Source organism: Rhodnius prolixus, unplaced genomic scaffold, assembly GCF_049639745.1.
Source record: "Rhodnius prolixus isolate KJV_2025 unplaced genomic scaffold, Rpr scaffold_18, whole genome shotgun sequence".
Classification (NCBI taxonomy): domain Eukaryota; kingdom Metazoa; phylum Arthropoda; class Insecta; order Hemiptera; family Reduviidae; genus Rhodnius; species Rhodnius prolixus.
Genome location: NW_027411636.1, coordinates 2,540,070 through 2,604,614, shown reverse-complemented (window position 1 = coordinate 2,604,614; position 64,545 = coordinate 2,540,070). Strand labels below are relative to the sequence as shown.

General features: G+C 34.7%; 3 protein-coding genes across 4 annotated transcripts; 2 read left to right on the top strand and 1 right to left on the bottom strand.

The window, feature by feature from the left end:
* Nucleotides 1-4,384: 4,384 nt before the first annotated feature.
* Nucleotides 4,385-7,508, top strand: LOC141462212 (glucose dehydrogenase [FAD, quinone]-like). Its single transcript, XM_074143882.1, has 4 exons — nucleotides 4,385-4,993; nucleotides 5,131-5,161; nucleotides 5,273-5,501; nucleotides 6,159-7,508. The coding sequence occupies exons 1-4, from the start codon at nucleotides 4,713-4,715 to the stop codon at nucleotides 7,505-7,507; spliced, it is 1,890 nt and encodes a 629-aa protein (XP_073999983.1). The 5' UTR covers nucleotides 4,385-4,712; the 3' UTR covers nucleotide 7,508.
* A 1,133-nt stretch (nucleotides 7,509-8,641) lies between these two features.
* On the top strand, nucleotides 8,642-29,464 carry LOC141462140 (glucose dehydrogenase [FAD, quinone]-like). Of its 2 annotated transcripts, XM_074143755.1 has the most exons (6): nucleotides 8,642-8,830; nucleotides 10,551-10,664; nucleotides 25,421-25,494; nucleotides 25,580-25,874; nucleotides 26,442-26,570; nucleotides 26,647-29,464. In XM_074143755.1, exons 3-6 carry the CDS (start codon nucleotides 25,429-25,431, stop codon nucleotides 27,990-27,992), a joined length of 1,836 nt encoding a protein of 611 aa, XP_073999856.1. In that variant the 5' UTR covers nucleotides 8,642-8,830; nucleotides 10,551-10,664; nucleotides 25,421-25,428; the 3' UTR covers nucleotides 27,993-29,464. The 2 variants fall into 2 exon arrangements, 1 of the variants encoding a protein (XP_073999856.1); XR_012463120.1 differs by lacking the exons at nucleotides 25,421-25,494; nucleotides 25,580-25,874; nucleotides 26,442-26,570; nucleotides 26,647-29,464 and adding an exon at nucleotides 10,751-11,171 and having other exon boundaries at nucleotides 8,682-8,830.
* A 6,605-nt stretch (nucleotides 29,465-36,069) lies between these two features.
* On the bottom strand, nucleotides 36,070-37,731 carry LOC141462146 (transmembrane protein 209-like). The gene has a single exon (XM_074143760.1). It carries the CDS (start codon nucleotides 37,438-37,440, stop codon nucleotides 36,085-36,087), a length of 1,356 nt encoding a protein of 451 aa, XP_073999861.1. The 5' UTR covers nucleotides 37,441-37,731; the 3' UTR covers nucleotides 36,070-36,084.
* Between the last annotated feature and the right edge of the window lie 26,814 nt (nucleotides 37,732-64,545).

Below are 64,545 nucleotides of genomic sequence, written 5' to 3'. Positions count from 1 at the left end.
GGGTTGCAAAAAAATTACAGTTATAAAGGAGGGTTTGCCCTATATTTTAAAGAAAATTTGGGAATTTTATCTTTTATAGAAAAAGAGAAAAAAATTGTCAAAGTTGGGTGTTTTTTAACGTTACGCTTTTTCGTGCACTTTTTGACAATCAACCCTTATACAACTGTCCTACCGGACAGTTTTAATGTTGGGCTTAATTTTATTTAGTTATTACTCTGTTTATACCGTTAGGTTCACAGAGGGAGTTGGCTGCATAGAAAAATATATTTCTAATAATATCACTACTAGGGGAAAAAATATATAATTCTTTATCTAACTAAATAGTAGTACTTATGTTTGTAAATGGAGGCTCGAAAAAGACGCGGAATTGCAGATAAAGGTGATGAATAAAGAGAGGGAGGAAGGAAATAATAATCAGCCAATAACATTGAGGTAGTAATGAATTTCTTAATTTAAAGCTTCCGGCACAAAACAGGTAGACTTCCTTTATTTCCTCTCCTGGCGTATTAGTTGGAAAACCCAATGATGGATTACATTTATCGTAGTCTGCAGTTGCAGGAAAAAGGTTTTTCTAAATATTTAGCTCTGTGTGAGGATGAGGTCGACCAGTTCATTAAAAAGTGAAATAAGTCATTTGGTGCGTGCCATTGGCAGAGAGGACAAATTGAATCTGCATCACTTTGATAGTATACTGGGTTTATGCGACAAATATTTTGTAAAAGGCGTAGTTGTACTATTAATCTAAGCATGTTTAACTTAAGGTACGTCTCATCTAAATCATAGGTACTTGATTGCGATAGGTGAGATTGTATCTACTATTCACGATGGTACTAATCACGGCTTACTAGATTATTTTTAAAACACATTAAAATAGAGTTATATTTCAATTCCACTAGTTTCAAGTCTGTGCTCGCCATACATTGTCATAACCTGTACAAGAAAGATACTGTTCGAGCTCTCTAGCCCAATTAAATGGCATGCCTCAGAGATCATAATCAGACATTTGCAAAACGGCCAGCCACCAACTTAACATTCTGCTAAACAAGAAATCACTGACTTAACGCTACTTAAATGTTGGGCCTTAATTATATTTGTTTAGTTTGACCACTTTTTTTTTAAACATGTTAATGACGTAACGCTAGAAATAATATGAACGAAACAAAAATCTTGTTTGCCACAGCCTTCTACATTTTATCGTCTTAAGTATGGTGAGGTAATCATACATCTCGTGCCGTGTATGTAATATCTCTTCCGCCAGATAACTCAAGTAGCTATTGGGCTAAGATTGCTCCGTGAGGCTACAGCCCTCATTTCCCTCATGATGTGATCTCGTTATTTTGAATTTCCCAAATGGAAAATACACGTTTTCAGTGTTTCTGCAACTTCGTATAAATGGGTCAGCTCTTAGGGGTGAAGAAGGCAGAAGGTCTGAATATTCTATTGCGATTAGACTGGACCTCCTAGAAATGCTAACGAGATGCCGCAACAGCAACTAGTGTATTAAATATCGATTTTTTTCATTTTTAAAAACACAGCTTTCGATTTCCCGTGAAGGTTACACTATGGTTGCATTTTTATCAATAACATTTCCCCTTGGGGAAAGCCAGTTGAGCGTTATTTTTGGAAAATTATGCGTTGTCACGCTTCCCTCTCTAAGCAAATGATCCTAACATAATGAAGCATATATATATATTTTAAATGATTTAAGGCGCGTCAACATCTAAGGCTATTGGCGCCCGAAGCTTTTTTCAGTGCACTGCCGGCCTCCAGACAGTGTTCTCTTGTTACTGGCAACACTGTCCATCACCGGACAGTGAGCTGTAAGAAGCTCCTAGGAAGAGAAAATCTAAGGGCAAGCAGCTGGATATGAACCCGGGACCTCCGCGTGGGAGTCCAGTACGGTAACCGCATAGTTAATCCCTTCCCTGAAGCATTTATCCCCAAAAAAGGGAAAAAATCCAAGGATTCAATTGGGTTCCTCCAGGACATGCCACGGTAACTTAGCGATCAAAGTCCCAGAGATCACTTTACAAGGAAATTGGTTCACTTTTTCAAAGCTTTTCTCAAGAAAAGCGATTTCCCTTTAAACTTTCCATGAATGTCACCCACGCACAATCTATTTTCTTTGTGGGTGTGCTCATGGTGGTTCGAAACTTTCAGTCTTTTCCAGGTTAAATTCCACTTCTGGCTTCGGAGAAAGTGGGTAGGTTTTTCCCCTTGGCTAACCATGAGAAGCACGCATTTCGCTGGCTAATAGACTGGCCAGAGATAATAAAGAAATTGAAGATTGAATCACTCACCCAATTTTCCTTTCACTTGCTGGCCAGCCACAAGTTGCTCAGTGTGGGTGTCAAGGTTAAGACTGTGTTCGCCAAGCGAGGCCATTAGCTCACACTCTTACGTTTTATTATTTCCGCTACTAGAGCTCTAGAAGAAAGTATCCTATCAAATTCTTGAACTTCAGTTTTCACCGAAGAAAATGCACAAGGTTCCTTTGTAGAAACCATAGTACCAGTACACACTAAAGTGTTATATATTAGCGCAAAAAATTCATTTTAAAAAAAGTGCATACCTTAATGGAATGGACGTTTCACTTTAAGACACTATCTCGATCGCTGCATCTATGACTTCTTCAAACCTCGTATTATACCGATTACCTCATTCTCCAGTTCTGCAAGTTTAAGCTGCAAGATTTTCTGAAAAAACAAATTCAATATTTTAAGGAATTTGGTCAATTACATTGCAATTACTTATTACTGCAGTAAAAGAAGTCAAGGGTGTGGTAAAACCAGATTTTTTAAGAACAGAAATCAACCAACAAATGATCAATCTTTAAAAGAGTTATTGCTTACTTAAATCAATAAATAAAATTATGGCGCTTCAACTGGCCATTCTGAAGGTGTAAGCTGATCCTTCAGTCCGAATATAACATGATATAACCTACCCATATACACGCGTATCTATAACCAAGATTCCTTCCTGACAACGAAAATTATACCTACTTTAGTAACACATTACCATCATAAACGAAAGATATATAAATAAGTATTTAAATATACATTTTTTAAAAAAAAGCTTCCTTATTAACAGAAAAAAAAAAAAATAATAAAATAACTCGCACCCAGACTTTCACCATAAAAAAAAGAAGTGTTGCCAACTTCAAAACAGACCAACCATTGTAACAGTATTTGTGCACACCTGCTTGTATACCTTTTGTGTTTGTTTACATTGTTGACACGTCTAGGTCAAGGTGATCTAGTAAATAGATAGTTTTTGCATTATCTAGTTAGCATCCCTATTTCCAGCCCAGAGTTATATTGTTTAAATCTGTAAAAAAAAAAAGGGATTACCTTAAAACAAAATAAATAAAAAATAAGTACAACGAGCAAAATTAATTCAACAACATAAATGCTCCAGTCAACTTTAACAACTAATTGAAATAATCTTAACATTTCTTAAAAAAACTTCAAATATTTAGGTTCTAAATGAAATTTTGCCCTTATAATTCTTAACCTCAAAGTTTAAAGTTACCATATCTATTTGTGGCGAACTGTATCACGGTTGCACATCGATCACTGATTACTGAACGGTACAAAGCAATTATCGATTTTGGAGCATTATGGAGAGAATTTTATCGATTGGATTAAGGAGGTTAGAGTCTTTATTGCACTAAGTTTTTAAGTAAACTCATAAGTCTGAAACCTTAAGTTTTGTATTAAGAGAAATAGGTGGAGTGTTGGCAGTAGATTTGTTTTACTTTTATTAAGATTTAGTTGGCAATGGTACCAATTTTCTTGGACAACTCGTTGCATCCACTTTTTTTATTGAAACGATTTATTTGGGAAAAATTGGAAATGGTCACTTCTATGATGGTAAAGTGGTTAAGTATGCCTCGGAAGTGCCTTCTGAGAGTAAAGTCTGCGAATTTTATTGCCAAGCAAGACTTAAAATGTGTTGCTAAACTTCCAACTTTGCAAAAAGTTAAGTACCACTCAACTAAATGGATTTTCATCGTTTCTGAGACTTTTCCAATCAATTTGGTAAAAACTATTTCTCCGAATTCAGGGTGTATTCCCCCCCGGGGGGGGGACTCTAAATCTAAGATCTGCATGATTACCGAAGAGAAATTGATTGCGGTTATGTTGTAATCATCTTTAGTTTGCGAAAGTTTTTGACCAACGTAAGGAAACTTAAAAAAATTCATTTACGTTAATATGTGAAATTGTACACATATTGTGGCACCGACTATCCCAACTATGCATGTTTGTTCTCTTAACTACACGTAGTTTTCGTATGGTAACCTCATTCTGTCTTATTCAACGGGCAGTGATTTTTTTTTTCTAAATTATTCAATATGTTAATGATGGTGAATGTATGTTTACGGTTACAGCATCTGCACGATGAGATGGCCAATTACGTGGGCAGTGTTACTGTCCTACATAGTTACCCACATTCTCAGCCAATTTAGTCTTAACGAGGTAAGTATCATGACTGTTTATTTAATAAATTTTTATACTTTACCTTCCTCATATTACAAGTATTAAAATACTTTTCGTTCCTCGTGTATTGATCTGTAACTCCAATAGAGAGATTACTTTTCGTCAACATTTCGAACTATATTTTATCTCTTTTTTCTCCAATATTCCTAGTACGAAATTTCCTTGCCGAAGTTGTCATTCTCTGATTTGCAGACATTAAACCTACTAGTAAGAATGACACGAATACCGGACATCCTAGGAGACCGAGATCCAGAGTTTAACAATAACGCTCCCAGAATAGAAACTTATGACTTCATTGTGATCGGCGCCGGACCTGGAGGAGCTGCAGTCACTAACCGACTGACCGAGTACTTTGATACTAGTGTACTCTTGATAGAAGCTGGACGTGAGGATGCTATGTGGACGGATATACCATCGATCAATCCATTTTTGGTATTAACTGATTACAACTGGAGATTCTACAGTGATTATTCGCCGGATATTTGTCGCGGTAAGTAAGAATCTTTAAGATTTGTCTCCTCTAGAATATTCTGGATGAGGCCTTGACAATACTCTTGGAAGGTTGACTCCGTATTCCCGACAGTCTGGACATTCTTTCCGAACTGAGCTGATGAACTAAGATCTCTTTCAGAAATATGAACGAACCAAACAAAAAATCTGAAGTATGAGATTAATGTCAAAAGTATGGGTAAAATTAGCTTGAGTGTGCAATTTATAGACTCCCTGGACCCAGGAGGTACTGAAAGGGGCGAAAACGTTTTCAGCCTCTGTAGGGAAATGGAGCATTAAATCTTGCCTCTTTAAATTCTAAATTACCTTTAGCTAGGGATCCAACACTTAAGATTCTTATTCTGTACGACTTTCTATTTTCAGGAATGCAACGCTCGATATGTCCATGGCCAGCTGGCAAAGGATTAGGAGGTGGAACTATTCTAAATGGGATGATCTATACACGAGGAAATTACCACGACTTTGATGAATGGGCCGCTGAAGGTAATCACGGTAAGTGAAATTATGAGATTGGGTAACTATGGTTACTGTTACTAGAGCCGCGAGTAAAGATGCGAGCTAACTCTGAGCATTCAAAAGCTATTAATCCCCAGTAATCTAAATTCTGAAAGAAATCTCTCCAAGTTCCAAGTTTAGTCTGCAGAACTTGGTGGAGTATCTGAGGATACCACTGGCCTAGCTCCTCCTAGCCAGTATCAAATATCTGAAACCTGGACTTCAGGAATAAAGAGTGGTATTACAATCTCTCGCACGCCAGGTACAGATAGCGTTGGTTTCACTACAGTTGGGACTCAGGAGCCCCAGCGCCACTCAGGGCAGTCCCCACAGCAGCCAAAACTCTTAAGCACCACTTTCCAAGATCTGACAAGTACCTTGGAGTGCTCGAAATAATTCCTTCCTAAGCATCTTACCTCCGTCCGGGGCTTCTCTCTCGGCCTCCACTTTCTGATGGTTCCAGGTCGGGTTCGGGAATATTGCACTAGACTCCTTTCATCAGCTTGTAGAGCAACTATGAAGTTAGAGTGACTTCCGGAGAGGAATGTTGCGTAGTTAGGTGAAAAAGTAACTTCCTCGCTGCAGTTAGTGAACCTTAAAAAAAAACGAAGCAGAAAGAACAATTTATATCTGAGGTAAGAAATCTATTTTCAGGCTGGAGTTACGAAGATGTGCTGCCGTACTTTATAAGAGCTGAACAAACTTACATAAAGCAACTGAAACGCTCGCCGTACCATGGACAAACAGGTCCTGTAGCCATATCTTACTCGCCTTTCTTCTCTACGCTCGGGAGAGCATTTCTAGAGTCCGGCAGATCGCTCGGATACCGACTGGTTGACTACAATGATCCGAATTTCAATTTGGGCTTTTCAAGAATCCAGTTGAGCATGCGCCGTGGAATGAGAGTCAGCGCGGGCACAGCTTATCTACGGCCAATAAGACATCGACGAAATTTCCACATCACACTTAGAAGTCGTGCAACAAAGATCCTTATAAATCCAGAAACTAAAAGAGCTTACGGCGTGAGATACGTTCAAAACGGCCAGGAAAGGACGGTCTACGCTAGAAAGGAGGTCATCGTCTCGGCTGGTGCTTTCAATTCTCCACAGTTGTTAATGCTATCGGGCATCGGTCATGCAGATCATCTAACTGAAATGGGCATACCCGTCATACAAGATCTACCGGTCGGTGACAATCTAATGGAACACGTAGGCATGCATGGACTTGTATTCTTGGTGAACGAAACTAATACGATTATCCTGTCCAGAGTGTTAAGGAATATCGTGGGACTATCGCTGAGTTACACGCTCTTTGGTACTGGTTCGGCTACAAACCCAGGTCCAAACAGTATAGCCTTTGTGCAGACCAAATACGCAAATCAAACTGACCGGCCGGACATCGAACTGTTGTACGTAGACGCTGGATTTACCACTGATGCTGGTGTGTTGTTTAGAAGATCGTTCGAAGTGTCGGACGAACTTTACGATGCAGTTTACAGGAAAGCTGATGCCATAGACACCTTCTCAATATGGCCGATGTTACTGTATCCGAAAAGTAGAGGCTTTGTCAGGCTGTTCAACAAACATCCACTGGCCAAAGTGCGCATACAGAGTAACTTTCTAAAAGAGAAGCTCGATATGGATGTCCTAGTTGAAGGCATCAAAATGGCGATTAAAGTCACCGAACAGCCTGCCTTTCAAAGATATGGCGCTAGATTGTTGGACGTGCCGTTTCCAAACTGTCTGGAAATGGAATTCGGCAGCGATGAGTATTGGAAATGTACGATCAGGACGATGACCACTCAGTTTCACCATCAATGTGGGACGTGCAAGATGGGAGCCGTAGTAGACGAACGACTCAGGGTGTACGGTATTAGCGGTCTAAGGGTGGTAGACGCCAGCATAATGCCGAGCATTATTGCAGGACACACTCAGGCGCCTTCTTACATGATCGGCGAGAAAGGAGCAGCGCTCATCAAGGAGGACTGGAATCTGGGACCCTAACCGTCTTCATTGTGCGGCTATTGCACAGGATGTACTGTACAAAATGGTTTTTAATGTGAGAGCTAGTCATCATTGTATACCTCAGGTAGACAAACCCAGGTCTTCTACCTGGTCGATTTAGAAGACAACTCTCATCACGAGAGTAGCAAAATACCATCTTTTACGTCTAGTAAACAAAAAAAAATGTATCCTACTGGACGGGTGAAGAAGAATTTTCAAGTCCATCAAAATCAATCAGCACTTTAACCAGACTTGAAATTCAATATGTCGCTGCCGGCAATCAGCGACAAAATGAGCATCAAGAAAGAAGGTTTGATGGGCACTATCTTCAGAACCAGTCTACCACTTACAGGAATTAGCTCACAAGATGCTCCTATTTATGCTCACGGCTCAGTGATAAGGCCAATCAATGCGAAGGAGGGATGCTCCAGTAGTAAGCGACAAATCACATAAAAAAAAAAAGACCTTTCGAATGTCAGTTACGGGGATCAGGAACACAAGCCCGCAACGGATCGAAAATAAACGATTACAATACTTCTCTTACTAGTAGAGTAAGAGAAGCTGAAAATAAGAGTGAAATCATTTTTTTTCCCATTTTCAACCAATCGACTTTTTTTTTGTAGATTTATTTGAGATAAATCATTAAATACAAAGCTTAGTGCAAGTAACTAGACAAGCCCAGGTTGACAGCCAGCTTGAAACTTGTTAAAACTTTAGCATTTTTTTCCCCTTGAAATAGTATATAAAATGTTTTACTTTATAAAATTCTAACATTCAACTAAATATTTTTTACAAAACTTTTTGCTTACCAAAAATTTTTAAAATCTTCTAACAAGTAAGTATCTCCTCACTCTCGATAGTTCTGATGAGATTGGCGAATTCTTGAAACTGGAATATACATTCACATGTGAATAATAATAATAAAATAAAAGTAAAATAAGAAGTCTATAGATTAGATATCTTTGTAATAAAATCTTTATATCCTTTTAATAACTTATTAAAATCCTTGAAACAAAGTACCTAATCATTTGAATATTATATTGTATTCTGTTAATTGTAAAGTACGAAGTAAATAGTGCAATCAGATACTCGTAAATAACTTGAAAGGTAATTAATTTGTAACTTAACCTTCAAATGGAAGATTTCAAATTGACGCATGCGTACTAGAAGAATTTTGTTTTGCTAGTTAACGTGTTTGAATTTCTATTTTTTATTTAACCTAATACTTATTGTGTAAATAGATATTTTTTTTGTATTAAACATAGAAATTTGTTTAATTAGTGATGAAATCATTTTTAATCTTGTACACTTTAAATTGTACTCGTAAGTATTCTGCACAAAAATTGTATCAACTAATGAATCTAGAATTATGTATTATCTGGAGTTTGTGATCAACCTCACATACTAGTTTGGGCTAATAAAATAAAATACACATACAGTGGCGCCCAAAAGTATTTGCACAAGTGAATTATTTCCTATTTCTAAATGAGTACACGAAATAGGATCCCAAAACTTTGATCATTATAATCTTTAGTTCAACTTATGTACATTTAATAACAAAACGAGATAAAACATTAACATGTAAATGAATAATTCAGAAAATAAAAAAAATTGACAGTTCAAAAGTATTTGCACAACAAATTTATTTTGCAAATAAGATGGCAGAATTTTAATTTTAGTACTTAGTGTGAAGTTCCTTGGCTTCAATTAAGGCCTGAAGTCTTCTAGGGATTGAACAAACCAAGTTTTTTAAGATTGGAATCAAGTTTTTCCCATTCTTCGAGTAAAACCTCAACCAGACGGTCCCTTGTTCGTGATGGCGTGTTTGCGCACCTTCTGCTCCAGAATACTCCACACATTTCAATTAGGTTTCAGTCAGGGGATTGTGGGGAGTGTATGCAGTCTTCTGGGAGCGTTCTGCAGTAGCCACGCTTTTGCTTTCTTAGCTGAATGTTTTGGATCATTAGCCTTTTGAAAGATTAAGGAGTTTTGTGTGCCCAAATTCTCAGCACTGCTCTTTAAGTTGTCGCGCAATATACTCACATAGCCATCTGCTGTCGTATTGCCATGAATCTGTACCACTTTGCCGACTTCGCTGCACGCCACACATCCCCATACCATAACATGCACTCTACCATGTTTGACAGTTGGTCTAACATGCAATATTTTCAGTTCTTGATTTGGCCTTTGCCAAGTGTGTTTCTTACCATCGCTTCCAAAAACATTAAACTTGCTTTCATCACTAAGTAGTACATTTGCCAAAATTCTATAGGCATGTTTAATAGGTTTTGGCGAATTCGAGCCTCTTCCTCCGGTTGAGTTCTTTATGAATGGTTTGCTCCTAGGAACGCTCCCTTATAAATCAGCTTGATTAAGCACTCTTTTTACAGTAGTAACGCTTACACTCTTTTGAGAAGTCGTTTCCACCTTTTCAACCAATTGCCAAGCACTCGATGATGGATTTATTGTTGCCTTATGGATAATGTTCCGACATTCTCTTGCCGTTACAATTTTTGGTCGACCTTTTCTTGGTTTATTTAAGCATTTCCCCATTTCCTCGTATCTTTTAATTACGTACCGCACTGTGGGAAAGCACAATTCAAAATTTTTCCGATTTCCTGGTAGGTTTTCACCTTGTTTCTTTTAAAAAAACGATTTTTCTCGGGTTGTGAGGGATAATTCGGCTGTTTTGATGCCATGCTCTATTAAGACTGGTACATAATATAAACAAATGACAATGGAAAATGAAAAATGACAAATAACAACTTTAAATTTGACTTTTCTAGTGAATATAATTAAAATTAGTCAATATGAACATATTCATTCTAGGTTGTGCAAATACTTTTGAACGGTCAATTTTTTTTTAGTTTGTGAATTACTAATTTAGATGATAATGTTTTATCTCGTTTTGTTATTAAATGTTCATAAGTTGAACTAAAGATTATAGTGATAAAAGTTTTGGGATCCTATTTCGTGTACTCATTTAGAATTAAGAAATAATTCACTTGTGCAAATACTTTTGGGGGGCCACTGTATCTAATAGGTTAATTGCTCAATATTAGTGCAATTAAATTCAGAAAACTTGCTGTCGAACAAGAAAACAAATGGAAAAACCGACGTAATATAGAGTTACTACCAAGCCTGAATCATAATTAAAGTAAGTTAAACTAATGAATAGCTTTCAAGTTTAAATAAAATAAGAAGTATTACTCTATGTGAAGAAAGGTTTTTTTCTGGTTTTAGTCAAAGTTACGGTACTTAGATGTAAGCATGGTTGAATTCAAATTCTCAACTTCAAACGAATCAATCTCTACGTACCTCTAATGATGGACGAAACTCCGTCCAGTAATCGAAATAAAAGATGCGTTCTATTATACGTAGATAAAATCAGGAATATTATGGGAGATGACAACAACACTCAATAATCCTTAACCATAACCTGGAGCTGTGTAACTTACTGTTTGTTTATGTTTACTTGTAATCGTACAATCATTACCCTAAAGTACAGCAACATGTGTTGTAAACTAAATCTTTGTACAAGGACAAGAAAACTAGTACTGACTTCCTGTTTTTTTTTTTTTTTTGTTATTTTACTGAAAATGTTTGTTACTGATGATTTCTTCTTGTTTAACTCTGTTTATTTTTGCAATAAAATTGATAAGTTTTGGTGTGTTTATATTTCTTATTTCCTGGAAGATTTTTTTTGTTCAATTACGTAAGCACAATATGGAAAACTTTTTGATGTTGTTTCTAATTTAGTGGCATGATTACTTTCACTACAAGTTTAAAAAGTATATAATTTAAGAAAAGGAAAAAAAAACAAACTTCTGAACAACAATTAACCTGACAAAAAAAAAAACTATAAACTTAAAAGGAAGTTATATTTACATCTTTGCATGCAACAATAAACATTAGAAGTAAACTGAGGGCAATGTACACTTTTTTTTTAATCCAACATTCTTCTCCTAAAAATCAGCTACATTTCATTGTACGAAGTAACAGCATCTTACCTAGCATCTTGTTTGACCAAAATAAAAGATATCACAGGTATATTGCAGGGGCTAATATGTTCCAAGCTATTTCCAAGTTTATGTTCTGAACCGATAAAACTCTTGCCAGCATGTGAAGTTCTGTCTTCAAGCACATTATTTCCGGTTATGGTTGACGTAACAAATCCTGGATGTATCCCTCAACTCTGGGAACGTACTACTTCATTAGCTCTGTTCACTTCCTTTACTAATGAATTTTAGTCACTTTAATGATTACCATAGACCAACAATTAACTACTAAGCTTTTAAAACGTTTATTACACCTACAAATGCCTGAACCGTGGTAAGTCCATGGCCTTTTCAACTATTGCAAATAAGGTTATTTTTTTTTTAATCTCTAAGTTAAGAATCGATTTAATGCAATTTATACAAAAAAAAAATCGAATACTTGCACTCACGTTGAATCGTTTGTCAACTCGATTTAAAAAATACTATTCACCCTGTCAAATAATCGAAAATAAATATATTACTGCACACATTTTAATTCAAATAACAATTAATTATTAAAATGGAGTAAAATTATCAGTAATGTGATGATTTATATTATGACTGTACGATATTTCATTTGAAAATATGGTCACAACAACACTGTTAACAAGGTCAGTGACTCAGGCGACTATTCCCCAGTTGTAATCATAGCTAGTATTTGTTTTATATAACTTACAGAATGACCGACGTACAGCATTCAAAGTGAACTAAAACTTCAAGACGTATTGATTACAACACAATATAATAATTGCACGCTAAACATTTGATATGTTTACGCAATACACAGGAAGTGAAGGCCTAAAGGGCAGAGGCCCCCCCCCACATTTAAAAATGTAATCAATAAAGTTATTATTTTATTGCAAAATTAAATTATCGATAAATTGATATAAAAAAAAAAGTTACGACACAGAAATACTCAGGCAAATGAATGTAAACCACATTTTGAGACTCAAGGTACCCCAAAGAAGCCCCAAAGAAGAAGGAATGGTGTAGTTGAAGAACTGGAGATCAATTACCCAGCTTCCTTTTCACTTCCTTTCTCCTCTACCGGAAGATCGTGCGCCTAACCTTAACTGGTTGGTTGCGCAACAGGGCCGCACGATCATATATACTGTTGAGACTCCCACAGTACTGGAGATACCCCAATAAATCTTGCTCTAATGAAAGAAAAAAAAAAAAAAAATAGACTTCGTGGTTCCACTTGGAAATAATTGAGACTTAATTTACACCTTACTCGTAACAAAAAGTGTATGTTGATCTACACTTTCTAGATATCATGTTTTGAAATGGATAAATATAATTAACTACATATTAGTTGACTATCGATTCAAAAATAGAAGACGGAAAATTAAGGCAAGAAAGGAAAGTTTTAGGTGTCGTTAAATGCCTCTAATGTGAATAAACAAAAACAATTCCTTGACCGTCAGTCAGCCGGGAGGTTACATAACACTGCCTTCGTAATAGGTTAAAAAGTAACCTTCCTAACGCAAGTTCAAATTAAGCTTGTAATCGATTTTTACTAGCGAGTTTGTACATATCGAATGACCAGAAATTTTTCGGATAACCTACACTTTGGTTCTAACGGAAAACGGTTTGCTAGCAAATCTTGTTTTTTTAAAAATAATTTATTAAAGATTACGTCATTCTTTATTAAAATTTTTTTTATTAGATTACAATGGCATAAACCGAGACCCCGACTTTAAGGCGCCTTAAGTTAAAAAATGTTCACCCCTACAGAGGATTCCAGGAAGGGCAATCCACTTAGGCTCTCCAGGAAGATCACAGTCAGGGATAACTACTCCTGGGTGCAACTCAAGACTCACTCCTAAACTCTCCTCTCCAGATCTAGTGAGGATTACCTCCTTCAAATTATTGGAACCAGACCTTCCAGGGTGAAAGAGGAGCTGGTAGCCAGGGGCGACGACTCCCAGGGGATCTATGCACCCGTGTTCCCAGGTGTTTCAAAAGTAGCACATAAAAAAGATTGGACGACATTCCCCCCAAAAAAATCAGGGAGTAGGCCAGTTTGGAATATCCAATTCCTGAAGCCTAAACACCTCTCTACTTCCAAGAGAGGGTGTATCCTTCTTCACCAACGTGTAACTACGCAGGCTATCTGTGGAACTGGGGAAGAAGACACAACGCACTGTCCCTTAAGCTCCATATCCGACCCAATGCCAGGCCAGCCATGGTTCGCTTGACAACTTAAGATTAGTGAGCTCTAGAGACTAACTATGTATTCACTAAAATTGCCCACATCCACTATCTCTGCAGTACATATTGCGGAAGTGCTAGGGATTTAGGTTTTTTTTTTTTTTTTGGAATTAGGATGGGAGATCCTGAAATAGTGGCTTATCCACTATCCATTTCCGACAAGTTCAAGCTTAACAAAGATTGTTTAATTCTTGAGCGATACTGTTCATCACATACCGCACTGATACGCAATCCGGAAATGCGTAATAAAGGTTTTTTTCCCCAATTTAATGGATTTCTAAGGATTCATTTCTATCGTAACACTGAAATATTAACTTCGAAGAGGAAATAGAAATGCCGCCAAAAATAGAAAACCAGTACTACCAACTGTCCTCGTTACACCAGATTAAAACCACAGCTACTCGACCACAATATGGATTATGCAAGAGAGTTATGCCCGCAGAAATCCATATAACAACCATGACTAGCTAGAAGTATGACCTTGAACTTGGCACCAATATATATTGCGATTAATTTACTCTTTCTTCGTACTAACAAAGTAGACTCAACGCGATTTATTTTTAAACCACAAGATTTCTGCCAATCGATACTTTAAAAATGTATACCGGAAGTATCGCGTTACTTGAATAGATTTTTCATTTTGTTTTTTAAAATTTCTCAAAAAAAGCTCTGACAATTTTCTTTGAAATTTCTGTGCTAATTACATCAAATAGAACTATAGCTTTTTTTACAAGCCTGTAACAATCGATTAGTGCACAAAAATCGATTAGCGCACAAAAATCGATTAAGTGCACAAAAATCTATTAGGCCTTTTCTAAAGTGCCATTACTGCTCATTTGTACAAGCTTGCCACCTGTACTATATTAATAAAATTTAACATGTGGGACTAAATGTTTAATTAAGAAGGAAACCAGCAGACCGGAAGTGCCTCTTTACCCAATAGAATCGCCCGTATTTTAAGATTTTCTCGCAAACAGCTTCTACAATTTAATTTAAACTTTGTACAATGATTATGAACACATATATCTAAAACTGTTCCGGAAACCTTTTTTGCCGGAAATTAGATAATAAGTACGTGTTTGAGAGATGCCTTTTAAAAAAAATAAAATAAAATAAATTAAATTTGATTCAATCGTTTAAAGTTTGAAGAAAATTTGTGAGTTCAAAACTGGAAAGTCGAGTGAGTTCAAAACTGGAGAGTCGATTGAGTTCAAAACTGGAGAGTCGAGTGAGTTCAAAACTGGAGAGTCGAGTGAGTTTACATCAGATATTGTTTATATTCTGAAGACCTCAAAATACGTGTTTCCTAAATTTCGATGATTTCCTGATTTCAAAAATTAGACTCGACCACAACACGTCTGTGAGAGTGGTGACCAGGAGAAAGTATAAAAAGAACATATAGTTAACTTAAAAGTTATTCAGGTTAAATCAAAATAGCCTAAAGTAAGGTAATGTTATGAGAGATGAAAGTGAAACTAAGCCAGCTGGCCACAGCGAACAGGTTTACGTATCTTTAGATATAACACACGCGAGAATCCTTCAAAACCTTGATAGTCGCTCTCTCTCTTTGTGATCATCCAATGAGATTATAATAGGCGATAAATTTAGCGGAAGTGATACGTGTATTAAAATTGTACAGCTCCCTTGGGCACACTGTTTTTCCGTTCAATAATTGACGCATTATCCGTTTGAACTGTTATAGTTATTGAGTCAGGCCGGAAGTCTTAGACTTTGAAAACAAACGCGCACAAAGAATAGTAAACAGATTTATCTTTTTCTGAACTGTCCGTACAATAATAACAAAGAGATTAGAGCAATATGTGTAATCCGGGGAGTTTCATCATTTTCTACAAAAATAAAAGATATCCGGTATTAGTGACATTATGGAACAGTCAAAACAACGTCTTTCGTTCCTGTTTAGGGAATCTTTTTTTTTTTTAAATTAGGATGTTGCTCTAAAAGTAAGGTTGGCTTTAAAATAAATGATCAATATAATAAATAAATGTTCAATATAATAAATAAATGTTCAATATGATAAATGTTCAATATGATAAATGTTCAATATGATAAATGTTCAATATGATAAATGTTCAATATGATAAATGTTCAATATGATAAATGTTCAATATGATAAATGTTCAATATGATAAATGTTCAATATGATAAATGTTCAATATGATAAATGTTCAATATGATAAATGTTCAATATGATAAATGTTCAATATGATAAATGTTCAATATGATAAATGTTCAATTTAATAAATGTTCTATTTAATAAATAAATGTTCAATACAATAAATAAATGTTCAATATAATAAATAAATGTTCAATATAATACTTAAATATTCAATAGAATTAAAAAATGTTCAATATAATAAATAAATGAGGCGCCACGGTAGCCGAGCGGTAAGAGGCGAGACCCGCAAAGCTAAGATGTATTGTTGGTTAGTGGGTTCGATTCCTGGTCTTAGGCCTTGTATTTTATTTAATGGTTAATATGAGACATTTATAGTAAAGTATGTTAGGCGGTTAGAGGCTAGACCCGCAAAACTAAGATGTATTGTTGGTTAGTGGATTCGATTCCACTGTCTAGGTCTAGGATTTTATTTAATGGTTAATATGAGAAATTTATAGTAATGTATGTTAGGCGGTTAGAGGCTAGACCCACAAAGCTAAGATGTATTGTTGGTTAGTGGGTTCGATTCCTGGTCTTAGGCCTTGTATTTTATTTAATGGTTAATATGAGACATTTATAGTAAAGTATGTTAGGCGGTTATAGGCTAGACCCGCAAAGCTAAGGTGTATTGCGGTACTAGTCTAGGCCTTGTATTTTATTTAATGGTTAATATGAGAAATTTATAGTAAAGTATGTTAGGCGGTTAGAGGCTAGACCCACAAAGCTAAGATGTATTGTTGGTTAGTGGGTTCGATTCCTGGTCTTAGGCCTTGTATTTTATTTAATGGTTAATATGAGAAATTTATAGTAAAGTATGTTAGGCGGTTAGAGGCTAGACCCACAAAGCTAAGATGTATTGTTGGTTAGTGGGTTCGATTCCTGGTCTTAGGCCTTGTATTTTATTTAATGGTTAATATGAGACATTTATAGTAAAGTATGTTAGGCGGTTATAGGCTAGACCCGCAAAGCTAAGGTGTATTGCGGTACTAGTCTAGGCCTTGTATTTTATTTAATGGTTAATATGAGAAATTTATAGTAAAGTATGATTGCTAGTCGCCTCCGTCCACGACACCTAATTCGGTAGTTGGACTAGCCTGCCTGGAAAAATAGGCAAACAAAAAAAAATAAATAAATGTTTATAATAAATGTTCAACATAATAAATAAATGTTCAATATAATAAATAAATGTTCAATATAATAAATGTTCAATACAATAAATAGATGTTCAATATAATAAACAAATGTCCCGGGTTCGAATCCAGCTGCTGACCCTTAGATTTGCTCTTCCTAGGAGCTTCTTACAGCTCACTGTCCGGTGATGGACAGTGTTGTCTGTAACGAGAGAACGCTGTCCGGAGGCCGGCAGTGCACTGAAAAATGCTCCGGTCGCCAATAACCTGAGATGTTGACGCGCCTTAAATCATTTAAAAAATAAATAAATGTTCAATTTAATAAAAATGATGATGGAATCATGACGTCGCAGCTCCCACAGAATCCCTTTTAAAATTAATGTTCTCGGGAACATTTCATTCTAAAACTTTTCAAACCAAAATAGTAGATAGATCCAACATGCGTTTTGGTCCAGTTCAAAACTACTTCCTGTTACCAGCAGTTCGATGGGGGGGGGGGGAAATCTGGTGTGAACAGTCACAGGACTTGCTTTTACTTCCGTTCTAATTGTAGCAAGTGAAAGAGTAAAGTAGGCGCCCTATTCCTTCTTTTTTTGTCCGGCAGGAAGCTTTTGGCTTGGACGGGAACAAGGGCAGAGCACATTCATTCTGCTATTAATATTCTATTCTAACAAATAATAGTAAAGTAGGCTGCACACTGGGAATTTGGAAATCTCCCAATTACAAATCCACGTTCATGACCACTGCACTAACACCTACAACAAAACGGGATATATTGCTGGTAAAAACAAGCAAAAACAAAACCCAGGAAATCTGCACGATTACAATTGCCTTCTCATCTTACAACAGTAAAGTAATAATAACATTAACGTCCTCAATAAAGAGGCACTTCCTTCCGATAAAAAAGTGATAAAAAGGAAGGAAACAATAATGAAGGAAAGTGGATATAATAATGAAGGAACGAATTCAGAAACGTAGGAACAATAATCAAGGAACGAACTCACAGACGTAGGAACAATAATGAAGGAACGAACTAACAAACAAACAAGAAACAATAACACATTTGTGTCCATAAACTTCCTCCCCTCCACCACCTTCAACAATAACAATAAAAAAAAAAAAAAAAAAAACGAATGCTCAGAATTCTGAAGCACATAGTTATGTATAATAGTATATAAAGCATGTAAAGTGGGAGTTTATACGGGAGTAAAACAGTTTGAAACCTTCTTCTACTGGTTGCAAATCTATTAAAACACAATCTTTCCCCTCTCCTAACACAATAACAGGCACACATCGCTATAGCGATGGACATCATTTACTCGTACGTCAAATGATATGTACCTTTCTAAGGACTAAGTTTGTCAGTACGTTTATTAATTTTAATTATTTTTTAAATGTGTTAAAAGAAATGTTTATTTTATTACTTAACTATAGTTTTATTTTTAAAATAATAGTGTTTTAATTATTTATTGTGTACAGTACTGTTTGGAATTTTTTAAACATAGTTTTAATTACTGGATACTTCATTATGTTAATGGGTAAGTGTGAAATTAAATATTTATCTAATAACTTTTACTTTCACTTAGTTTTTTTTAGTAAGATCTTGGCGATCGTGCAGATTCCTCCATTTTCACCGGAAATGAATCTTAGTAGTGAATATAGAAATGAATAATCGCAGGACTCTGAAAATTTATACTTCCTTTTATTATTATTATTATTAAAGACGAAAAATACAATAATGAAAATTAACCTTAAATTTTAAACACAGGGAGGGGGTAAGAAAATATATTTTACAGGAAGTAAGAATAAGAATTATTTTTTTTTAAATTTCATTATACAGGGTGCTCATTTTAAGACGTGTTAAATGCATTTCAAGCTTAAACGGTTTCGATCTGAGCAAAAAATGGTAGAGGAAAAATTTGTTGCCCGTCACCTCTGGCTTCAGAATATGTGACTTGATTTTAGGTTCCTGCTCGCATACGCGGCTGACGCGCGACCAAAAGTGAGGGTTCGCAGTTGACCCCCATTTTCATATATACAATTTTAAAGAGTATAAAAAGTTATGAAAGAAACCGGAAACCGCAATTCGATATCTTCAAAATTAAAGGTGCTAGGCCATTTCAAAATCTGGTATTTATTAATCATATTTCAATTTTTTTAACTTGTTATCAAAGAGTAATAAGGGCACGCGATAGGTCATTTTTATGTATTTTTTCATCCCCTTTCTACTAAAAATATTGCCAAGGCAGTAAAGCTAGTATTTTTCTTAATATCGGGAAATAAGTCGTTTTCCGAGTGATTTTTCTAAGAAAAATCAAATGTTAAGAGCTTTAGATGTTCTCAAACATGCACAAGATGGCTAAAAAATAATTTTACATCTGTTACAAACAAGAAGGTTTAATAATTATTTGGTAATTTTGGGAGAGTTGCGTTTAATTACCAAAAAAAATTGGAAACCTCCTGCCACATATTTAAGTGATCAATATCTTTCATTCAATGGTTCAAACTTATTCCTTAATTTACCAAATAATGCACTTTACTCAACTTGTGAAGCATGTACTGTGCCTTCAAAGGTGCCTCTTCCTATGGCTTGCAAGCCAGGTTAGCCTGGAGTGGAGGTTATCAACTGCTCTCTGTATCACTTTTGGTCGCGCGTCAGCCGCGTATGCCGGCAGGAATCTTAAAATCAAGTCACATATTCTGAAACTAGAGTTGACGGGCGACAAATTTTTCCTCTACCATTTTTTGCTCAGATCAAACCGTTTAAACATGAAATGCAATTGAGCCGTCTTAAAATGAACATCCTGTATATTAAAAAAAAAAAAAAAAAAAATCTGTACGAACACTCTGACGACTTCCTCCTTTTCTCTTCTAAATTTACAGGAAATCGTACAAGTCGTATTGGTGAAAAATACTAAGAAAATCTGGAAAATCTATTCAAAAATGAAATACTTCCGGTTACTAAGCGTTCTTTGCTTGTCACCTAAGTTCAAAATATCAAAATATGAAATTTATGTATTTTTTAATCGTTTTTGACTTACCAACACACTCACGATCAATTTGCAAAAAAAAATATCACTTTTTCGTACTTGAAGGCCTAAAACGGAAATTGCAAGTTTTTTTTTTGGTAAAATTGGAAGAAGCTTGGCTACTGCTGAGTAGAAGTAGGAAGTCGTGTCTGTATGTGAGTTCATATCAAATTCTTTTTCGTCGACATAGTTGTGTAATTCCGGTAATAAATGGAAGGTATCGTATATCCAAAAATAGTAACTGTAGATGACCAAATTGCATGTGTGACTGAACTCTTCGGCCAGCTGGCCCGGGGAGGCCAATCTTGCAGCTGAGCTCTGAACTGTGAAAATGATGATTTAATCATATGCTAATTCCACTGTCACTTTTCACTTGATATTCATCGTTCCAATTAACGCACACTAGGAAACAGGAAATAGACAAGAAAAAAAATGAATTCCGTTTTGTTTACAACTGATAACGGAAATGATTGCTTTCATTGATATCACTTTTAAATGTCGATGTAGTACAACTTTACGGAAATAGATATAAGACTGTTCTCCACATCCATCCATTATTGGATTAATAACAGGGAACTCCTCCCCAAGACTTCTGGAATTTTTTTGGTTGGATTCCTGGAATGAGATTTCCGCTGCCATAGGCCCCCCCCACTTATCTTTCATCCCTGGCTTAACGCGGTCCGACGAAAAAGCTGATAGTGTTTTCTCGCCTATAATCTAATTACTGCTGGCCAATCGCCCTATACAAACAAAAAATGGGTATCTAAATAAGACAGAGGAAATGACAGAAGCCCATCCCTCTTCGCCCCCAGAAACCATGGTGATAGAGTATTTCCGCTCTACGGGTAGGCTTCATATCACATATTACTGGTCGATCTTATTGGTTCATCGCGATTACTGCATTAAGAACTCTTAGTTCTTATCAGGAAAACTTGAAGAAACCGATGACGTCATCGAGGAAATTCTGGACAATCATATGACATTCTCTTGCCGCCGTTTAAGCCGATAATTTTTGGTAAAAAAAGATTGTTAGCTTCTTTATACTAGTACAATATGTCACAGCTATACCAGAACCACTTGAGGAATTACCACTTTAAAATTGAACAATGCCGCCATGTTTACTGAGCCAGAAGCCTCCTTTTTACACTACTCCTAAAAAATAAAATTTTTCAGGAAGAAGTTCTGGAAAATTGGTATTTCTAGTGGGACTTAATGATCCCTTTAACTGCCATATTATTAATGAAGTGAACGTATATTAGAGCGTTTACGTGATCCGGAAAGTTGTAATTTCCTGTCTTTAACCTGCCAATGAGTAAGACAAGCTACCCAGAGGTTTCTAAACTTATATGAAAGTGAAAAAGTAGTTTCTATAATTATGTAAAAATTAATCACAAAATAAAACGTACCCTAATTAAAAAAAAAAATGCAGTAAAAAACAAAAAAAGAATGAAAACTTGCATAAAATGCACTATTGTAAACAAGGTGCATAAAATAAAAAGTGGGCTTGCTAATCCAGAATCCAAAGCCATCTAAAGACCAGTCGCCTGCAGATATGTATGTGATAATAGGTAGTTAGATTTGCTTGAAGTTAGACCTGTCAAAGTGAAATTTAATTATGAAATTGTCCAATTTAAAAGAAAAAAGACGAAATTCTAGTTTGGATAGTTTTTAATATTTTACGTAATTTCTACAAGATTGTAATCGCTACAATCTAAATGAGTTGTAAAGTCAGAAGTAAAATAATTAGATAATAGAGATAATTATATTCCTTAAACTATTTCTAGTAAAATACAGCAATTTATTCTTAATCAATTCATAGATAGTCGATAATAACTTGGGTACTAATCGATATATTACGCTAAATAGTAAATAAAAAGAGTACGATTGCTTCAGAGAGCAAATAGTTCTACGATTCAAATGCGTTCAATTATCTCTAAAATGGCCAAAAATTTTCACATCTCATATCTTTAATAGGAAAATTAGTCTCAAAATCTTGCCATGAGATTCACAAATTAAAAAATGAATTCCTGATTTATTCAGAAGGGGCTTTTGGCTTTAACGTCCCCAACTACCAGTTAGGTATCATGGACGAGGACAGAAGCTTTTACCTTATAATAAAAACTATTTTTTTTCCTAACAAATAAAAAGTAGCCCATACACGGGATTCGAACCTACGATCTTCCTCACACGAGGCCACGTTCTTGACCACTAGACCAACACATACGCGCCCCTTAATGTTTCTATATCTTAATCAAATTTTAGGTTTCAATATTTTACTTCTTAATTCCGGGAGCAATACGGAAATTTAGCCTTAATTATAAAACGTTTCTTGGTATATTTATTTATTTTTTATATATTTTTTTTTCTCAAACAAATATCAACTTCAAGGTTGTAGTAAGGGAGAAGAGGGGCCACATTTGAACAGAATTTACATTTTCTGTTTACAGAGTGCGCACAGAATCATATTATTGAACCTTTTTATTTTGTTTTCTACAACTTTCAAGTCTTCTTAACAGATCTATATCAATAAACAGTTGGTTCTTTGCATACATATCTATATTTTTTTTTAATTTAAAATTTTTGTGTCAAATGTTAATATCTGCCCCACTGGTTGGTGTAAACCTTTGAACACAATATAAAATAGAAAGAAATGATATTACTTTACTCTGAATCTACCTTCTCTCGACTACTACATTAATTTCTCTTTTAAACCACTGACTCAGTTCCGGGATGTTGTACCCAAAGTGTGTTGGGTTTAGGGAAGTTTGAACAAAATATTCGGTTTGTTGCGCTTCTTAATGTAGTCACAAACTTGCAGAGGTCGGTAGGACGGCACATTTTAACTGGTGAAATGTGCCCCCCTCTCCGCTATTTTAAAAGATAATGGGTACAGAAAAATTGCATAGCTCAAATCTCGTTCAAAATTCCAAACACATTTACCTCGGATCTGCAATTATGCTATCGATAAGAAATTTAACTTAAATGTAGACGGACTAATGTCCTCCATAAATGCCAAGTTTAAAGGGAACTTATATTCAGTGTTTAAAGTCGTTTAAACTTTCAAGTCTCAAGTATCTTACTTGGAGACTAATATGTAGGTTTGCTCAAATTATAGAGTATTAGTGCCCGGGTATAATCGTTACTAAATTCGGAGAAAAATCATTGGAAAACTCATTTCTGGGTGAGAGGGGAGTAGTGATTAAGGCTTTCCTCTAAATTGTTATTGTACAGGCTTGCCACCTGTATAATAACAATAATTCCAAACTTGACGGAAATTGGCAGGCCGGAAATGAAACTTTATACGTTCGATTTTTCCGTTTTTCTTTTTAAATAGAATTTTCTCGCTAATGACTCCCTACCATTTTATTTAAACTTTGCATAATGCTTACCAATATATTGTATATAACGATTACGAATATGTATCTACAATACATAACTTTATTGGAATTATTCTTCCTAGTAATGCAATGTACTTCCAGTAGGAGGCGGTAAGGCTCCTTACAGAGTGTTGGGAATTTAATGAGTCTTAAATGTTCGGAAGTAGAAGAGAATCAGTGAGCGAGAACTGTGAGAATAGAACAGGAAGTCCTGAGAGTTATGACGTCAGACTTTGTACAAAAATGATTAAAAATTTATAAAAATAAATTTCACCTAAAATACGTAGCTAAGAGAATACAATGGAACTTAATAAAATATTCCAATATGGTAGACATTTTATATGAAGAATACATACACAAAAAGACGGTACTTTCACTTGAATGTTGGAGAAGTTTAGGTATTCTCCAACTGTTTTTGATGTATGTAGTTGAATCTGACCTAATATAATAATAAATATAAGCTATGACTGCTGCAAAATGAGAGCACGGACATCGCGATAGTGGAAAAACCCAGATTCAGAATGGTACTTCCGATCGGGCCGATTTTTTACGAAAACCTTACTTCCGCTCTAGGTAAAATAAATTTTCCGCTCGGAAAATTGATAAGAGAAAGTGAAAAAAATTGACTGCCTCCTCCGTACTGCGGTTTGTAATCAATGAGAGAGATATTTAAGGCGCCTGCCACTACAACATCCGTAAACGGAATGTGGTCGATTAAATAACCAACTGACCTGGCCGCAAAAACCGCTTTAGCAACTTGTACGCGTTTATCTCCATGATACGCTTTGATGAACGTTTTCTATCGCCAAATATTCTGAACTTTATCCTGTATTTAACTCACTTAGCCCAGTAACACTGCTTTACTATGTGCAATTTTCCCTTTTTTTGGAGACATGGAGTTTTTACTCAAATGAAATTGAAGTTTTCATCTGCTGGTTACTAGTGACAATACAGAACGCGTTTTTTTTCTTTTTTTTTACAGATCATTGCATCATAGTACGTAATTATGATAACAGCAGAGGAAATCAGTAAAATAATTGTAAACCGTTCACTGGTAACTAAATTAAAATCAAACTACAGTAATAAAACATTGCTTACCTAGTGATTTAATTCCACCTAACTGCATCACTTCCTATTATTACGAGACTTCGGCTGCTGGCAGAAATTTCACTTAAAATATGCATTCAATGATGTGTGGTACTTCCGGATACTGAAATTTTCTTTAACTCAGCATTTTTACGACAGATTAGTCCCAGAAGTTATGCTTATCTAATTTCCCAGCAAATTTTACGAGGTCAAAGGTCAACAATAGTCTCGCAGCAAATATTTTCCTATTCCTACTTCCGGTAAAGGTTTTAATTCATTTTTTTTTTTTTTTGGCGGGAGGAGGTTCCCAATATTTACAGTGTTCCTACCACAGAATACGTGCGTCAAATTTAATAATAAAAAAAATAATACCCCATGACGTGTATTGTTTAACGTTGTTTGTACGTACGTGTGTGGTAAGCATCTTAGAGATTATAAAAGGAAAAGGTTAAAAAGAGAATCTCGAGAGAAAATTCCATAACTGGCAGTACTTTTCATTTTTCTTTGGAAAATACCTTCTACGATTGTTTTTCCCACAAACTCGTCGATACAGATTATTATACTTGTAGATCTCCATAGAGCCTTCTAAACTGTCACAATATCGGTGTAATATTTTATCAATTTGATAATTTTTATTAATAATTTATATGAAGATCTGGATAGATTTTTAAAAAAATTTAGAATATCTCGAAGTGATTTCCTGTAGAGGATAGCAGTTAGTCGTGGGAGTTTTCTCACCAGGATTATTTATATAAACAATGAAAAACTATAAATTCGAAGATTTTTCACATAGTTTTTCTTTTGGAAAATCTTTTTTCATTTCCCAAGGTTGATTAATCATAAAATGAAAAAACTCTGTTTCAGATTTGAAAATGCAGCTGATTATTCTAATCGTTTCTCTAATATTTACTTCCGTCTCTGCCAAAGACTTTTTTGACGTAAGTAGTTAACATTAGAAATGAAAGATCATTAAAATACGGAAGTTCAAAAAAAAAAAAAATATCAAAATAATATTATTTCCAGGGACTGTACAAGCTGTCAAGATTGAAGAAATTGCTCAATATCAGGATCTCTGATCCAGATTTCGGTGGAAAACGTCCGACCAGAAATGTCTATGACTTCATAGTCGTTGGCGCCAGTCCTGGTGGTTGTGTGGTCACCAATCGACTGACGGAAAACCCAGCGATTAAGGTGCTACTCCTGGAGGCCGGTCTGGAGGATAACGTCATCACTGATGTTCCTCTTTTGAATCCTTACACCGTTCTTACGACCTTCAACGGGGATTATACGGTTGATCCTGATCCTTCTGTGTGCCAAGGTAAATTCTTGGTACTGATATCAATTCTGGTACAAAGTGAATATTTCAAAGAAGAGCGCTGCCAAATTTGTTGAAAGAAATAAAGATATACGGGAATTTATAAGGCGCTTTTCCAACAGGAAAAAAATCTTTGCAATCTTCTCCAATTTCTTGTAAACTTGGCATTTTTACTTTTTCTATCTGTTGAGGAATTATTGCCGATCCAGTGAAATTTTTGAATATCCGTTTTGAAACCCCTCTGTCAGCGGGGGAAGTGTTAGCTTCTTAAGAAATCGCACAGGAAGCTGAGATATTTTTTCTTTGGTTAAGAACTGCGGGAAATGCCATTAACTAAAGCGCCAATAATGGCACCCCAGCAATTTTCTGGAGTTTTGATTTTCTGGATGGTTTCCGGAAAAGCTAACATTTATGGGGCAGTTCTGACAGAGTTAGGATTATCTAAAAAGCTTAATGTTAATTTCACGTAAGTATGGAGCAAATTGAAAGTGCTCATTACCAAGTGTGAAATTCAAGAACGTTTTATTTTTGGCTGGCGTATGAGTCAATTAAATTAATCATTTTTCCCAGGAATGGAAAATGGAGTGTGTCCTTGGCCGTCTGGGAAAGGAACAGGTGGTGGGACGATTCTCAACGCCATGATCTACACAATCGGCAACCGTCGGGATTACGATGAATGGGCAGAAGCCGGAAATCTAGGTAGACAATCTAAGATTGGAAATTCCCTCGTAAGTTAAGTAATAATTTAAAATTGACTACTATCTTGCTTTTGCAGGCTGGAGTTATGAAGAGGTTGCTCCATATTTCCGGAAGGCTGAGAACACGTACATACCGGAACTCAACGATTCCAGGCACCACGGCCAGAATGGTCCTCTGTCCATATCATACTCACCATATCAGACGCCACTACTGCGCGCTTTCATTGAATCTGGACAATATTTTGGCTATTCCGAAGTCGACTACAACAATCCAAACACACATCTTGGATTTGCACGCATCCAGGCGACCATTCGTCGTGGACAACGAGTGAGCGCTGCTACAGCTTATCTACGTCCTATAGTTGAACGAAATAATTTTGAAATTTCTCTAAGAAGTCTGGTTAAAAGGATACTGTTCGATCCAACGACCAGAAGAGCTATCGGTGTGGTGTACGAGGTGAATGGAAGGGATAAAACGGTTTACGCCAGGAAGGAAGTCATTCTAGCGGCTGGTGCATTCGGCACACCTCAGCTTCTGATGCTGTCTGGCATTGGACCCGCGGAACATCTCTACGAAATGGGTATCCCAGTGCTGCAAGACCTTCCGGTCGGTGATAACCTTATGGAGCACTTTGGCATGCATGGACTTACATTTCTTGTCAACGAAACCGTGTCCATACTTCCAAGAAGGATCATAGAAAATCTGATTAAACTGGTGCCGCAGTATATATTCGGTAATTCAGGGATACTGACATCTCTAGGATGTGAAGGAGTCTCCTATGTGCGGACCAAATATGCGAACTCAACACGAGACCGACCCGACATAGAGCTACTGTTTGTGGCCTCATCACTAGCCAGTGATTTTGGTCTTGCTCTGAGAAGGACCTTTGGTATTTCTGATGAGCTTTATGAGTCAACCTATCGACTAGCTGGTGGCTTAGATTCATTCTCTATTTGGCCAATGCTATTGTATCCAGCAAGTCGAGGTAAAATCCGTCTGCGGAACAGCAATCCGCACAGCAAGGTCCGCATTATGGGCAACTACGTTGGTGAACGGATTGATGTGGACACACTGGTGGAAGGGATCAAGATAGCTGTGGCCGCTACAAGGACGCCTCCTTTTCAAAGATACGGCGCAAAGTTGTATACAGTGCCATTTCCAAACTGTGCCCATTTGAGGTTTGCCAGCGATGCGTATTGGGAGTGCGCAGTGAGAACCGTGACCACTCAGTTCCATCATCAAAGTGGAACGTGCAAGATGGGCTCAGTGGTCGATCCTCTGTTGCGAGTGATCGGCGTGGCGGGATTACGGGTGGTAGATCTTAGTGTGATGCCCACCATCACCGCAGGTCATACTCAGGCGCCGGCCTACATGATCGGCGAGAAAGCTGCTGATATTATTAGGCAAGCCTGGGGTATCTAAAGTCATCTCCGGGACTTAGAGATTGACTGGCAGTTGGATCCAAAATTTAGGATTGTGAGGTTGGTTTTATCTGGCGATCCCACTTCAAGGATTTTGCTGTTCAATTCATTTTCACCTAACATTTCCGGTTATGTTAGCATTTGTTTTGAGTGCAACATCCTACGAAAGCGACTCTTTTTTTTGACTAAGCACGATTCGATTCCCACCGATTGATTTCACTTAAGAGATTCGAGGATCAAAGCAAAGATCAATTCTCGAACTAAAGCGAGTGCACTAATCCATCCTGAGGAAGTATACCCATCCTGGTATCTGCATAAAGCTTGTAATCTTCTTGTTAAACAAGAAGCTTCAAGCACTGGGAATGCTCCATTATAGGGCTTCAATTATAGGCGTTGATAAAAACAATGGCCTACATCCGCGGTTAGGTCCATATCTGTTTGTGCAAAATGCTTCGGTAGGTGGAGCTACTTGGCCCCTGTCAAAGGTCATGCTGAAAAGCACAGGAAATTGTACTCACCATTTCAAAGCACCACTTCCTCTCTTTAGACTAAATCTAGCGGTTGGTTAGTATTCCTCCCCAGCGAAACACCCTGGTGTATTGCCAGCAACTGTTACAAGTGGAAATCAAATTCTCTTCACTTGGCTCACGAACCACATTCTTGAAGATGAACGAAAGATCAGCTTAAATTTAAGAAAAAAGGACAGGTACCAATCAAAAATTTAAGTACAGTTTCTTTGATTGAAGATCGTGCAGAACTGACCGTAAATCGTAAACCAAATTGAACTTTTAAAAAACACCAAATTGTTTTAGCCATTTTTGTAGTCATTGTTATTATTATTAACTCATATTAATGTATAATTAATTCATTTAATTAATGAATGAACGTGAATATTTATTTTGCAATGAATTCAGTGTTAATTTGTGTACACATATTACTATTATTACCTCTTACGAATTCTAGTTTCCTAATAGTAGACAATTTTTTACTTTAAGAAATATTAATGTAGTTTTTCTTTTTTTTTTAAATAGGGATTGTCATTTTGTTGTTATTGAGTTATGTTCTTTACTTTCTCTAATACCAAGAGAAGGAAATATTGTGATGGTATCAAATTTTCAAAAATTGAGGTCCCTTGATATCGAAAAACTTGTTTTTTTATGCGAATGCTCTGTATGGTAGGAGCTCACGTGTTTTTTTTTTTAGTTTCTTCGGAAATGGTGGCGCACTCAAGTGGGAATTAATGTAACTTGATATGTTTACCAAGTTTAGAGCTCTTAGGAGTCGTTTTTACTCCAGTAATGCAAAGTTTAATTAGTAAAAAGGCATTTTACTGATGGTTAATTTATGGCAAAAAGTTTATTTGCGGGTCTGATGGCAAATTAGAAATAAATTTTTTTTCAATTATTTAGAGCATTTCAGGAGACCTCACTCCGGATATTTTTTTTTAGTAAAAAAAAAAATCGAAATGGAAAATCTGACACAATCACACTACTACCTTATTAAAACAGTAAGAGAAAGTAGCAATGTGATAAATCAAATGAAAATTGTAAAAAGACTTAGTAATTGTTTTGCTTTATAATGCAGAAGAATGTTTAACCTACCCTGAAGAAGGTTACCTTACTTTTAACTTTGTCACGAAATATTTTTAAAAATGAATAATATTATCAGCTGTATCGTTGCTCAGGTGTGTAATTGCTCAAACAACGAGACTCGATGTGTAATGTGAATCGAATTATACAGTTGATGACGTAAATTACTAGACTGTTGTAGTGTCCATAATCGAAGTTAATTAGTGAGAAATTATATTATAATTATCCTAATATAATGTAAATATATATATGTATTATAATATTGTGTAATATAGGAAGATACAATGAACTAGTTTATAATTAAATTCAGAATAATTATCTTCTTTATTATTATTTTTGGTAGCAAAAAACAAAAGGTAAAGAAAACTTCGCAGAGCGTCAATATAATAGCAATTAAAGGATTGAAAATGTCCTTAATTGGTTATGGTGGGTTGGTTTCTACTTTTAATTAGTTTCTTTGTAATCTCTATGACTTGAAAAATGGACAAGTTACACTCTTGCCAGAGAAAAAGAAAAGCTATGATGAAAAGGTTTAAGGAAAATTATTTACGAGTAAAGTACGTAATGCATGCTTTTTCTGGGTGAACTTTACGTCCCTACATTAAGTGTCTGAACGGAGGCGATTAGCAAATACGAGGTGTGTTCAAAAAGTAACGGGAATTTTCGTTTTTTGAAAAAAATATTTATTTATTCATCTACATTAATATTGTCGCCTTCAAAGTAGTCCCCTTCGCATACAATACACTTGTGCCAGCGCTTTTTCCAATCCTCGAAACACTTCTGAAACTCGATCTTTGTGATAGCTTTCAGCTCTTTCAGCGATTCGCTTTTAATGTCATCTATGCTTGTAAAACGACGGCCTTTTAATGTTCTCTCTATATGTTTGGAAATAGAAAAAAGTCACATGGAGCCATGTCTGGCGAATATGGAGGCTGGGGCATCGTTAAAGTTTTGTTTTTGGCCAAAAAATTCACGAACAAGCAATGAAGTGTGAGCAGGTGCATTATCGTGGTGCAAAATCCATGAATTGTTTTGCCACAAATCCGGGCGTTTTTTTCGGATTGCTTCACGCAAACGGCGTTGAACTTGTAGGTAGTACTCCTTATTGATTGTTTGACCTTGTGGCAAGAATTCATGATGCACTATGCCATTAAAATCGAAGAACACAGTGAGCATAACCTTCACATTCGACCGCACTTGTCGAGCCTTTTTCGGTCTTGGCGATCCAGAATGCCTCCACTGGGACGATTGAGCCTTAGTTTCGACATCATATCCGTAAACCCATGTTTCGTCACCTGTTATAAACACGTTTCAGTAGATCCGCATCGTTGTCGACTTCATTGAGTGACTCTTGAGCAACTTCCATTCTCCGCTGTTTTTGTTCGAAATTCAACAATTTTGGAACAAATTTTGCTGCCACACGTTTCATACCCAAAACATCCGAAAAAATTTCATGGCATGAGCCAATTGATATGGCAACATCATCAGCGACTTCTCTGATTGTGATTCGGCGATCGTTCATAACCATTTCTTTCACTTTTTTCACGTTTTCATCGGTTGTTGATGTGCTTGGACGTCCAGGTCGTTCGTCATCTTCAACGTTTTCGCGGCCATCTTGGAAACGCTTATACCACTCGTAAATCCTTGTTTTACTCATAGCAGACTCACCATATGCCTTTATTAACATTTCACACACTTTATTACACTTTATTTCATTTTTTACGCAAAATTTAATACAAATTCTTTGATCCATTTTTTTTAACAAACAAAAATCGCCAAGCTCGAAAAACACGTCTAACCTTAACGGCTGCCACTTAAGAAGTAAACAATGAATATTACTGAAAATTTTATCGTACTTCAGGGGCATGTGTACCAACATAATAAAAAAAAAAAAATTACAATCAGACTCTCCAAACCCGCGAAATTTAAAAATTTCCCGTTACTTTTTGAACACACCTCGTATATACTGAACTTAACCATTAAATGTAGTTCACACGGCTGAGAGATGCTAATGAAAGTAAAAAAGAAAAAACCGGAAAGACATCTATGGGCTGACTACAGGATGTAAAGAGGCAGCAATTCCCAAACTTGCCACGCTTAGCGATGTGATTTAGTAGTTTCCCTAGCCACTATGTGAACTTAATGAACGTAGCACAGCGAGAGTTCGGGACTTATGCCTTTCAAAACCACTAAAACCTAATTCAAGGAATGTCTCCAGAGAAATATAGGGAAGTTTACTTACTGTGTGGCCTGGATTTTGGCGTTTTGGTTTATACCAGTTAGAGTTGGCTGTTGACTGTAGTGGTGTCACTTCTCAAGATGAATATGATATGCACCCGCCCCCCCTGTCACGCCTACACCTTTGGGATGATATCCTCCAGTTTGAGATGTCACACTTCATTAGTTTAATGTTCGCTTGGTTTATGCACAATAAAGCATGAAGCACTGATATTTACACAGAATTGTCATATACTAGACAAGTTTGTTGATTAAACACATCTATGGAATTTGTTAAAGTACTATTTATGCAAGTATGTTGAGCATAGGTGCGTGTAGTAAATACTGTACAAGTAACCTTCAACTCTGTTATCATTTCTCACTTTACACATCGATAAACATCAAACATAACAATCGATTTTAATTTACAATTTTAAAATGATTTTTTGTTTTCCTTTTTCTATGCTTTCTTTTTCAAAAGTCTCTCTATATGTCTTGTTCGAATCAAAAACTTTTAATTGATTGGGAAAGAATTAATTTAGGAAACTCTGAAGAATTAGGTTAACATCTCGAGATTCGTTTAAAAAAAATAGTTGGGTTTTAACAACAGATTTTTCTTCTAAAACTACCAACATCTTTAATCATATTTATTTAAGTCATTTCAAGTGGTAATGGTATTGTAGATGTTCCACTGGCTCTGCGGGTGCCTAAATACAGCGCTACATACTAAAAGGCTGACGTAAATAACAGTCCAGTTCTGGATGGAGATGTTACGTGGACGCAGGTTAATTTACTAACTCGTCGCTTGGTAACTTTCTTTTTTTTTTTTACAGCTGTCCACATCTCAACTGAATCCTTATTTATTTCCTACAAAATATTACTGATATTTAAATTTCTTTATTATCAACCAGATTTTTGTAAATAAATCTGGTGTAAAGACAAATGTTTTATCTAACTACTAATCTCAAGATTTTGACCTAAAAGTTTCTTCATCTTCTAAACTTTTGAGTTATGTTGAATTGTAACGAACACTGAACAGTTTCTTACCAAAATGTTTGTTGAAACATCGATTCAAAATGATGCATTTTGAGAAACACAAACTGTGCACTCGTGCAGTTTTTACACCACAAGTACGGTGACCATTCGTACTGTTTTTGGCAGGACAGTACTGTTTTTTAAGACGCTGTCCTTTTTGTTTTTTTTTTTAAAGCATAAATGTCCTGTTTTTTTTTATTTATTTGTACTGTTTTTCAATGAAATTTCAAATTTAATTTTTGAATGTAAAAATTTAGTATAAATGTATAATAATTAAGTTCTCAAATAATTGTTTAGAAAAATATTTTCTGTGTACATTAACTTTGGACGAAGCTTTAGCGTAAAACACAACCTGTTTTACCGATAGAGTAGACTAGTCGACTAGTGTAAACATCGATCGCTAAACGTCATGTAAAAACTAATAACTAACCTAACCTATACTATAAGAGGGTCGTTTGAAAAGTCCGTGCAAAAATAAAAACTACTTAATTTTTTGGGGTAAACCTTTTTTATTTTTCAACATAGTCTCCTTTTAGGCTTATACACTTCGCCCAACGCTGCTCTAGTTTGTTGATCCCTTCCGAATAATAGGATTTGTCCAAGCTCTGAAAAATAGCCATTCGTTTCTGCAATTACCTCCTCGTTTGAATAAAATCTTTTTCCCGCCAGCCATTTCTTCATATTGGGGAACAAATAGTAGTCCGAGGGAGCCAAGTCTGGAGAATAGGGGGGGGAGAGGTGAAACGAGTTGGAACCCTATTTCCATTAATTTTGCGACCACAACTGCTGAGGTGTGAGCTGGTGCGTTGTCGTGATGGAAAAGGACTTTTTTGTGGGCCAATCGTGGGCGTTTTTCTTGCAGCTCGGTTTTCAAACGGTCCAATAACGATGAATAATATGCACCTGTAATAGTTTTACCCTTTTCCAGATAGTCGATGAGGATTATTCCTTGCGAATCCCAAAAGACAGTCGCCATAATCTTTCCGGCCGAAGGAACGGTCTTCGCCTTTTTTTGGCGCAGATTCCCCCTTGGTAACCCATTGTTTAGATTGTTCTTTGGTCTCAGGAGTGTTGTGATGTATCCATGTTTCATCCACAGTGACGAAACGACGTTTAAAGTCTCCTGAGGCGTTTTGCCTTTCATAAAGTAGTGTTTAATCAACACACGAAATTCTTTTTCGTCCATTTTTTGAAAATCACTCGACTTCCTCGATTCAAACGAATGCCAAACCCAAAGAAATAGACCGATCTGGCTGAAACTTGGTGTGTGTTCTTCCAAGAGATGCTACTAACTGAACATAACCTCGATACGCGCCAGTGGTGCTATCTCTTTGACTTTGCACGGACTTTTCAAACGACCCTCGTATAATAGCGTGGCACAAAACACGGCACGTTCAACACTAACAGGTAAGAAGCTGTTTTATTTTTCAAAATCTTTATTTTGATTATGAAATTATTTTTGGCTGAATATGGCCATTGTTTTTGGAATAACCGATCTCGTGTTAATAAACGTATTAATATTTTTTATAGGTTTTTTTATGCTCCTTGTCCTGTTTTTTGATACAAAAATAATGGTCACGTGCATGGTAGGTTAAATCTAATCCTTTGATGGTGAGTATTGGAAGAAGTTTTGGTACCAAAGATGAATTATAATGGAGCACGTTACAAAATTTCCAGAAGAAATCCATGCATACGAGATCGACCATTGATTTCTAGTTGAAGGCGAATGCAATGCAATGCTGAGAGGTGAGGAGTTCGTGTGACCAGCCATGCTGAATGTATTCTAGGAAGTGAATGTAAGAAGTCAATTCTGGAGGATATTGGAAATGCTGAAAGTGACTTTTTTGAAGAAGAAGAAATTAAGGAGATCTTAGTATCAGGCACATAATTGATAATCGAATCGATTGGAAAGGTAGCAAAGAAATGTTTCCTGCTGCCTCATTAGGGGTATACGCAATCAGACTAGATGGAGCGTATTTTAGGCAACTTTAAAAATCAACTCCCCCTAGAGGATCACTGAGATGGGGGGGCAGCAAACAGCGGGGGCTATCCCTCCCCTTTCCACCTCCACCGACGACAAATTAAAGGGTGCAGTATCAATATTCCCTGTACGGAGCACCATCCCCACACACCAGTACGCCCTTATTTACAGGTCAATCCAATAAAATGGAATGTCATGGGGCGAATTAGTGCGGAAATTGTCCTGTCAGGGGATATTAGCTAGTGCAGGAGCTTGGGGCAAGCCAGGACTTGATGCCGCCACTAGCCAATCAGCGGCTAATTTGCACAACTATTTCCTAGCGGGGGGGACGAGTAGAAGGGGGGGGCCCCTACAGCTCCCCGGAGACTCTGCCGCCGGAGACTCCAGGTCAACTGAGTGGACTTCGGTTTCATCTACCACGCTTTATTCCATAATCATTTTTGGTTTCACCTAATTTTGGATTATTAATCACAGTTCATAATGACTCTTATAATAATCTCTTTGCACAAAATAATTTAAAAAAAACAAACTATTATATAGATTTTTAGATTTTAACGGGCGGGACGGGACCTATACCCCACGGCACCACAGCCACAAGAGGCTTATTGTGCCTTCCCTTTAAGTCTAGTAGGTGAAACCTCCCCTTCTAAGAAGGTTGAGGGCTTTCCCTACCAGTTCTTTCTGCGCTATAATCTCCTCTGGTCTCAAAGTCCCAAAGATATCGGTAGCGCAGTCTCTCGATTGCAACGCAATCGAATAACCGGTGAGAGGCCGTTTCTTCCTCTTCCTGGCGCAATCTGCACAGCGGTTTCGAGCTAATAAGCCCTAATTTGTGCATATGCTTTCTGAACCTGCCATGTTCTGTAAATAGGCCCGTGATCAGAGTGTTCTGATTTCTGCCCAAGCCCAAAGTCTCTTTGGTTCTTTGTTCACACAGCCAAGGGCATAACCCTCTTGCTGTGTTTGACCCCAGGAAGCATCACCCAGTTCTTTTCGTGTTCTCTCCAGATCCCGTGGTGATCCCCAGGACAGGCTCCGGGCCAATGAAAGGAGTGTTGGCTCCATTCCTGGCCAGTAGATCAGCTAAACTATTATTTAAATGACGATTAGGGAACATCTTGTGAGGCTCCCCAACAGATTTTGGTTGACCTAATTGACGTCAAATCATAAGTTTTGGGGGCAACTCAATTTTGGTAAAATGATTGTCAATTTTACAATTAGCTACCATAAACAAAAAAATAAAGATTGTTTAATCCTAATTTTAATAAATTTCATTTGGCAAAGTGTGAATTTGAAGCTGTAAAAATCCATAGAAGATTTAATCCATTCTTCCCTAAACTTATTCCATCCAACATGCCGGACTCATTGTTCAGAATGTATTTCATTAACACAAGAATTGCATAGAAGACGTTGTTTGAACCGGATGGTAACTCTACAAGACGTCCATTCATGAAGATTTTATAATGTGAAGGCATGGTTGATGATTCCACAATACAGATTTTACTTTTGCCAGCCATGCTGGTTGTATCATTGGTGAAGTATTTTGTAGTGAAAGGTTTTAGATTAGTATTACAAAACAATGGTACATGGAAATCTAAATATGTGCATAATAGGTGCATGATCAATTTTGCGTCCGACGGTAAATGCGGTCTCCACGGTTGATTGTTAAACATACCTCCAGAATTCCATCTATAGTCGTCCATACAGCCACCACTCGCTAGCTCTTTGATTCTTTGCACTACATAGTTTTGATAGATGGATATCTCGAGGAAAGTTATCAATAATGGTAAATTTGGAATCTGTGAAGTAACCAGGATACTGTTCGACAGATTCTCCAACACATGCAAACCTGTAGTCCCGACAGAAATGTGGATTAGACCAAGTTTTTTCAGATCCAAATTGACTCGGTCAATTTCTTGGACAATTCTATCGAGAATCGTTGCCGACAGCCATAGTCTTAATTTATAGATCCAATTGTGGAAACAGACTGAATCATTCTGGTAAATCTGCCAGAAATCTTGCTCTAGAAATTTATTCCTCCATGTTAGATCGATATCATGTCTATTATAAGGTGAAGTTTGATAAACAAGTTTACGAAATAGATTCATACTCGATCCATCACAACTGGTATCGACTACATAACAATTCCAAAAATTATCGATTACACATTTGTATTCTAAGTTATCACGTAAAATATCATATTCACTGTTCATTTTAAATTCTTTAAAATATTTCTTTAAACTATTCAAATTAGTAAACATATAGTTTTTGTAAAGATGTTTATGATGTGGTGAACAATATTGACCACGGTGTTTCCTCTTCTTCAAGGTCAAAATTTTTAAGAATTTCGCAGTTTGCAACTTACCACATTCTTCTGCAATAGAAGGTTGTTCTTGTTGTGAAGAGCGTGTTTCAAAACATTCTGGAAACGCCGTCTGTAAACAGTTACAATTCTGTAATTGTAATAAAGATTCACTTAAATTGTCACCACGATGATTTGCAGCAGCACAGTCTATACACAAATTGTTCACATAACCTCCATTACTGTTATAACTTACTGATTGTTTACATTTGGGATTAGCCTTAATATCCATCAGTTTTTTAGTAAAACTTGCCGAAAATGTCATTTTTTCTCATTTATTAAAACGAAACAATGCGATTATAAACGTAAAATGAGGAAAATTAAATAAAATTCACCTTTCCCTAAAATAAAAAAGAAGTAAATGAAAAATTGAATCTAAACATATGAAAACATATTTAAACAAATAATTTCTTTAAACTAATAAATGATTTAATTTTGAATAATTTTATAAAAACAAAAACTCTCACGACTAAAAAATGACTCTCACGACTTTTTCTTACAAGTCACGACGTTTGTAATTGTACTTTAAATGATTATCGCTAACAATAGAAACAGATTAATAGAAACAGCACATCATGCCGAAATGAAAAATCCAAATAAATGTTATTGATCCACATGTACGTAATACAAAAAAAAAACTTTGCAAAGACTAAAAATAAAATTAAAATCACAGGGGTAGTTTTGGGGAAATTTGGAGGATTTTTTTTGTTTGTTTACGATTCAAGTTTGGCAACACTGTTTTAGATTAAAATTTTCTGTGAATTAGAAAGAAAGTGCCAAATTTAGAGCGTAACTTTTAATCAAGTTAATTGTTAAGCAGCAATCAGGCTAATTATATGACATCTATAGAGTATTTATTATGAAATGATAATTACCTTTTAGCCCAACATGGCGGCCAAGTTATCATTTATATGGTTTCACTGTACATAACTATGTTAACCATTAGTGTTAACATTCGTGTAAATGTATAAATTACCGGCCCATTTGTGCTTGTTAATGAGATAGTAATCAGATTATTTAGCCGCCGTGTAACATATTCACAGGGTGACCAGTTAGAATTGTTACAGCCTTTACCCTTCTCATTTGGGGCCGTTTGTTACAGTTAATTTGACAACAATTAGTGCAATTTCTAGGGTCGAGTGGTGCACATCAGTTTGCACTATTCTCACTGTTATTGGTTTGCAATAATATTCTGGTTAAACTGGGTAAATGTAGTTGAAATAGTCGATATCCTGTTTTTTCAAAGGGGTTCTGTGGATCGATGTAAAACTAGGAATACCGATGGCTCAGTAGAAGTGAGGAGATCACCTCTGAGAAAATTGAAGAAAATTTCAATACAACTAAAAATCGCCGGAAGCTGAGACTGTAGATAGGACTCTACCAGGCGATCTGACTGTAACCTATCGATTAAAATACCTGAATCGATGTTTATTGGATAGTTCATTCACACGAAAATGGCCTCGGTAGGCTAGGTACAAACTGGCAGCGGTTGGCACCCCTGTAAGGTTCAGTGCAATGTACGCTTTTACAAAACAATAATGATGGTGAGAACTAAATATCGATCCAATATTCTACCAGATATGCAGATTATTATTAAATTCAAACCTTGAGTATATTACTAAAGTCTTGCAAATGTTCAGAGTAAGGATTTTAGAAGTTAGGAATTGGAAATCCTAGCTCTCAGGAATTTACAAAAAACGCAACAACGCATTCTTGCGGACGGGTGCTGCAATCTCATTACGAAGTAAATCTTGGACAGTAACCTGATCCCAACTAGTAACAAGATAACAGGCATTATACCTTTCGCTCGTTACCATAGTTACATAATGTAGTAATTCTAATTAATAAAAATTAAAATGAATAAGTAACTGTTTATTGATTTTGCATTTTTTTTGAAAGACAAGTAATTTGTTTAAAAGTTGGCGCTTATTAGTCTAGTCGTCAGTATGTAAAATTAATTTTTGATAATAGGTTATCATAATGAGTGTAGTTATGTATAAGTTATGTGTGTACACAAAATGGTGAATCATTCCATTCTGTTGGATCCACTGCTACAAATATTGTTTACTCTTTACTGCAAACTGTTTAAATACTTCAAATTTCAAACCTCTAATTCACTCTTTGTGTTGTGCCTATATTAATGAATTCTACACCGAAATGTAAAGAATAGATAGCTCTATATCCGTCATAAATACCAATGTTTTCGTGTTAATAGTTTAAGAGATATGGAAGGTTAAATTTTCGTGGGTTTGTAAAACCTTAAAATTTCAAACCTCTATTTCTCTCTTTGTATTGTTCCTATATTAATGAATTCTACACCGAAATGTAAAGAATAGATAGCTCTATAACCGACATAAATACCAATGTTTTCGTGTTAATAGTTTAAGAGATATGGAAGGTTAAATTTTCGTGGGTTTGTAAAATCGTAAAATTTCAAACCTCTATTTCTCCCTTTGTAATTTTCCTATATTAATGAATTCTACACCGAAATGTAAAGAAAAGATAGCTCTATATCCGTCATAAATACCAATGTTTTCGTGTTAATAGTTTAAGAGATATGGCAGGTTAAATTTTCGTAGGTTTGTAAAACCTTCAAATTTCAAACCTCTAATTCTCTCTTTGTATTGTTTCTATGTTAAGGAATTTTACACCGAAATGTAAAGAATAGATAGCTCTATAACCGACATAAATACCAATGTTTTCGTGTTAATAGTTTAAAAGATATGGAAGGTTAAATTTTCGTGGGTATGTAAAACCTTAAAATTTAAAACCTCTATTTCTCCCTTTGCATTGTTCCTATTTTAATGAATTCTACACCGAAATGTAAAGAATAGACAGCTCTAAAACCGACATAAATATCAATGTTTTCGTGTTAATAGTTTAAAAGATATGGAAGTTTAAATTTTCGTGGGTTTGTAAAACCTTCAAATTTCAAACCTCTAATTCTCTCTTTGTATTGTTTCTATGTTAAGGAATTTTACACCGAAATGTAAAGAATAGATAGCTCTATAACCGACATAAATACCAATGTTTTCGTGTTAATAGTTTAAAAGATATGGAAGGTTAAATTTTCGTGGGTTTGTAAAATCTTAAAATTTCAAACCTCTATTTCTCCCTTTGTAATTTTCCTATATTAATGAATTCTACACCGAAATGTAAAGAATAGATAGCTCTATAACCGACATAAATACCAATGTTTTCGTGTTAATAGTTTAAGAGATATGGAAGGTTAAATTTTCGTGGGTTTGTAAAATCTTAAAATTTCAAACCTCTATTTCTCCCTTTGTAATTTTCCTATATTAATGAATTCTACACCGAAATGTAAAGAAAAGATAGCTCTATAACCAACATAAATACCAATGTTTTCGTGTTAATAGTTTAAGAGATATGGCAGGTTAAATTTTCGTAGGTTTGTAAAACCTTCAAATTTCAAACCTCTAATTCTCTCTTTGTATTGTTTCTATGTTAAGGAATTTTACACCGAAATGTAAAGAATAGATAGCTCTATAACCGACATAAATACCAATGTTTTCGTGTTAATAGTTTAAAAGATATGGAAGGTTAAATTTTCGTGGGTATGTAAAACCTTAAAATTTCAAACCTCTATTTCTCCCTTTGCATTGTTCCTATTTTAATGAATTCTACACCGAAATGTAAAGAATAGACAGCTCTAAAACCGACATAAATATCAATGTTTTCGTGTTAATAGTTTAAAAGATATGGAAGTTTAAATTTTCGTGGGTTTGTAAAACCTTCAAATTTCAAACCTCTAATTCTCTCTTTGTATTGTTTCTATGTTAAGGAATTTTACACCGAAATGTAAAGAATAGATAGCTCTATAACCGACATAAATACCAATGTTTTCGTGTTAATAGTTTAAAAGATATGGAAGGTTAAATTTTCGTGGGTTTGTAAAATCTTAAAATTTCAAACCTCTATTTCTCCCTTTGTAATTTTCCTATATTAATGAATTCTACACCGAAATGTAAAGAATAGACAGCTCTAAAACCGACATAAATACCAATGTTTTCGTGTTAATAGTTTAAAAGATATGGAAGTTTAAATTTTCGTGGGTTTGTAAAACCTTCAAATTTCAAACCTCTAATTCTCTCTTTGTATTGTTTCTATGTTAAGGAATTTTACACCGAAATGTAAAGAATAGATAGCTCTATAACCGACATAAATACCAATGTTTTCGTGTTAATAGTTTAAGAGATATAGAAGGTTAAATTTTCGTGGGTTTGTAAAACCTTCAAATTTCAAACCTCTATTTCTCCCTTTGTAATTTTCTTATATTAATGAATTCTACACCGAAATGTAAAGAATAGACAGCTCTAAAACCGACATAAATACCAATGTTTTCGTGTTAATAGTTTAAAAGATATGGAAGTTTAAATTTTCGTGGGTTTGTAAAACCTTCAAATTTCAAACCTCTAATTCTCTCTTTGTATTGTTCCTATATTAATGAATTCTACACCGAAATGTAAAGAATAGATAGCTCTATAACCGACATAAATACCAATGTTTTCGTGTTAATAGTTTAAGAGATATGGAAGGTTAAATTTTCGTGGGTTTGTAAAATCGTAAAATTTCAAACCTCTATTTCTCCCTTTGTAATTTTCCTATATTAATGAATTCTACACCGAAATGTAAAGAAAAGATAGCTCTATATCCGTCATAAATACCAATGTTTTCGTGTTAATAGTTTAAGAGATATGGCAGGTTAAATTTTCGTAGGTTTGTAAAACCTTCAAATTTCAAACCTCTAATTCTCTCTTTGTATTGTTTCTATGTTAAGGAATTTTACACCGAAATGTAAAGATTAGATAGCTCTATAACCGACATAAATACCAATGTTTTCGTGTTAATAGTTTAAAAGATATGGAAGGTTAAATTTTCGTGGGTATGTAAAACCTTAAAATTTAAAACCTCTATTTCTCCCTTTGCATTGTTCCTATTTTAATGAATTCTACACCGAAATGTAAAGAATAGACAGCTCTAAAACCGACATAAATATCAATGTTTTCGTGTTAATAGTTTAAAAGATATGGAAGTTTAAATTTTCGTGGGTTTGTAAAACCTTCAAATTTCAAACCTCTAATTCTCTCTTTGTATTGTTTCTATGTTAAGGAATTTTACACCGAAATGTAAAGAATAGATAGCTCTATAACCGACATAAATACCAATGTTTTCGTGTTAATAGTTTAAAAGATATGGAAGGTTAAATTTTCGTGGGTTTGTAAAATCTTAAAATTTCAAACCTCTATTTCTCCCTTTGTAATTTTCCTATATTAATGAATTCTACACCGAAATGTAAAGAATAGATAGCTCTATAACCGACATAAATACCAATGTTTTCGTGTTAATAGTTTAAGAGATATGGAAGGTTAAATTTTCGTGGGTTTGTAAAATCTTAAAATTTCAAACCTCTATTTCTCCCTTTGTAATTTTCCTATATTAATGAATTCTACACCGAAATGTAAAGAAAAGATAGCTCTATAACCAACATAAATACCAATGTTTTCGTGTTAATAGTTTAAGAGATATGGCAGGTTAAATTTTCGTAGGTTTGTAAAACCTTCAAATTTCAAACCTCTAATTCTCTCTTTGTATTGTTTCTATGTTAAGGAATTTTACACCGAAATGTAAAGAATAGATAGCTCTATAACCGACATAAATACCAATGTTTTCGTGTTAATAGTTTAAAAGATATGGAAGGTTAAATTTTCGTGGGTATGTAAAACCTTAAAATTTAAAACCTCTATTTCTCCCTTTGCATTGTTCCTATTTTAATGAATTCTACACCGAAATGTAAAGAATAGACAGCTCTAAAACCGACATAAATATCAATGTTTTCGTGTTAATAGTTTAAAAGATATGGAAGTTTAAATTTTCGTGGGTTTGTAAAACCTTCAAATTTCAAACCTCTAATTCTCTCTTTGTATTGTTTCTATGTTAAGGAATTTTACACCGAAATGTAAAGAATAGATAGCTCTATAACCGACATAAATACCAATGTTTTCGTGTTAATAGTTTAAAAGATATGGAAGGTTAAATTTTCGTGGGTTTGTAAAATCTTAAAATTTCAAACCTCTATTTCTCCCTTTGTAATTTTCCTATATTAATGAATTCTACACCGAAATGTAAAGAATAGACAGCTCTAAAACCGACATAAATACCAATGTTTTCGTGTTAATAGTTTAAAAGATATGGAAGTTTAAATTTTCGTGGGTTTGTAAAACCTTCAAATTTCAAACCTCTAATTCTCTCTTTGTATTGTTTCTATGTTAAGGAATTTTACACCGAAATGTAAAGAATAGATAGCTCTATAACCGACATAAATACCAATGTTTTCGTGTTAATAGTTTAAGAGATATAGAAGGTTAAATTTTCGTGGGTTTGTAAAACCTTCAAATTTCAAACCTCTATTTCTCCCTTTGTAATTTTCTTATATTAATGAATTCTACACCGAAATGTAAAGAATAGACAGCTCTAAAACCGACATAAATACCAATGTTTTCGTGTTAATAGTTTAAAAGATATGGAAGTTTAAATTTTCGTGGGTTTGTAAAACCTTCAAATTTCAAACCTCTAATTCTCTCTTTGTATTGTTCCTATATTAATGAATTCTACACCGAAATGTAAAGAATAGACAGCTCTAAAACCGACATAAATACCAATGTTTTCGTGTTAATCGTTTAAAAGATATGGAAGTTTAAATTTTCGTGGGTTTGTAAAACCTTCAAATTTCAAACCTCTAATTCTCTCTTTGTATTGTTTCTATGTTAAGGAATTTTACACCGAAATGTAAAGAATAGATAGCTCTATAACCGACATAAATACCAATGTTTTCGTGTTAATAGTTTAAAAGATATGGAAGGTTAAATTTTCGTGGGTATGTAAAACCTTCAAATTTCAAACCTCTAATTCTCCCTTTGCATTGTTCCTATTTTAATGAATTCTACACCGAAATGTAAAGAATAGACAGCTCTAAAACCGACATAAATATCAATGTTTTCGTGTTAATAGTTTAAAAGATATGGAAGTTTAAATTTTCGTGGGTTTGTAAAACCTTCAAATTTCAAACCTCTAATTCTCTCTTTGTATTGTTTCTATGTTAAGGAATTTTACACCGAAATGTAAAGAATAGATAGCTCTATAACCGACATAAATACCAATGTTTTCGTGTTAATAGTTTAAAAGATATGGAAGGTTAAATTTTCGTGGGTTTGTAAAATCTTAAAATTTCAAACCTCTATTTCTCCCTTTGTAATTTTCCTATATTAATGAATTCTACACCGAAATGTAAAGAATAGACAGCTCTAAAACCGACATAAATACCAATGTTTTCGTGTTAATAGTTTAAAAGATATGGAAGTTTAAATTTTCGTGGGTTTGTAAAACCTTCAAATTTCAAACCTCTAATTCTCTCTTTGTATTGTTTCTATGTTAAGGAATTTTACACCGAAATGTAAAGAATAGATAGCTCTATAACCGACATAAATACCAATGTTTTCGTGTTAATAGTTTAAGAGATATAGAAGGTTAAATTTTCGTGGGTTTGTAAAACCTTCAAATTTCAAACCTCTATTTCTCCCTTTGTAATTTTCTTATATTAATGAATTCTACACCGAAATGTAAAGAATAGACAGCTCTAAAACCGACATAAATACCAATGTTTTCGTGTTAATAGTTTAAAAGATATGGAAGTTTAAATTTTCGTGGGTTTGTAAAACCTTCAAATTTCAAACCTCTAATTCTCTCTTTGTATTGTTCCTATATTAATGAATTCTACACCGAAATGTAAAGAATAGACAGCTCTAAAACCGACATAAATACCAATGTTTTCGTGTTAATCGTTTAAAAGATATGGAAGTTTAAATTTTCGTGGGTTTGTAAAACCTTCAAATTTCAAACCTCTAATTCTCTCTTTGTATTGTTTCTATGTTAAGGAATTTTACACCGAAATGTAAAGAATAGATAGCTCTATAACCGACATAAATACCAATGTTTTCGTGTTAATAGTTTAAAAGATATGGAAGGTTAAATTTTCGTGGGTATGTAAAACCTTCAAATTTCAAACCTCTAATTCTCTCTTTGTATTGTTTCTATGTTAAGGAATTTTACACCGAAATGTAAAGAATAGATAGCTCTATAACCGACATAAATACCAATGTTTTCGTGTTAATAGTTTAAAAGATATGGAAGGTTAAATTTTCGTGGGTTTGTAAAATCTTCAAATTTCAAACCTCTAATTCTCTCTTTGTATTGTTTCTATGTTAAGGAATTTTACACCGAAATGTAAAGAATAGATAGCTCTATAACCGACATAAATACCAATGTTTTCGTGTTAATAGTTTAAAAGATATGGAAGGTTAAATTTTCGTGGGTTTGTAAAATCTTAAAATTTCAAACCTCTATTTCTCCCTTTGTAATTTTCCTATATTAATGAATTCTACACCGAAATGTAAAGAATAGACAGCTCTAAAACCGACATAAATACCAATGTAAAGAATACATTCGGTGGTACCAGTGTTTGACAGGAGGTGGAACCAGTGATTGACAACAAGTATATTCCTGAAACGACCTAAAAATTCAAAATACCTAAATCACTATTCCACTTAGATTTTTAACAAAAAATCAGTCTTATTCATAATTAATAACAATCGGTTTTAAAATTGGCCTACCTAAATAATGTAATATTTTTCAACATTACGCTTTTTCATGCAGTTATTGACGATCAACCCTTGTACACCTATCCTACCGGAGAGTTTTAATTTCGTTCAAACCTTCTAGGGCATCTGCGTCATTCAATTATCGAGAAACTTCATTATACAAAACGTACAAACTAGTATTGGTTACTTTGGCTCAAGAAACAGTTCGCTTATCCTTCTTGCAATGATAGGATCACGGTTCCGAAATGCTATCTACCAAAATTTCCCTGGTAGGTTATTATTGAAAGGGTTCGGTTTATCAGTATTTTAATAAGTTGCCACACACTCATCAGTAGATAGCTATTAGTGATGGGAAACCCAGCTGTGGCAAAGGACGTGATCCACAAAACTAAAAAAAAATCCTCTTACACAGAGGAGAGTAATGTACTAGGCTCCATTCGTCTGCTGACTGTAGATTTACCTTGCAAATTGCACTTTCGAGTAGGGTAACTCGAGCGACTGGGTGCTTTTTAGCAGCTTACTAATTAATGTACGTTGACCTAAAACTACCTCCCGCCGTTAAGAACACCTTATTGGCATGAAATTTTGTTCAATTATATACTACACTTTACTGACTTATAACTTATATGCTGTAGTTTCCTTGGGTATAGATTATTCATATGAAATTTTGTGCTCTTAAACACTCAGTTTTACTGAGTAGTATGCTATAGTTTTCATGGTTTTGCTGTGAAATAGGGTCTTTATAATTTCGACAGTAAAAAACAGATTATTCGTATGAAATTTTGTGCTCTCACACACTCGGTTTTACTGAGTAGTATGCTATAGTTTTCTTGTGTACAGATCCATTAGTTGAGAAGATATTGAGAGTTGAAATTTTTTTAGGTCATGGTTTTGCTGTGAAATAGGGTCTTTATAATTTCGACAGTAAAAAACAGATTATTCGTATGAAATTTTGTGCTCTCACACACTCGGTTTTACTGAGTAGTATGCTATAGTTTTCTTGTGTACAGATCCATTAGTTGAGAAGATATTGAGAGTTGAAATTTTTTTGGGTCATGGTTTTGCTGTGAAATAGGGCCTTTATAATTTCTACAGTAAACAACAGATTATTCGTATGAAATTTTGTGCTCTCACACACACGGTTTTACTGAGTAGTATGCTATAGTTTTCTTGAGTACAGATCCATTAGTTGAGAAGATATTGAGAGTTGAAATTTTTTTGGGTCATGGTTTTGCTGTGAAATGGGGCCCTTATAATTTCGACAGTAAACAACAGATTATTCGTATGAAATTTTGTGCTCTCACACACTCGGTTTTACTGAGTAGTATGCTATAGTTTTCTTGTGTACAGATCCATTAGTTGAGAAGATATTGACAGTTGAAATTTTTTTGGGTCATGGTTTTGCTGTGAAATAGGGCCTTTATAATTTCGACAGTAAACAACAGATTATTCGTATGAAATTTTGTGCTCTCACACACACGGTTTTACTGAGTAGTATGCTATAGTTTTCCTGAATACAGATCCATTAGTTGAGAAGATATTGAGAGTTGAAATTTTTTTGGGTCATGGTTTTGCTGTGAATTAAGGCCTTTATAATTTCGACAGTAAACAACAGATTATTCGTATGAAATTTTGTGCCCTCACACACTCGGTTTTACTGAGTAGTATGCTATAGTTTTCTTGTGTACAGATCCATTAGTTGAGAAGATATTGACAGTTGAAATTTTTTTGGGTCATGGTTTTGCTGTGAAATAGGGCCTTTATAATTTCGACAGTAAACAACAGATTATTCGTATGAAATTTTGTGCTCTCACACACACGGTTTTACTGAGTAGTATGCTATAGTTTTCCTGAATACAGATCCATTAGTTGAGAAGATATTGAGAATTGAAATTTTTTTGGGTCATGGTTTTGCTGTGAAATAGGGTCTTTATAATTTCTACAGTAAACAACAGATTATTCGTATGAAATTTTGTGCTCTCACACACACGGTTTTACTGAGTAGTATGCTATAGTTTTCCTGAATACAGATCCATTAGTTGAGAAGATATTGAGAGTTGAAATTTTTTTGGGTCATGGTTTTGCTGTGAATTAAGGCCTTTATAATTTCGACAGTAAACAACAGATTATTCGTATGAAATTTTGTGCTCTCACACACTCGGTTTTACTGAGTAGTATGCTATAGTTTTCTTGTGTACAGATCCATTAGTTGAGAAGATATTGACAGTTGAAATTTTTTTGGGTCATGGTTTTGCTGTGAAATAGGGCCTTTATAATTTCGACAGAAGATATTGAGAGTTGAAATTTTTTTGGGTCATGGTTTTGCTGTGAAATAGGGCCTTTATGATTTCTACAGTAAACAACAGATTATTCGTATGCAATTTTGTGCTCTTACACACTCTGTTTTACTGAGTAGTATGCTATAGTTTTCTTGAGTACAGATCCATTAGTTGAGAAGATATTGAGAGTTGAAATTTTTTTGGGTCATGGTTTTGCTGTGAAATTGGGCCCTTATAATTCCTACAGTAAATAACAGATTATTCGTATGAAAATTTGGCTTTCACACACTCGGTTTTACTGAGTAGTATGCTGTAGTTTTCTTGAGTACAGATCCATTAGTTGAGAAGATATTGAGAGTTGAAATTTTTTTGGGTCATGGTTTTGCTGTGAAATTGGGCCCTTATAATTTCTACAGTAAACAACAGATTACTGGTATGAAATTTTGTGCTCTTACACACTCGGTTTTACTGAGTTGTATGCTATAGTTTTCTTGAGTACAGATCCATTAGTTAAGAAGATATTGAGACTTGAAATTTTTTTGGGTCATGGTTTTGCTATGAAATGGGGCCCTTATAACTCCCACATTAAACAACAGATCATTCGCATGAAATTTTGTGCTCTCACACACTCGGTTTTACTGAGTAGTATGCTATAGTTTCTTGAGTACAGATCCATTAGTTGAGAAGATAATGAGAGTTGAAATTTTTTTGGGTCATGGTTTTGCTGTGAAATTGGGCCCTTATAATTTCTACAGTAAAAAACAGATTATTCGTTTGAAATTTTGTGCTCCTACACACTCAGTTTTACTGAGTAGTATGCTATAGTTTTCCTGAATACAGATCCATTAGTTGAGAAGATATTGAGAGTTGAAATTTTTTTGGGTCATGGTTTTGCTGTGAAATAGGGCCATTATAACTCGTACAGTAAACAGTTTATTCGTATGAAATTTTGTGCTCTCACTCACTAGGTTTTTCAGAGTAGTATGCTATAGTTTTCTTGTGTACAGATCCATTAGTTGAGGAGATATTGAGAGTTGAAATTTTTTTGGGTCATAGTTTTGCTGTGAAATAGGGCCTTTATAATTTCTACAGTAAACAACAGATTATTCGTGTGAAATTTTGTGCTCTCACACACACGGTTTTACTGAGTAGTATGCTATAGTTTTCTTGTGTACAGATCCATTAGTTGAGAAGATATTGAGAGTTGAAATTTTTTTGGGTCATGGTTTTGCTGTGAAATAGGGTCTTTATAATTTCGACAGTAAAAAACAGATTATTCGTATGAAATTTTGTGCTCTCACACACTCGGTTTTACTGAGTAGTATGCTATAGTTTTCTTGTGTACAGATCCATTAGTTGAGAAGATATTGAGAGTTGAAATTTTTTTAGGTCATGGTTTTGCTGTGAAATAGGGTCTTTATAATTTCGACAGTAAAAAACAGATTATTCGTATGAAATTTTGTGCTCTCACACACTCGGTTTTACTGAGTAGTATGCTATAGTTTTCTTGTGTACAGATCCATTAGTTGAGAAGATATTGAGAGTTGAAATTTTTTTGGGTCATGGTTTTGCTGTGAATTAGGGCCTTTATAATTTCGACAGTAAACAACAGATTATTCGTATGAAATTTTGTGCTCTCACACACTCGGTTTTACTGAGTAGTATGCTATAGTTTTCTTGTTTACAGATCCATTAGTTGAGAAGATATTGACAGTTGAAATTTTTTTGGGTCATGGTTTTGCTGTGAAATAGGGCCTTTATAATTTCGACAGTAAACAACAGATTATTCGCATGAAATTTTGTGCTCTCACACACTCGGTTTTACTGAGTAGTATGCTATAGTTTTCTTGTGTACAGATCCATTAGTTGAGAAGATATTGAGAGTTGAAATTTTTTAGGGTCATGGTTTTGCTGTGAAATAGGGCCTTTATGATTTCTACAGTAAACAACAGATTATTCGTATGAAATTTTGTGCTCTTACACACTCTGTTTTACTGAGTAGTATGCTATAGTTTTCTTGAGTACAGATCCATTAGTTGAGAAGATATTGAGAGTTGAAATTTTTTTGGGTCATGGTTTTGCTGTGAAATTGGGCCCTTATAATTCCTACAGTAAATAACCGATTATTCGTATGAAAATTTGGCTTTCAAACACTCGGTTTTACTGAGTAGTATGCTGTAGTTTTCTTGAGTACAGATCCATTAGTTGAGAAGATATTGAGAGTTGAAATTTTTTTGGGTCATGGTTTTGCTGTGAAATTGGGCCTTTATAATTTCTACAGTAAACAACAGATTACTGGTATGAAATTTTGTGCTCTTACACACTCGGTTTTACTGAGTAGTATGCTATAGTTTTCTTGAGTACAGATCCATTAGTTAAGAAGATATTGAGACTTGAAATTTTTTTGGGTCATGGTTTTGCTATGAAATGGGGCCCTTATAACTCCCACATTAAACAACAGATTATTCGCATGAAATTTTGTGCTCTCACACACTCGGTTTTACTGAGTAGTATGCTATAGTTTTCTTGAGTACAGATCCATTAGTTAAGAAGATATTGAGAGTTGAAATTTTTTTGGGTCATGGTTTTGCTGTGAAATTGGGCCCTTATAATTTCTACAGTAAAGAACAGATTATTCGTTTGAAATTTTGTGCTCCTACACACTCAGTTTTACTGAGTAGTATGCTATAGTTTTCCTGAATACAGATTCATTAGTTGAGAAGATATTGAGAGTTGAAATTTTTTTGGGTCATGGTTTTGCTGTGAATTAGGGCCTTTATAATTTCGACAGAAAACAACAGATTATTCGTATGAAATTTTGTGCTCTCACACACTCGGTTTTACTGAGTAGTATGCTATAGTTTTCTTGTGTACAGATCCATTAGTTGAGAAGATATTGACAGTTGAAATTTTTTTGGGTCATGGTTTTGCTGTGAAATAGGGCCTTTATAATTTCGACAGTAAACAACAGATTATTCGCCTGAAATTTTGTGCTCTCACACACTCGGTTTTACTGAGTAGTATGCTATAGTTTTCTTGTGTACAGATCCATTAGTTGAGAAGATATTGAGAGTTGAAATTTTTTTGGGTCATGGTTTTGCTGTGAAATAGGGCCTTTATGATTTCTACAGTAAACAACAGATTATTCGTATGAAATTTTGTGCTCTTACACACTCTGTTTTACTGAGTAGTATGCTATGGTTTTCTAGAGTACAGATCCATTAGTTGAGAAGATATTGAGAGTTGAAATTTTTTTGGGTCATGGTTTAGCTGTGAAATTGGGCCCTTATAATTCCTACAGTAAATAACAGATTATTCGTATGAAAATTTGGCTTTCACACACTCGGTTTTACTTAGTAGTATGCTGTAGTTTTCTTGAGTACAGATCCATTAGTTGAGAAGATATTGAGAGTTGAAATTTTTTTGGGTCATGGTTTTGCTGTGAAATTGGGCCTTTATAATTTCTACAGTAAACAACAGATTACTGGTATGAAATTTTGTGCTCTTACACACTCGGTTTTACTGAGTAGTATGCTATAGTTTTCTTGAGTACAGATCCATTAGTTAAGAAGATATTGAGACTTGAAATTTTTTTGGGTCATGGTTTTGCTATGAAATGGGGCCCTTATAACTCCCACATTAAACAACAGATTATTCGCATGAAATTTTGTGCTCTCACACACTCGGTTTTACTGAGTAGTATGCTATAGTTTTCTTGAGTACAGATCCATTAGTTAAGAAGATATTGAGACTTGAATTTTTTTCGGTCATGGTTTTGCTGTGAAATGGGGCCCTTATAACTCCCACATTAAACAACAGATTATTCGCATGAAATTTTGTGCTCTTACACTCTCGGTTTTACTGAGTAGTATGCTATAGTTTTCTTGAGTACAGATCCATTAGTTAAGAAGATATTGAGACTTGAATTTTTTTCGGTCATGGTTTTGCTATGAAATGGGGCCCTTATAACTCCCACATTAAACAACAGATTATTCGCATGAAATTTTGTGCTCTCACACACTCGGTTTTACTGAGTAGTATGCTATAGTTTTCTTGAGTACAGATCCATTAGTTAAGAAGATATTGAGACTTGAATTTTTTTCGGTCATGGTTTTGCTGTGAAATGGGGCCCTTATAACTCCCACATTAAACAACAGATTATTCGCATGAAATTTTGTGCTCTCACACACTCGGTTTTACTGAGTAGTATGCTATAGTTTTCTTGAGTACAGATCCATTAGTTAAGAAGATATTGAGACTTGAATTTTTTTCGGTCATGGTTTTGCTATGAAATGGGGCCCTTATAACTCCCACATTAAACAACAGATTATTCGCATGAAATTTTGTGCTCTCACACACTCGGTTTTACTGAGTAGTATGCTATAGTTTTCTTGAGTACAGATCCATTAGTTAAGAAGATATTGAGACTTGAATTTTTTTCGGTCATGGTTTTGCTGTGAAATGGGGCCCTTATAACTCCCACATTAAACAACAGATTATTCGCATGAAATTTTGTGCTCTTACACACTCGGTTTTACTGAGTAGTATGCTGTAGTTTTCTTGAGTACAGATCCATTAGTTGAGAAGATATTGAGAGTTGAAATTTTTTTGGGTCATGTTTTTGCTGTGAAATGGGGCCCTTATAATTTCGACAGTAAACAACAGATTATTCGTATGAAATTTTGTGCTCTCACACACTCGGTTTTACTGAGTAGTATGCTATAGTTTTCTTGTGTACAGATCCATTAGTTGAGAAGATATTGAGAGTTGAAATTTTTTTGGGTCATGGTTTTGCTGTGAAATTGGGCCCTTATAATTTCGACAGTAAACAGCCGATTATTCGTATGAAATTTTGTGCTCTCACACACTCGGTTTTACTGAGTAGTATGCTATAGTTTTCTTGTGTACAGATCCATTAGTTGAGAAGATATTGAGAGTTGAAATTTTTTTGGGTCATGGTTTTGCTGTGAAATTGGGCCCTTATAATTTCGACAGTAAACAGCCGATTATTCGTATGAAATTTTGTGCTCTCACACACTCGGTTTTACTGAGTAGTATGCTATAGTTTTCTTGTGTACAGATCCATTAGTTGAGAAGATATTGAGAGTTGAAATTTTTTTGGGTCATGGTTTTGCTGTGAAATTGGGCCCTTATAATTTCGACAGTAAACAGCCGATTATTCGTATGAAATTTTGTGCTCTCACACACTCGGTTTTACTGAGTAGTATGCTATAGTTTTCTTGTGTACAGATCCATTAGTTATATTAGAAGATATTGAGAGTTGAAATTTTTTTGGGTCATGGTTTTGCTGTGAAATTGGGCCCTTATAATTTCGACAGTAAACAACAGATTATTCGTATGAAATTTTGTGCTCTCACACACTCGGTTTTACTGAGTAGTATGCTATAGTTTTCTTGTGTACAGATCCATTAGTTGAGAAGATATTGAGAGTTGAAATTTTTTTGGGTCATGGTTTTGCTGTGAAATTGGGCCCTTATAATTTCGACAGTAAACAGCCGATTATTCGTATGAAATTTTGTGCTCTCACACACTCGGTTTTACTGAGTAGTATGCTATAGTTTTCTTGTGTACAGATCCATTAGTTGAGAAGATATTGAGAGTTGAAATTTTTTTGGGTCATGGTTTTGCTGTGAAATAGGGTCTTTATAATTTCGACAGTAAACAGCCGATTATTCGTATGAAATTTTGTGCTCTCACATACTCGGTTTTACTGAGTAGTATGCTATAGTTTTCTTGTGTTCAGATCCATTAGTTGAGAAGATATTGAGAGTTGAAATTTTTTTGGGTCATGGTTTTGCTGTGAAATATGGCCTTTATGATTTCTACAGTAAACAACAGATTATTCTTATGAAATTTTGTGCTCTTACACACTCTGTTTTACTGAGTAGTATGCTATAGTTTTCTTGAGTACAGATCCATTAGTTGAGAAGATATTGAGAGTTGAAATTTTTTTGGGTCATGGTTTTGCTGTGAAATTGGGCCCTTATAATTCCTACAGTAAACAACAGATTATTCGTATGAAATTTTGTGCTCCTTCACACTCAGTTTTACTGAGTAGTATGCTATAGTTTTCTTGAGTACATAACCATTAATTGAGAAGATATTGAGAGTTGAAATTTTTTTGGGTCATGGTTTTGCTGTGAAATGAGGCCCTTATAACTCCCACATTAAACAACAGATTATTCGCATGAAATTTTGTGCTCTCACACACTCGGTTTTACTGAGTAGTATGCTATAGTTTTGTTGTGTACAGATCCATTAGTTGAGAAGATATTGAGAGATGAAATTTTTTTGGGTCATGGTTTTCCTGTGAAATGGGGCCCTTATAATTCCCACAGTAAACAACAGATTACTGGTATTAAATTTGTATTGTTCCTATATTAATGAATTCTAGACCGATATGTAGAGAATAGATAGCTCTATATCCGGCGTAAATACCAATGTTTTTGTTTTAATAGTTTATGTGATATGGAAGGTTAAATTTTCGTAGGTTTGTGAAACCATCAAATTTCAAACCTTTATTTCTCTCTTTGTATTGTTCCTATATTAATGAATTCTTCACCGAAATGTAGAGAATAGATAGCTCTATATCCGGCGTAAATACCAATGTTTTTGTTTTAATAGTTTATGTGATATGGAAGGTTAAATTTTCGTAGGTTTGTGAAACCATCAAATTTCAAACCTCTATTTCTCTCTTTGTATTGTTCCTATATTAATGAATTCTACGCCGAAATGTAAAGAATAGATAGCTCTATATCCGGCGTAAATACCAATGTTTTTGTTTTAATAGTTTATGTGATATGGAAGGTTAAATTTTCGTAGGTTTGTGAAACCATCAAATTTCAAACCTCTATTTCTCTCTTTGTATTGTTCCTATATTAATGAATTCTTCACCGAAATGTAGAGAATAGATAGCTCTATATCCGGCGTAAATACCAATGTTTTTGTTTTAATAGTTTATGTGATATGGAAGGTTAAATTTTCGTAGGTTTGTGAAACCATCAAATTTCAAACCTCTATTTCTCTCTTTGTATTGTTCCTATATTAATGAATTCTTCACCGAAATGTAGAGAATAGATAGCTCTATATCCGGCGTAAATACCAATGTTTTTGTTTTAATAGTTTATGTGATATGGAAGGTTAAATTTTCGTAGGTTTGTGAAACCATCAAATTTCAAACCTCTATTTCTCTCTTTGTATTGTTCCTATATTAATGAATTCTTCACCGAAATGTAGAGAATAGATAGCTCTATATCCGGCGTAAATACCAATGTTTTTGTTTTAATAGTTTATGTGATATGGAAGGTTAAATTTTCGTAGGTTTTTGAAACCATCAAATTTCAAACCTCTATTTCTCTCTTTGTATTGTTCCTATATTAATGAATTCTATACCGAAATGTAAAGAATAGATAGCTCTATATCCGGCGTAAATACCAATGTTTTTGTTTTAATAGTTTATGTGATATGGAAGGTTAAATTTTCGTAGGTTTGTGAAAGCATCAAATTTCAAACCTCTATTTCTCTTTGTATTGTTCCTATATTAATGAATTCTATACCGAAATGTAAAGAATAGATAGCTCTATATCCGGCGTAAATACCAATGTTTTTGTTTTAATAGTTTATGTGATATGGAAGGTTAAATTTTCGTAGGTTTGTGAAACCATCAAATTTCAAACCTCTATTTCTCTCTTTGTATTGTTCCTATATTAATGAATTCTACGCCGAAATGTAAAGAATAGATAGCTCTATATCCGGCGTAAATACCAATGTTTTTGTTTTAATAGTTTATGTGATATGGAAGGTTAAATTTTCGTAGGTTTGTGAAACCATCAAATTTCAAACCTCTATTTCTCTCTTTGTATTGTTCCTATATTAATGAATTCTTCACCGAAATGTAGAGAATAGATAGCTCTATATCCGGCGTAAATACCAATGTTTTTGTTTTAATAGTTTATGTGATATGGAAGGTTAAATTTTCGTAGGTTTGTGAAACCATCAAATTTCAAACCTCTATTTCTCTCTTTGTATTGTTCCTATATTAATGAATTCTACGCCGAAATGTAAAGAATAGATAGCTCTATATCCGGCGTAAATACCAATGTTTTTGTTTTAATAGTTTATGTGATATGGAAGGTTAAATTTTCGTAGGTTTGTGAAACCATCAAATTTCAAACCTCTATTTCTCTCTTTGTATTGTTCCTATATTAATGAATTCTTCACCGAAATGTAGAGAATAGATAGCTCTATATCCGGCGTAAATACCAATGTTTTTGTTTTAATAGTTTATGTGATATGGAAGGTTAAATTTTCGTAGGTTTGTGAAACCATCAAATTTCAAACCTCTATTTCTCTCTTTGTATTGTTCCTATATTAATGAATTCTTCACCGAAATGTAGAGAATAGATAGCTCTATATCCGGCGTAAATACCAATGTTTTTGTTTTAATAGTTTATGTGATATGGAAGGTTAAATTTTCGTAGGTTTGTGAAACCATCAAATTTCTAACCTTTATTTCTCCCTTTGTATTGTTCCTATATTAATGAATTCTATACCGAAATGTAAAAAATAGATAGCTCTATATCCGGCGTAAATACCAATGTTTTTGTTTTAATAGTTTATGTGATATGGAAGGTTAAATTTTCGTAGGTTTGTGAAACCATCAAATTTCAAACCTCTATTTCTCTTTGTATTGTTCCTATATTAATGAATTCTATACCGAAATGTAAAGAATAGATAGCTCTATATCCGGCGTAAATACCAATGTTTTTGTTTTAATAGTTTATGTGATATGGAAGGTTAAATTTTCGTAGGTTTGTGAAACCATCAAATTTCTAACCTTTATTTCTCCCTTTGTATTGTTCCTATATTAATGAATTCTATACCGAAATGTAAAGAATAGATAGCTCTATATCCGGCGTAAATACCAATGTTTTTGTTTTAATAGTTTATGTGATATGGAAGGTTAAATTTTCGTAGGTTTGTGAAACCATCAAATTTCAAACCTCTATTTCTCTTTGTATTGTTCCTATATTAATGAATTCTATACCGAAATGTAAAGAATAGATAGCTCTATATCCGGCGTAAATACCAATGTTTTTGTTTTAATAGTTTATGTGATATGGAAGGTTAAATTTTCGTAGGTTTGTGAAACCATCAAATTTCAAACCTCTATTTCTCTCTTTGTATTGTTCCTATATTAATGAATTCTACGCCGAAATGTAAAGAATAGATAGCTCTATATCCGGCGTAAATACCAATGTTTTTGTTTTAATAGTTTATGTGATATGGAAGGTTAAATTTTCGTAGGTTTGTGAAACCATCAAATTTCAAACCTCTATTTCTCTCTTTGTATTGTTCCTATATTAATGAATTCTTCACCGAAATGTAGAGAATAGATAGCTCTATATCCGGCGTAAATACCAATGTTTTTGTTTTAATAGTTTATGTGATATGGAAGGTTAAATTTTCGTAGGTTTGTGAAACCATCAAATTTCAAACCTCTATTTCTCTCTTTGTATTGTTCCTATATTAATGAATTCTACGCCGAAATGTAAAGAATAGATAGCTCTATATCCGGCGTAAATACCAATGTTTTTGTTTTAATAGTTTATGTGATATGGAAGGTTAAATTTTCGTAGGTTTGTGAAACCATCAAATTTCAAACCTCTATTTCTCTCTTTGTATTGTTCCTATATTAATGAATTCTTCACCGAAATGTAGAGAATAGATAGCTCTATATCCGGCGTAAATACCAATGTTTTTGTTTTAATAGTTTATGTGATATGGAAGGTTAAATTTTCGTAGGTTTGTGAAACCATCAAATTTCAAACCTCTATTTCTCTCTTTGTATTGTTCCTATATTAATGAATTCTTCACCGAAATGTAGAGAATAGATAGCTCTATATCCGGCGTAAATACCAATGTTTTTGTTTTAATAGTTTATGTGATATGGAAGGTTAAATTTTCGTAGGTTTGTGAAACCATCAAATTTCAAACCTCTATTTCTCTCTTTGTATTGTTCCTATATTAATGAATTCTACGCCGAAATGTAAAGAATAGATAGCTCTATATCCGGCGTAAATACCAATGTTTTTGTTTTAATAGTTTATGTGATATGGAAGGTTAAATTTTCGTAGGTTTGTGAAACCATCAAATTTCAAACCTCTATTTCTTTCTTTGTATTGTTCCTATATTAATGAATTCTTCACCGAAATGTAGAGAATAGATAGCTCTATATCCGGCGTAAATACCAATGTTTTTGTTTTAATAGTTTATGTGATATGGAAGGTTAAATTTTCGTAGGTTTGTGAAACCATCAAATTTCAAACCTCTATTTCTCTCTTTGTATTGTTCCTATATTAATGAATTCTTCACCGAAATGTAGAGAATAGATAGCTCTATATCCGGCGTAAATACCAATGTTTTTGTTTTAATAGTTTATGTGATATGGAAGGTTAAATTTTCGTAGGTTTGTGAAACCATCAAATTTCAAACCTCTATTTCTCTCTTTGTATTGTTCCTATATTAATGAATTCTATGCCGAAATGTAAAGAATAGATAGCTCTATATCCGGCGTAAATACCAATGTTTTTGTTTTAATAGTTTATGTGATATGGAAGGTTAAATTTTCGTAGGTTTGTGAAACCATCAAATTTCAAACCTCTATTTCTCTCTTTGTATTGTTCCTATATTAATGAATTCTTCACCGAAATGTAGAGAATAGATAGCTCTATATCCGGCGTAAATACCAATGTTTTTGTTTTAATAGTTTATGTGATATGGAAGGTTAAATTTTCGTAGGTTTGTGAAACCATCAAATTTCAAACCTCTATTTCTCTCTTTGTATTGTTCCTATATTAATGAATTCTTCACCGTAATGTAGAGAATAAATAGCTCTATATCCGGCGTAAATACCAATGTTTTTGTTTTAATAGTTTATGTGATATGGAAGGTTAAATTTTCGTAGGTTTGTGAAACCATCAAATTTCAAACCTCTATTTCTCTCTTTGTATTGTTCCTATATTAATGAATTCTTCACCGAAATGTAGAGAATAGATAGCTCTATATCCGGCGTAAATACCAATGTTTTTGTTTTAATAGTTTATGTGATATGGAAGGTTAAATTTTCGTAGGTTTTTGAAACCATCAAATTTCAAACCTCTATTTCTCTCTTTGTATTGTTCCTATATTAATGAATTCTTCACCGAAATGTAGAGAATAGATAGCTCTATATCCGGCGTAAATACCAATGTTTTTGTTTTAATAGTTTATGTGATATGGAAGGTTAAATTTTCGTAGGTTTGTGAAACCATCAAATTTCAAACCTCTATTTCTCTCTTTGTATTGTTCCTATATTAATGAATTCTTCACCGAAATGTAGAGAATAGATAGCTCTATATCCGGCGTAAATACCAATGTTTTTGTTTTAATAGTTTATGTGATATGGAAGGTTAAATTTTCGTAGGTTTGTGAAACCATCAAATTTCAAACCTCTATTTCTCTCTTTGTATTGTTCCTATATTAATGAATTCTTCACCGAAATGTAGAGAATAGATAGCTCTATATCCGGCGTAAATACCAATGTTTTTGTTTTAATAGTTTATGTGATATGGAAGGTTAAATTTTCGTAGGTTTTTGAAACCATCAAATTTCAAACCTCTATTTCTCTCTTTGTATTGTTCCTATATTAATGAATTCTACGCCGAAATGTAAAGAATAGATTGCTCTATATCCGACATAAATACAAATGTTTTCGTGTTAATAGTTTAAGAGATATGGAAGGGTAAATTTTCGTAGGTTTGTGAAACCATCAAATTTCAAACCTCTATTTCTCTCTTTGTATTGTTCCTATATTAATGAATTCTAGACCGATATGTAGAGAATAGATAGCTCTATATCCGGCGTAAATACCAATGTTTTTGTTTTAATAGTTTATGTGATATGGAAGGTTAAATTTTCGTAGGTTTGTGAAACCATCAAATTTCAAACCTCTATTTCTCTCTTTGTATTGTTCCTATATTAATGAATTCTTCACCGAAATGTAGAGAATAGATAGCTCTATATCCGGCGTAAATACCAATGTTTTTGTTTTAATAGTTTATGTGATATGGAAGGTTAAATTTTCGTAGGTTTGTGAAACCATCAAATTTCAAACCTCTATTTCTCTCTTTGTATTGTTCCTATATTAATGAATTCTTCACCGAAATGTAGAGAATAGATAGCTCTATATCCGGCGTAAATACCAATGTTTTTGTTTTAATAGTTTATGTGATATGGAAGGTTAAATTTTCGTAGGTTTTTGAAACCATCAAATTTCAAACCTCTATTTCTCTCTTTGTATTGTTCCTATATTAATGAATTCTACGCCGAAATGTAAAGAATAGATTGCTCTATATCCGACATAAATACCAATGTTTTCGTGTTAATAGTTTAAGAGATATGGAAGGGTAAATTTTCGTAGGTTTGTGAAACCATCAAATTTCAAACCTCTATTTCTCTCTTTGTATTGTTCCTATATTAATGAATTCTTCACCGAAATGTAGAGAATAGATAGCTCTATATCCGGCGTAAATACCAATGTTTTTGTTTTAATAGTTTATGTGATATGGAAGGTTAAATTTTCGTAGGTTTTTGAAACCATCAAATTTCAAACCTCTATTTCTCTCTTTGTATTGTTCCTATATTAATGAATTCTTCACCGAAATGTAGAGAATAGATAGCTCTATATCCGGCATAAATACCAATGTTTTTGTTTTAATAGTTTATGTGATATGGAAGGTTAAATTTTCGTAGGTTTTTGAAACCATCAAATTTCAAACCTCTATTTCTCTCTTTGTATTGTTCCTATATTAATGAATTCTACGCCGAAATGTAAAGAATAGATTGCTCTATATCCGACATAAATACCAATGTTTTCGTGTTAATAGTTTAAGAGATATGGAAGGGTAAATTTTCGTAGGTTTGTGAAACCATCAAATTTTAAACCTCTATTTCTCGCTTTGTATTGTTCCTTAATTAATGAATTCTTCACCGAAATGTAAAGAATAGATAGCTCTATATCCAACATAAATACCAATGTTGTAAAACTTTCAAATTTCAAACTTTTATATCTCTCTTTGTAACTTTTTCGGTCACAAGGGTTTATTAATTTTTAATTTTATTATTTTTACAAAAAATTTATTTTTACAGTTTAAATAGCAATCATACACTTTTGGTAACTTTTATCTGTCATTCATCAAGTTTTGTGTAGGAAGGAAATAAATATGAAGTCATGATCTGTACACATCAAATTGTTTCATCTACCTCTGGTGGTGGGTGCCAGTCCGAAAGAGGAAAGGGATACAATAACAATTTCATGTATTGACGATTAAAATTGATGATATTAGCCATCATTGTGGACTTGTTACAATATTTCCAATCGTTCAGTATTTGTCGGTACAGTGTTGAGTGTATTATTTCGGTAGTCGTGTTAGTGGTCACTACCGTGTTATCCATAATACCACCCGGTGGCCTCTAGAGCGCACTACTTATTAGTTATTTAATGGACCTTCTTGAACTGTTCAACTTTTTTTTCTGTTTGTGGACATATCTAAGATAACTAATTACTTCAATTTCGTTCAGTGGAATTTTAGTTAAGCGTCTTTGAAATGATAAATAAAGATGCTGCTGAAATTAGACTGTACACCTTCTGATCCAGTTTACGTAATCGGATTTGGTAACATACCTTTTTCTTAGGCCATAATTACCATCAGTTCACGTAATTATTATTTTTTTTGTAAATCAGCTGACGGATTCAATGATTCAATCAGTGAGCGAGTGGTAATTTCTACTCCTTTTAGATGAGATTTTTTTCAATTGGTTTTGAACACTAAACGACTTTCACTGAATATAATTTTCATGTTTCTGACTCATTAATATTCCCCAAACGCTGACGATTAATAGACATTTAATTTTGGGTGCCCCCCCTTAAAAGAAGTTTTGAAATAAAGGGAACTGTGTTGCTAAAAAACAGATAATACACAGGAAAAGTGGCACTTCCGTTTTATTGATTAGATACAAGTGACGAGAATGTACTTTAGACTGAAATACGATCTTGTTGGTTGCGCTGAAAACGGGCCAGACTTTGTTCGGACATTTCCAATCTGGTGCGTTTATGGTCCAATGTCAAGAGTCGCGGACACCCATCTTGCGGATAATTTTTTCATTCCCAATTCTTTGGTTAAAATGTGATATACCCGTTCAGATGACATCCCTACAGCCGTCAGCAATCTCTCGCACTTTCAGTCGACGAACCTCCATGACCTTTTTTTATGCACTTTTGCGATAAATTCTGGGGTCGTAGCACTTTTTGGCCGTCCTCTACGCGGATCATCATCTAAGCTCTCCCGATCAAATTTAAACTCGCTGGTCCAGTTGGCAACAGTTGAATATGAAGGAGCAGAGTCCCCCCCCCCCAGTGTATTCTGAAAGTCGGCTTGAATTTCCTTTGCTTTCATACCTTTCTTTACAAAGTACTTAATCACTGTTCGAATCTCAGTTTTTTTTTTCCATTGTCACAAATCACTAAGCGGGAACAACAACAAAGAGTCGTCACTACCACTCTCCTGCAGCAAGAGCACTGACGCGCCACGTGTTCACTCACAAAGGATGTGTGATTATTGCGCGGGAACCTCGTTGCTCTAGCACAGACATCTAGCGGTGATTCCGAGAACTTTTCAAACCACCCTCGTAGCATGTAAGAGCTGTTTCGTTTCCAAAAATTATTGGCAGCATTTCATAAAAACATCTTAAAATATGATGGCAAAGATGTATGCACCAATCAAATTCCATAAAAAAAAAAAGAAAGAGTAACCACCCTGGAGTTAATTATGCAAGAAGAGAATCAGAAGATAAACTGACGGGGGTGGAAATGAGGCTGGAGCCGTAACTGCTCAAGTCCTGGAGAGATTTACTACATCCTGGAGTTGAGAATAAATCCCAATTTAAAAGAATTAAGTCCTGCGCGTAACCATCAAGGACTCATTCTCAGTCTGAATTTCATACGAGATATTAGAGAAACAGAAGGGCGACCAGGAGACGATTTCCCTGAGGGTGGCCCCCCCTGCCTCTCCGCTGCTGGAGAACTCACTCAGTTCCCCGTAATCCCATTACCAGGACGGGGAGGGCCGCCCTTAAAAAAAAAGTGGAAACGGTTTGATAAATAAACCGAGAGGAGAAAAATGCCCAGGTGTTTTCTATCCTGGGCGCCCATGTTATAATTGTGTTAGTGTCTTGATGGGCCACCCCTCCAGATATCCGGTGACAAATGTCCTTGTAAAGCTCTGGTAATCCACTTCTAAGTAGTCCAGGATTAAAACTGGATTTGTTCCGCGTAGTAGCGACCCTTTGTCGTCGCTGTAACATTGTTCTCCTACGTGACAGTGTTGGTCATTATTTTTCTTTCTTTTTTCCCCCCTGTTCGTTTACAAATTTCCCTATTCACACATCATTTGTCAACACTGTTTTCCTTTTTTATAATTAAATATTTGCTTAAAACAACCAACTGGCAGACGAGATTAAATTAATTAAATAATAAAAATTAAGCTATAAAAATTTGATTAACAATCTAACAAGAGGTAATCTATGTGTACTCCATCGGGAATTTTGATTACAAGACGGGAAGTACTCTCTCCGCCTTCTTGACAGTGCTGGAGTCAAGAGGATGTTGCAGGAACTAGTTTTTTTTTAGAGCTGATTTTCCGGACCGGAGGTCCAGCCAATATGGGGAAACTTTAGGTCGGCAACCTGTGAATTTGGGCGGACGATATCGGGAGAGCACTCAAGCCATCTTTGGGTATGATGTAGATGAAGCTCCTGGACAATTCCACCTTATATCCTACACTGGAAGGGAGACAATAAGCTTTTGGTCTTCTTTGCCTGAGGAGCAGAACTCATCGTCATGACCAAATCTAATTAACATTAGCGAGAAAACTCTGCCTGTGGAAGTCCGAAGGATTTAAAGACTGACGTGATTGGACATTTTCCGATAATCTGTCCCGATCATTGAACCCAAATCTGTTTGTAGATTTGAATTGGTGTAAGAAAGATGGGTGTACGCGGAGTAATTATGAAAGAGTATGCCAGTCAGCTGCAGGAAGGAAGCTATAGGATGTGAGGTGACACAACTAAAACATTGACGACTTGACTAGGTGAACCCCCAGGGGTGCTGTATGCTATATATATATCAGCTTCTTCTTGTAATCTCCGTACATGCGAGCACAATTCCAGGGGCTTCACACACACACACACTGCACGCGCAAAGAGAGCCTGGGAAAACCTAGCATTAACCTCCTGCCCGAACATATACCACATGCCTGAATGCCGGCCGGCGGAAGAGAATGGGGCATTAATTTAGAA

Coding starts and splice junctions, on each gene's coding strand:
- LOC141462212 (XM_074143882.1), top strand. CDS start 4,713: ATGACACGAATACCGGACATCCTAGGAGACCGAGATCCAGAGTTTAAC. Junction 5,162..5,272: donor AACCAAACAAAAAATCTGAA/GTATGAGATTAA, acceptor CAGCCTCTGTAG/GGAAATGGAGCATTAAATCT. Junction 5,502..6,158: donor GGCCGCTGAAGGTAATCACG/GTAAGTGAAATT, acceptor ATCTATTTTCAG/GCTGGAGTTACGAAGATGTG.
- LOC141462140 (XM_074143755.1), top strand. CDS start 25,429: ATGCAGCTGATTATTCTAATCGTTTCTCTAATATTTACTTCCGTCTCT. Junction 25,495..25,579: donor CTGCCAAAGACTTTTTTGAC/GTAAGTAGTTAA, acceptor TATTATTTCCAG/GGACTGTACAAGCTGTCAAG. Junction 25,875..26,441: donor TGATCCTTCTGTGTGCCAAG/GTAAATTCTTGG, acceptor CATTTTTCCCAG/GAATGGAAAATGGAGTGTGT.
- LOC141462146 (XM_074143760.1), bottom strand. CDS start 37,440: ATGACATTTTCGGCAAGTTTTACTAAAAAACTGATGGATATTAAGGCT.